Source organism: Empidonax traillii, unplaced genomic scaffold (genome assembly GCF_003031625.1).
Source record: "Empidonax traillii isolate 1590-97213 ecotype Southwest subspecies unplaced genomic scaffold, ASM303162v1 scaffold1654:size88353, whole genome shotgun sequence".
In the NCBI taxonomy this organism is placed as follows: Eukaryota; Metazoa; Chordata; class Aves; order Passeriformes; family Tyrannidae; genus Empidonax; species Empidonax traillii.
Window position 1 is genome coordinate 7,920 of NW_020956847.1, and position 67,904 is coordinate 75,823.

At 36.9% G+C, this 67,904-nt stretch overlaps 2 protein-coding genes across 3 annotated transcripts in view; one reads left to right on the top strand and one right to left on the bottom strand.

The window, feature by feature from the left end:
- Positions 1–4,893, top strand: part of LOC114070666 — a 10,489-nt gene extending 5,596 nt beyond the window's left edge. The window contains exons 1-5 of one of the 2 annotated variants that reach the window (XM_027908198.1): positions 33–159; positions 1,032–1,177; positions 1,745–1,836; positions 1,933–2,028; positions 3,074–4,893. In XM_027908198.1, coding sequence (XP_027763999.1) covers positions 1,033–1,177; positions 1,745–1,836; positions 1,933–2,028; positions 3,074–4,831 — 2,091 coding nt within the window. In that variant the 5' untranslated portion in view covers positions 33–159; position 1,032 and the 3' untranslated portion in view covers positions 4,832–4,893. Of the gene's footprint in view, positions 1–32; positions 160–1,031; positions 1,178–1,744; positions 1,837–1,932; positions 2,029–3,073 lie in introns of those variants that run through there. The other variant, XM_027908197.1, reaches the window with a different exon arrangement.
- Positions 4,894–7,000: 2,107 nt separating this feature from the next.
- On the bottom strand, positions 7,001–49,351 carry LOC114070665 (probable ATP-dependent RNA helicase DDX60). Its single transcript, XM_027908195.1, has 37 exons — positions 48,979–49,351; positions 48,784–48,853; positions 47,017–47,194; positions 46,533–46,874; positions 45,948–46,055; positions 44,315–44,482; positions 43,249–43,404; positions 40,950–41,091; positions 39,645–39,806; positions 38,156–38,258; positions 37,317–37,432; positions 35,076–35,239; positions 33,815–34,067; positions 32,814–32,977; positions 30,562–30,714; positions 30,120–30,269; positions 29,001–29,120; positions 27,501–27,596; positions 26,690–26,805; positions 25,993–26,138; positions 25,684–25,793; positions 25,472–25,576; positions 25,224–25,352; positions 24,315–24,442; positions 22,767–22,922; positions 21,405–21,549; positions 20,193–20,345; positions 19,462–19,566; positions 18,129–18,329; positions 17,052–17,156; positions 15,658–15,796; positions 14,842–14,963; positions 13,182–13,329; positions 11,946–12,088; positions 10,867–11,018; positions 7,841–7,903; positions 7,001–7,741 (listed from the first exon to the last, which is right to left on the bottom strand). The coding sequence occupies exons 1-37, from the start codon at positions 49,316–49,318 to the stop codon at positions 7,639–7,641; spliced, it is 5,454 nt and encodes a 1,817-aa protein (XP_027763996.1). The 5' UTR covers positions 49,319–49,351; the 3' UTR covers positions 7,001–7,638.
- Between the last annotated feature and the right edge of the window lie 18,553 nt (positions 49,352–67,904).

Below are 67,904 nucleotides of genomic sequence, written 5' to 3' on the forward strand. Positions count from 1 at the left end.
ATTTTAACAAGTTTATTTCGTATAGTTTCATGATATGAAGACAGGCGATTCAGTCTCAAGTATTTTGATAAAGCAATAACCTTCTTTTGACAGTTGGAGGAAAACTTTTATCTTACACATTCTTGTTTATTTATAGGTTGCCTGTGGCTTGAATACAAGGTATATTTTAATTTTTTTCATGTTTTGTTTTCTGTAGTGTTATTTTGGATATTTAAGATTAAAAACTAAAAAAAGTTACTTTGGATATCATCAAATAAATGATTTAAAATGAAAATAGTATTGAGCAATTAAGACATTATAATACTTCAGGATTTTTTGATGCTCTGTATTCCAAATTTTAGGAAATGCATCAAGGATTTTAATAATTGACTACAGGGATTAGAGATAATCAAGCTTTTGAATTGACTGCCTGACACAAAATGAATATAGAAATTCATTAATACTTGGTGATTGGATATTTTCAGGTATCATATTTTAACTCAGGAACACCAAAGCATGCTGGAGCTTTTACAGAAATCTTTTAAATGTAAGAGTGCGCGTGGAGATTTTGTAGTGCCTTTGTTTTTGTGCTTCTAGTGCACATACCTTGTAATTTCTTTCTGAAGATTCTTGATTACATTTCTTACAACTTTTTACCTTCAGTTTAAGAAGGAATATTGAAAATGGAGTTCTTTAAAACACATTGTATTTCAGACTTACATTAATGGTGCCCTCTGAAGAAGGAGTATCATTTAGATTCAGGGAAAGTACACTAAGAAAAGTGTAGAAGGGTAATCCTTTTGCTGAACTACAGGCACCACTTTCAATTTTCATTGAGTATGGAACCTGATTCGAATGAATCAACAAGTAATAAGTTTTAAGGAAAAAAATTGTGAGGAACTTGACATTTTATTGGAGACCTAATTTTTCTGGTTTCTTCTCCCTCATAGTGATTGCTTTTTAAAATAATTTTGTTTTATGTCATGCAGACATAGTTTAATTGGCATGTAAACACTAAGTGTTGTAAATTGGTTAGCTTTTTCCTTTTCCAGAATGAAAACTCAGCTTGACGTGATGAATATAGCATCCAGCTGGGAAAGACCACCAGTGTGTATGCCAAAGAAGATGGATATCAAATCTGTGGTTAATGAAATCGTAGCTTTGGAATTAACACCTGTTAATGTAGGCATTGTTAAAGGTAAGGAAGAAGGACTTAATGAAGACAAGATTTGGGAGGTCACTCTAGAAACCTGCAACATATAGAATCAACTGCTAATGAACAATCTGCATGGCAAAAGCATGCAAGTGTTTGGAAAGCATCCGAGCAAATGAAATGGATGATAAATTAATTGACGGCTTTTAAATGCATTTTATAAATGTGCTTTCCCTAGAAAGTTCCTAGGCTGTATTTTTGGCATCTGGGGGAAGTATCATAATTTTCATATACAGCTGGTATCGCTGATGTCAGAAGTGTGTTGCTGAACTAGATGGGTGTTGTAGTGTGATGTGAATGTTGGCTATGCTCAGATTAAATGGTTTTACCTCATAAGAGAAAGCATTGGATTGGGCATCTCCAGGCATTTGGAAAACTGCTTACACAGGCCTTTGGCTTTATATTACAAAAGTTTCAGCAACGACTAGGGTCTCACTTAGGGCAGTATACTTTTGTTCTTAATTGGAATCAGTATTTAGGTGCACAGGAGCCTTTCTGTATTTTCCATTTTTAATGTACTCTCCATCAGTATTCGTGTATTCTTTCTAATAGGTCAACCATATGAAGGAAATGAGAACTCAAGTCTATTTAAAAATACGCTGAAGCAGTGTCAGGAGCAGAAGAATATGCCAAACACATTTCTTGTAAGTTATTGATTATGTGGTCTACAACACTATACTATTTTGTCTGTTTTGGCTTATAAAAATGAAATGTAATGTCTGCTGCAAAACATTTTTCAGCCTGTAGTGGGACAGGATGAAGCAGATGGTAGGAGGATCGCTACTCGTTTTATGTCGATATCAGAAATGTCAGCATTTCAAAATATGAGTCATGAGGTATGATTGCACATCTGTTGTAAGTATGGCTAAGTTATTATATGTTATGATGCAACTTTCTAAATAACTGAAAACTATTTTAAAAGCTTTTCTTAGTAGAAAGTTACTCTTCCGATTCTAGAATGAAATCTGACTAGGTATTAAAGCTTTCAGGATTTTTTTTTTTCCTTCAAAAAGCTGGAACCTAATCTTACTACTGACTTCAGATACTTACTTTTATATTTTAGTGTGGCTTTTTGAGTCACATCTGTAACTTTCTAATCCAAATAAGCTTCCCTAGTGCTTATATGAAGAGAAGGTCATCTGCCAGTGTTCTGTTTTCTGAAGATAACAGAATTCTGTCTTTTAAGACCATATAATTTGACACAAAACTGAATCCAGTCTCCTTTTTGTTTGGTTTCCAGTGATGTTGTTATACAATTAGATTTTTTTCGCTTGCTAGTAGTTCCATTTGGTTGGCTGAGTACTGCTCCGTACAGAATAATTCCAGCTATAGTTAGTGAAGCGTGACCGGCAGCAAATCACATTACGCGTGTTCTGAGGATACGAGTGGCAGATAATGGAATGAGAAAGTTGCTTAGGTCCTTTAAATATAGAATGACTTTTCTTTTGCTATATTATTTTGGAGAACATCTGTTTTCTGTTTCCATTAAGAATGCAATTTTGTATAATAACATAAGTCCCACCACCCAAATTGATTTCAGATGGCTGTTTTTCATGAGAAGTTGTCACTTAATATCTAAGCTAGGATTTTTAGCTATTTCTGGTTTTGATAGTGACTTTAAATACAGTTTCCTATAGTCTCCTGTTTCAAAACCTACTTTGTCATCAGGATTCCTTCTGTATCTTGTTCAGTTGTTTTTAAATAACTTTGTTCTGTAATGACTTGTGTTCTGTTGCTTTCCAGTAGCTATGGAAAAATAGATCATAAATGCTATAGTATATATGAAAACTTTTCTTCAGTCTTAAGATCATATGTGAGTTTTATAACCTCTGAATCCACAAATGCTATTTTAGATAATAAGGGTTTTTTCTGTCATTGTAGGAGTTACGTTACAAATACTATATGGAACTTCAGAAACTCACCAATGTCTTCAAGACACAAAATTTACCTGCAAATAAAAAGTATAAATTTGTAACTGCTGAGGCCTCGAAGGATAAGTCCTCAGGAATTCCTTTTGTATCTTCACCTACCAAAGCAAGTAACACAGATAAAATAAAAACGGCAAACCTGCGAAGAGCAGGCCGCTTTGACAAAAGAAACTTTATTGGAAGCATCCCATCCACAAATACGAACTTCTCTGAAACAAATGGTGACTTACGATTATTTCATGAGGGAAATTCCCAGGAAGTAACCACTCAAGACTCAGACAACTTCAAAGACTTGTTAGGTAAAGAAAAATTACAGCCTTCCTCAGCTACTGTTTTGAATGAAATGGACACAAATTCTAGCACTTCATCAGGCATAAAACAAGCAACAACAGTAACTGTTACTGCTTCAAGTTCAGAATCTCTAGATGTTTCTCCAGAGAGACTTTCTGGTGTACCTTTTACTTTCAGTGCAACTAATGACTCATTACCAAGATTAATTAAAGATAGAGGTACATCTTCCTTTAAAAAGCAGGACAGGAAATGTGCTTTTCCTCAGTTTTATCTGGGGAAATGTGATAATGTGGATAAAACTGATAACCAGGATAGACATGGTCCTGAAACCAAAACCACAGTTTGTGATTCTTCCACCAGTCCTAGTTTAGACTCAGCAGAAAGTACAAAGCCATACATTTTGTTTCCCTTTGGCAATTCAGAAAAAGACTGGTTTGCAAGATCAGAAGTTGGCAATTCATTTAAGGTTTTACCACCATCTTCGTTTTTTAGCCGATCTGAGAAGCCATCTGACAAAAAAATGTTATCTCCCATGAGAGAAAAAACACATTGTGCAAAGGAAACTGCAGGATATGATACACAGAAACCATCTGTCTCACGGGAACAAAGACCTCATGCCTCAGAATCCACCACAACTGTAGCTTGCATTACTTCAGAAACCAACCCTGCTGCTGGGGTGAATGATGTCTCTGAGTCACCCCTTCTGACCAATAATTGTGCATTTCCCTTCAAAAGTAACTTTCCATTGCCTTCATCAGTATTTTCATTTGGAGGTATTGTTAAAAGTACTTCTGATTCACTGACTTCTTCTGTGTTTTTTTCTGGAAACAGAACTGAAAAAATGGAAAAGGAAAAGAGCAAATCTCCTGACAAAACACTTCTGAATCTAGGGAGGCCTGTATCCTCAGAGTCTGCAGAGCCTCCTTCTAGTCATAGTCATCCAAAATGCGAAGGCTCATGCTTTCCTGTGAACTCAGCTAAAAAAGCTGAAAGTGCAGAAATGCTTGGTGATGGTAATGCTTCTTGTGGTCAGCCTTTATGTTCAGTTGTCCTTCCAGTTGAATATGAGAATACATCTTCCACTCAAATCACTACAGCAACAAAACAAGAAAAAATGGTAAAAGATGAAGAAACTGTTGCGGAAAACAACTGTGCGTGTCCTGGGAGGGAAGATGAACTCGAGCCTGTACAGTTCCAGAACGCAGCTTCTTCTGTTCCTGGCACATGCAATGATCTGTCTTTAGGAGGTTCTGTATATGTAGTAAATGAGACAGGAGGAATGCCAAGTGACAGCAGTTCTGACACTGAGGAGCTAAGTCAAACATGTGTCCCTACTGATACCAGCCATGCATCAGAATATTTTTCTGTTGCTGAAGACAGAATGTCTACTAGAAGAAAATCAGACATGAAGAAAGAGTGAAATAGAAGATAATTATACTTAAATAAACTAGAAATAAATAAATACTACTTAACACATTAAAAGGTGGGGATATTAGTGATTTTACAGCTCTTTTTCTCCCTGATTCTTGCCAGTCGAGGTATCAGCAAGTACAATGAACTAAAGCAATATTTGTAGTGTAATCACCAAGTCAGGCAACAACCAAAAATGTCATGTCTTGATCAAGATAAAAGTATGGCTATAAATGCTGCATCTTCAAGAATGCAGACCTTCTGAGAAGTGCCACTGGGGCATGTTTGGGTGGTGTAGAGCCGAGGTGTCCCCAAAGGCAGGTTGGGTGAAGCCTCAGCAGCAGCAGCAGCTGTTTGGTACAGCCAATGCCATTCACCTCACAGGCAGGGAGGGAAGAGAGCCACTACTGAAAATTGCCTTGTGTATCTCCCTTTGGCTGTTTCCTTTTCTGGGATGTATTTAATGTATATTGAAGGTGCAATTTCTAATATAATTTCAATAATTTCTCTTGCACTTTTGGAATTGAAGCATTGCATCCATGTTCTTGTTATACATTGCAGAAGGGTGTCGGCTACATTTCTGAAATGCTGCGTTTAGGAAAAGGAAACATCACAATTCACTTTCAGTTCCTTTTGGCAACAGCTTGAGTATGCTTGGAAAGATATTAACTTGCTGTTTTGATTAAAGCATTAGGAGAACCTAGCTTTTAAGACAAAAGGTTCCTTTTAAAATTTGTGTAACAACAAGAAAAAGGAAGAAATTCTATGTATTAATTAATCAAAACTCACTGAATTTTAGTCTGTGAAATATGATACCAAGTGAGGATAAAAAGACCATCTTTTCTACTTTTTTAACCCTTTTGTTAGATCCAAGGTAATTATTGGAATGCAGGGACAGTAGTACTATTTCAGAGTAAAGCTCTATTTCATTTCCTGTTCACTCTTCACCAAAAGCTGGTGCCAGATTTTAAATTAATTTTGTATTAGATGGATATGTCAACTGGCAAGTATTAAAATGCAGAATGTTTAATATTCTTTCAGACTTCTTCAGTGGCAACTAGAAAAATCAATAATCTGCAAATTATCTCTAACTTTATAAGAGAAATACTACTTAAATTTAAGTCTCTGCAACACTTAGTAATATACTTACTGTGACATAGTACTTAGAAATACTGTTGTTGTTTTAGGAAATGTTTACCTTACTTGTTTTGAATTCTTGGCCTCAAATTTTTCTGTGGCAGTGCATTCCTTTATTAAATATGCTGGGTATTTCTAGTATTTATAAAATTTGAATAATCTTACCTTTCTGTCTGCATTATAGTAAGGAAGGTGGTGAAAATTCTCTTAATTGTCAGTTTTCTAGTTCTTTATGTTCATCTGAAAAATATTACTGTATTTCAGTTTTCTCCTAAGAATTTTTCTGCTTTTATCTCTAGACATTCTTATCATGTTCTTCTACATGTGTAGTAGAGAAATGGAAAACAAAGGGTAAGTGAGATGATCATGACAGAGTGTCACGGATGGAAGTTGGTCTCCCTCTGATAAAAATGAGAGAAATGGAACAATTTTAGAGAGTCAGATAAGGCACCTATAAAATTTGTTGCTAGAAAGTTGTAGGAAATCTTTTTTTTTCTTCTTCATTGAAAAAAATTCTTAATGAGCTAAGGTTAATCTGAAATCTTTGAATTTTCTTAGAATATTACTTCTTTTCATCTTGAGGTGGTATAGAATAACCTGCATGTCCTAGCCATGCCCCCTCCTGGCTACTGCAAAAATTCACCATATCTCATCCAGAACCAGGAAAGTCGAGGATCTTGGATGAACACTAGAGCCAATTCTAGGCAATTATCGGATTCAGAGTTGTCCTTCATGCATGTCTGCTAATTCTCAGTAGAGAGTAACTTACATCACTCCCTTGGTCATTGAGGATGTTATCAAAGCCTCACTTTCCTACGCTATCTAAATACAGGTAGGTGTGTGTGTATATGTTTTCAGATTACAGGTAGATGAAAAGGTAGTGTTAAACTGAAGCATTCGTATGAAAATGCTGCTGAAAACTTTGCTCTTCCCAGAAAAAAAACCAAACCAAAACAACAAAACCCCAAAAAAAGGAAACACCAAGAAAATTAGTTAGAAAGCATATTTTACTAAACTCAGGGATTTGTATTGCACGGATTTCTTGACAAGTATGCTGGAAGTGTTCTGGATCTTTCTGACTCTTAAAGAGTTGAAAAATGAAGCAATAGGGTTGGAACTTTTTATTAATCAAACTTCCCTGTTCTGGTGTAAAACCCTCTATAAAATTTTGTAAACTAAACCTGCAGACCAGTTTAAAAGCTTTTATAATGGTTCATGAAGATACTATTTCAAAATTTAATAGAAATCTTGGAAAACAGAACAATTTATCTTATTATAATTGCTGAACATCCTTCACCAAGGAGCTGAAAGTTTCTAATATTGTCCTACTGAGAGGCTAATCTCACCAGCTGTCAGAACTGTGACAATCTTTAGTATATCTGTGAGAGCCGTCTTAACATATATGCCACTGCCTGAAAAAAAAAGTGCAACTGAAAGATAATGTACGATTACTTAGTTTTGCAATCTATTAAAAAAATTATTTAGTTGACATTAGAGCTGCTAAAATGTCAATTAGTGAAGGTTAACTTCCTAAAGTAAACTTTGTATTACTGATACTGACTAATAACTAAAGCTTTATTCTGAAATTTCACTTGGTGACTCAGATCTAGAAGTTTTCTAACTTAAAGGCTGCTATTTGTGTGGTAAGAATATCTGCTGCTTTGGGTTTGTTTTTATTCTTCAGGTTTTATTCTTCAGTTTCTCTTCGTATTCCTCGCTCAGTTGTTTAAATGCCAGTAGAACATTATCATCTGGATCATCACATAGTTCACTCAGACTTATTCTGGTTTAAAAAAAAAAAAACAAATTACATCGTTTCATTTACATAAGTTGCTTTTAAAATGAAATATACTGTATTCTAAAAAGCACAAGTTTATCATACCCAATAGCCTTAATGGTGAGTGAAAAATCCTTGAGGGCGTTGTAAGCATCTCCTTCATTTAACCTGAAGAAATAAAAAAATAATAATCCAATGTATATGCACTATAACTGTTTCACCTCTAAACCCAGTTACGTAGGTTGGGTAAGGATGCAGAGAGCACATGGCATGACCTCTTAACACTGGCATATTAGTTCATTAGGATCAGTGTGGAAAAAAATATAAGCCTAAAATAATAATGCTGCAGAGGCTTATGTTTCTATAATTGTATTAAACGTACAAGACTCATGAGTAATATTAGAAAAGATAATTTATTTATATTATCTTGGGAACATGGTTTCAAATATTGGAATAACTAACCTGTCACAAGCTAAACTGGAACACTATACTTCAGATGAAGCTGCTGGCTAATCTGAGAGGAGATTGTGTAAGCTTTCTACCAATGAGGAAGACCCTATATTTTGCAAAAAGGACCACTGATTAATGAAAAGGAATTTAGTAGTCAGTTTCCAGTAATTAAGAATAGCACTTTTTTTTAATACAATCAATATTGTGTTGATTTTTTTTTTAAAGACAATCAATATTGGTTTGGGCTGGAAGGGACCTTTAAAGATCATCTAGTCAATCACCTGGGTCAGGGCAGTTCCAAGCACAAATCCAGGCTGGGCAGAGAATGGGTTGAGGGCAGTCCTGTGGAGAAGGATTTAGGGGTGTGATGGTTGATGAAAAACTGAACATGACCCACCAATGTGTGCTCACAGCCCTGAGAGCCAGTTGTATCCCGGGCTGCATCAAAAGCAGCGTGGCCAGCAGGTCAAGGGAGGGGATTCAGCCCTACTCCTATGTTCTTGTGAGACCACACCTGGACTACTGCATCATCTCTAGGGTCCCCAACATAAGAAGGAAATAGAACTGCTGGAGCAAGTCCAGAGGAGGGCCACGAAATTGATAAGAGGACTAGAGCACCTCCCCTGTGAAGACAGACTGGGAGAATTGGGGCAGTTCAGCCTAGAGAAGAGAAGGTTGCATGGAGACCTCATAGCAACCTTCCAGTATCTGAAGGGACGCTACAGGGAAGACAGAGGAGGACTCTTCACCAGGAACTGTAGTAATGGGACAAGGGGGAATGGCTTCGAACTGGAAACGGGTAGGTTTTGATTAGACATTAGGAAGAAATTCTTTATGAGTGGTGAGGCACTCAAACAGATTGTCCAGAGAAGCTGTGGATGTGTCATCCCTGGAAGTGTTCAAGGCCAGGTTGGATGGGGCTTTGAGCCTCTTAGTCTAATGGAAAATGTCCCTGCCTGTGGCAGGGGGGTTGGACCTAGATGATCTTCAAGGTCCCTTTCAACCCAGGCCATTCTAACATTTTATAGTCCCAACTCCCCTGCTATGGGCAAGATCAGCTTGATAGAATCAACATGATACTGTAATTGGCAAATTTCCATGTGTGTCTATAATGTGGCATTATTGCCAAACTCTTCTATTGTAACCATAACACTGCATGCAGTGTGTATTCTAATTATTCTGATTAGAATCTGCTTTGAAGAGTTTACAAAAAAGCAGAATATATTCTATGCTGCCAACAGCACTCCCAGGGTGCAGTAGTATTCTCTTACTCAAAAGTTACTGGCTATGAGCATGACAGAAAAATTAAGATACTTGATAAGAGGAGCTGAGAGAGGGAGCTTGTGCTTGAGCTTTTTTGAACCAAGGCTATAAATAAAACAGTTACGTGAATGGCTTCATTAAGAACTAAAAGCTAGACATTTTATAGAGAGATGGATTTAATGAATGAATTTACAGAAGGCCAGTGAGGATCAAAGGCAAAATTGATAATGATGAAAATTACACATCGCATTTAGCAAGTGATCTCTAGAAGTTTGAAGAGGAGAACAGGACTGTAAACGGTAAGAGCAAAATAAAGAAAATCTCAAATCTAGCTTCTGAGAGGACTAATTCAGTGTATAAGTTGCTTAATTAGGAAGTGAAAGAGTGTCAAAGATTATTTGTTAGGAGCTGTATCAAGTGTAAGAGCTTGATTGGCTCATCATTAGAACTTTCAGGGTTTTTTTATGTGATCAAGGTTTTCTTCACAATAAAGAACAGGGAAGTCCCTGAAATTAGGATGTCCAATGCAGTAGTCCAGAAGAAGGTACCAGAGAGATGTCAAAAGATTGGTCAAATAATACAGAAACAGTTTAAAGGTGAATTAATGATCAGTGTTAAAAAATACAGGCAAGACAACCTAAAAGTAAAGATTCAAACTCCAATTTTGGAAAAACTGCACTGTATGTGATCCAGGCAAAAAGAAGAGAGAAAGACTGCATATACCATGGACTTAAATGTGAAAATATGATTCCATGTGATAGTGGTTGGCCAGCTTGGGCAAAGAGGTTTTTTTAGTGTATGGTTGTGCATTGTTTTTGCTTTTGTTTCCTTTAAAGAGAAATCCTAGTAGGATTGATTTATCAGGCCAAGTTGCTAAATGCTTAGAAAATAGGAAAAGGGGAAGTTTTGAAGCAGTACCAATACAAATACTGAATTACTGACAAATTTTGCCTGAGTTTGTGTTTTGGATGCTTGTATTTTTTGACACTGATCATTCACTCATTAATCTGTTTCTGTATTATTTAACCAAGCTTTTGACATCTCTCTGCTCCTATGTTACCATCTTCTGATCTACTGCACTGGACTTCCTTATTTCAGGGAATCTCCTTTTTCATTGTGAAAAAAAGCTTGATTAAATAAAAAATCTTCTGAAGAGCCTGTCAAAATGACTCATGTTGCTGAAGTCAAGGTTTCCCATTTATGGTCCTATTTTGAATAGCCAGGTAATATTTTACAGCCATTGCCATTAGACTTCAGTTTGGTTTATTCCTAAATATTCCTAAAACATTCAACTAATCTAATCATATTTAACAGCTATTTCATCCCTAAATTCTGCAGGGAGAAGGTTATAAAACCAAAACGATGAAGTTGTGTACCATATTGTAATGTTTAACAGTATTATAAATGGTAGTACATACCAGTTATCAGTTGTCAATGCAGTCAAGGAACCGTGCTTATAAAAATCCAGTGCATATGCATTGAGTGGCATCCTCCTTCCCTGATTATCGTACTTCTTCAAATGAAGTAGGGGGCAGTTTCCGACATTAATTCCAAGAGAATGTAAGACGGCCTAAAACAACAACAAAAAATTATTGAATAGATACTGTGGTTTTGTTTATATGCCTATTTTGTCAAACCTACAACTTTAGGTCCACAGCTGAAAAGTTCCACACTTCTAATCCACTCCAAAAATCTTCACAAGTACGTCTAGACTATAGACACAGGAGAGAGTTTGTTAGTAATGGGATTTAAACTGCTAGTGCAGCTATGGAGTGTTCTGCCTAATTTAAAGTTTGACGAGGCAGCTTTATTTCTCTTGAGTTTTAGATTAGGATTTTTCCATATGCATAGATCATCTATTAAGACTCATTGATGCTTTGAATTTATTAATTCCACTTAAACACAGAACATTTTAAGGATGAAGGTGAATTTCAAATCCTTAGTTATAGGAATTTTTTTACTATTTACAGAATTATGAGTTGTGTTAATTCCCCAATATACTGCAAAGCTCACGTAGAATAACACAGGAAAATGCAAGTTGACAGTAAACATGTTGGTTTATATTAGCATTAAGCTAACTCATATGCTATCTAACACAATTCTAGTTATAAAGCAATTAGTGCCATATTGCATTACTGTGTGGTTGATTTAAAAACAAAAATGAAAATTCCTGACATGCAGAAAACAAACTGGAGATATGGTTTGAAATTTTTTTTTACTTGTCTCAGAATCAAAAGCAATGGAGACCTTGCAAGAAAGCAAAAAATTTACAGATTTTTTTTTTCTACGTCTATCTATTCTGTGATTTTTGCACTGTGACAAGGTGGTGCTACTTGGTGCTGGATATTTATTTTTTGACAGTTTTTGAATTATTTCTCCTAAAGAGTAACACTTGCAAATAGTGGTATCATATTAGACAGAGGGAAGAAGATTGTGATTAAACAAATACTTTATTGAACTCCAATAAAATTCTTGTCTCCAGGCAAAAATTACTTACTGTATTAATGATGTCCCCATGAAATAGATCATTATCAACCACTCCAGATAAACATGCAAAAGGTGAGATGGCAGATATGCTTTTGGTGTTGTCCATCAAATAAGATGCTAGTTCAGAGCCATGCCAATTCTGAGATGTAAAGTCTAGACAAGAAGTTTCATATACAGCATAAGCTTTTGAGACACAACCCCCCTTTTAGCAATCTAGTTTAAAGGTGGTAAGTTTTCAGTGTAGTAGATAGTGACAGGAAGTAGAGTTAATGTTCCAGTGTTAAATCCTTCTTGATAGATCTTTGTTTATTTTGTTCATAAGAACTGTGTAGCTGATTATAGTGTCTACGAAAGAGCTTTCTAATGATAAGAATTACTATGTCTCAATCCCCCCTTGTGACTTCAACCTTTCTTCTTGACTCATCTATAGCCAAAATTGTTAACAGCTTGAAGTTATGCCAAAAACAAAGGCAATGTTACTATTAGAAGACTTAGTTTATGAACATCTTTTACTCTCTCTCTTATGTTGAAGGAGAGAATAAAGGATGGCCTATATTTGAAGTGCTTTCTTATTGCAAAAATAGTATTTTTGAAGGCATTTTTTTTAGAGGAGCTAGGCAATGGGATAATGGTATATTACATTGCTTTTATATCTCTCTTACAGAAAGTAACTTGAGATTATAAGGTAGTTAAATATTTTTCACCCAATGGCAAACTATATTGCTTGGTAATTTGCTTGCCCTTTCATATTGCTTTTCTTATTAAACATCACTTATTGGCATAACTCACTCAGTTGATTTTAAAAAAAAATGGTGATGTTCTTTAATTGATACTTCAATCTTAAGGCTGTTCACGTGCTGAATATTTAATCTTTGGTAAGATTCTGAAAGCAATTCAAGTATTCTAGGCATTTGAGGATCTGCAGATGTACTGATGATCAGATAAAAAGGCTTTTATTCAATAATTTTACTTATTTTTTTTTTCTTTTATGGAAAAGTTCCTTTGTTTTTTTTCCCCTACAGAATAATGGAAGAATAGCAACGAAAATGATCCTTTCTCATACAAAATGTCTGCCACATACAAATTAATCAGTAATTCTTGTAAAACAAGTGATATAGAAATTGTAGCTTTTTATTACTGTATCTCAAATCATAAGTTTTTTCTTTGCAACATAAGAATTAACCTTATTTTCCTAATACAATCAATTTCACAAATTATAAACATGGATTAATTTTTTACTTCATACCTGTCTTTGACAGTGGAAGTTTGTATTCTTGTTCCATATCTGCCAGCTTGGCAGTTGTCAGAAGAAAATGAGCAAAATATTCCTGTACTTTGGTGTTGTATTCATCTAAAGCATCTGCAAAGTCTTTTGGTAGATCTTCTAGGAAGACCTTAAATAACATGCAATTTATTGCTTAATGTAGGTAATTTGTCCAAAATGTCAATTCTACATTAGTCCATACATAAAATATTAGTACACGCATAGCATATTGATAGAAGGAAAGAGCAGTTTCAACCTTTACCCAGCTTGTCAGACTGCCTGGACATTTGGAATTAACAGACCTTAAAGATGAACATGAATTTCAAGCAGAAAAGGCGTGGAAGATAAACAGTATAAAATTCCTTACAGAGTAACTTGGCAAACAACTTTACTAGATATTTCTATTTAGCTATAAGTGGCCTTTTGAAGGCCTGCCTTTCTCAGCTCTTGTTTTGTCTATTTTGGTGTTCAACAGGTTTCCTTACCAACATGACAGACTGATGGCTGCCATTAGCCACTTGTAATCCCTCCTACATGACTAACCACTTCTCAGAAATGCATAACATTTTTTTTGTCTTGTAATGCTTGCTGGAAACTGGCCACATAAACAGTTTAATAAAGAAGAAATTTCCTCTGTTGTTCCAGCCATAGCTATGTTCTCCAACATTTTAACGCCTTGCGTAGCAGAAGAGCCAACAGGAGCACATTACAAATGTCTCACTTCTCTGCCTGCACCCAAGTTAACTTTGTGCAGAACTAATGGTAATGCTAATCACACTAATACTATCCCATTTTTTGAAAAAACCTTAAGCCTACAGTGTCATGTACCACAGAGCATGCTGGTGTCCTTCTGGATCACTGGTATGTCACAAAAACTTCAACACTCTAGATAGAGACAAAACTCGAGCAGAGTGAGAAGGAGGAGGAGGTGCTCCAAGTAATGAAGTAGAGATTCCCTTGCAGCCTGTAGAGGAGAGCACAGTGGACCAGGGATTTCCTTGCAGCCATTTCTATGGAGAGGACCACGCCACAGCAGATATCCACACTGCAGCTTGTGAAGAACCCCACACCCGAGCCACTGAATGTTTTCTGAAAACTACAGCCCATGGAGAACCCACAATGGAGCAGATTTATCCTGAAGGACTGCAGACCACAGACAGGACTCACACTGGAGCAGGGGTGACGTGAATGAGGAAGGAGCGTCAGAGAGAGCTGTTAAGAATGGATTATGGCTCATTTCCTATCAGTCATATACTACTTGGGATGGGGGAGAGGTAAAGCAGTCAGGAATGAAGGACTAAAGTTAAGCCTGAGGATAGCAGAGGTAAGGGAAGGTGGTGTTAAAATTTTTGTTCTTTGTTTTAATTGGCAACAAATTGATTTAATTTGCCACAAGTTAAGGCTGGTGTGCCCTTGATCATAACTGGTAAGCAATCTCCCTATTTCTTGTCTCAACCTATGAGCTTGAGCTCCTTCATACTATTTTCTTCCAGTGCTGAGATAGAGGAGTAAGAGAGCATCTGGGTGGGCAGCACCAGGCTGCTGTACATCCATAAGGACACCAGTCTTGCTGAGAAAAGGAAACAAGTTCTTTGAAGTAGTACACAATATAAGTTACAGTAAAGACAAATGCTTTCTCTACCTTTGACTGGGAAGATTTGCGTTTGTATTTCATTGAGCAGGCTGGAAGATACTTTCTCCCAAATAAGTTTGCTAGAATGAGAACTAGCGTTTCCAGGACATCTTCTGAAAAAACAGTTGAGCCTATGTCAAAACAGAAAGTGCTTGGGTTAAATATGAAAGTGTAAAAAAAAAAAAAAAAGGTGTGTTTTGTTTGTTTGTTTGTTTACAATAAACAACTCCCATTCAGGAGTTTCTTTGATGTAACAGCTTCTTGTCATAACAGGTGTCATGACAGAGGTTATGCAAAACTATATTGGATAAAGATCAACTCATGAGATACAAAATAGTAGATTAGAGTAGATTAGTAAGCAACTAATAGTATGTACAAATCATTACTGTATTCCTAGATGTTAACATATTGTACCATATCTCATTGGACAGAATAGATTTAACTCAGGTAATGGGACCTTAGTAGTACTTACTTTTTCATTTGTTGATATTCATAGTCATCCATTTTATTTGCTACATAGAACTCAAATGTTACTGTAGAGTCAGAATTATTAATTTTTCTATGTATGGCATTACTTTTTACCTCATCAGAATGTTTCACAAACAGCAAATAGAAGTTCATGATACCAGCATTGCCATGTGTGTGCCTTGGCTTTCTCAGACAGAAATTTAAGCATATGCTTAAAAGTGTGTAGAGGCAGAGCTCAAGGATCAGAAGATGAAGGTGAGGCAAGCAAAAGATGGCAGCAGCAAGAAGGCATCCAGAATCATTGGAGTTACAGACCCTGCCATATATTGCAATCAACATGCATGGAGTATTATTTACCTTCAACTGGCTGGCACAATTTGTGCAATAAACCTTTCACAAGAAAGCTCACTAAAACAAAATTTGAAGGTTCATGATAGTACAAGTGTGTCACAAGTCCAGCAAATCCCATGGGGTTACATTCTTGATCCAAGTAGCCCTATTTATTTGAAAGCAAAAAAATAGCTTAGTTGTAAAAGATGAAATTAGATACAACAAAAATATAAAATTTTGATATTCAGAACAATGTTTCAGCCTAATGTATAGGTACCTATCGAGATTACTGAACTTACACTGAAAGGCAAAAATTTGTCCAAGTACAGATTTTGACCTCATAGATTTTGATCATGTCGCAAATGAAATGTCCACACAGTCATCAAACTAAGACCTGATGCAATGTGCGTTAAAGAGAAAAATATTAATCTAAATGTTTGACAGGATAAAAACATAGCAAGAGTGATCTGTCAAATGTTTTGCTGCAAGATGTTTGGATGCTAGAAGCTTATATAGTTTTAAAAAGCAACAGGACAAGCTCATGGAGTAAAACTCCTTTAAAGGCTATAAATTCCAGGACAGCTCTCCTATGAGAGATCACTCTGCATTGTGCCCTGTAAGCAAGTATGGAGTGTCCAGAGAATCATCAGCATACAGTTGTCTTTTTTTTAATACACTAATTATTGGAGGCAGGATACTAGGTATGTGGGCCAGGATTTGTCCTGTTCTTACCCTAACTATAACTTTTTGGAAACATTACTAATCTCTCCTGTACATTGATCAGATTCTCCTCTTCAACAGAAGCATCAGACCGCTCATCTCAAAAACAGCAGACACCCAGAAGAGGAGGCAGAGATGTAGATTAGGACTCAAACTAGGAGCAGGACTGGGAAACCTGGGCACAGATAGTTTGTTAATGTAATCACTTAACTGCCTGTAGTCCTTGGCTGTAAGCCAAAATGGAGTCCTGCATAACAGTTTTCCAAAATGGTATCCATCAAACTGAAAACTATTTTTTATGGAGAAATGTACACCTAATTTTCAGTCTTATCCAAGATACACTTCCTAAACTTTTGTTTTGGAAATCATGTAATCCTTAGTACGTTTTAAACTCCTATCAGTTCACATGCATTCATTTTCATACATAATGTAAATGCACAACTCTAACTTTCCTAATCTATTAGTAATCTTATAGACCATTGCCTATTGAATTTATTCCATGACAGAAGTTGCTCAGAATTAACCTCAGACTTAAGACATTAGAATTTTATATGTTTTCTTAAATTTGTAACACAAAGAAATAGCCTATTGCTATGAAATAAAAAGTAAATGGTTCTTTACATTAAACATGCAAACATAAACAAATAAGAATCTGTAGATTTAAGAAGAACTATCCTTTATGGGAACAAGTCAAAACGTACCTCTTTGATAAGAAATTGCAAGGAAAACACAAAATAAATTTTTAATATTTCAGCATATCTTTCTTTTTTGAATGACATCAGTGAATGCTTCAACACTGACATAACCTGGTCAAATAAAAAGGAAAAAGAAAGTAAAAAAACCTAGAAATCAGAAATCCAAAGGAATGTTGACACTGTAACAAGCAAAAAACTGAATATCCAGCTTCTATGCTTTGTTTCATCAATTGGTTCTCAGATTAAAAAATGCTATGTGGAGGTTATTTAAATTGTATGTAAATTGAATGCCTAACTATTGGAAATGCTCGTGAACAAATGTATCCTCTGTCTGTCAAATGTGTGCTCATATTCAAAATTTATGCTGGGGTTTGTAAAGTTAATTACATTAAATTCATATAGAATTGTCTATAAGACAAGGATTTAAATATCATTAAACTAAACCCAGGAAGTTTTAAAATGTCTGAATTCATTTAGTGAGTTCTCAAAAATAAGTGTCTATATGCTGAAGTGGATGTAAAAATCAGATCATCTGGAGGTAAGAGTTCCTTAACACTTACAAGAGGAGATCTCTGACCAACTTGAAATCTGTATGGGTTGTCACTGCATTAAATGGCAAGAATAAGAATTCTTTGGTTATAGATAGATAGTATGTGTATTTAAATGAGTTAGCAATACATAGAATTTTGTCATTGTTTCAACTGAGATAGCACTTCATAGCACTTATCGTCCCTATGGAAATATATGTTCACACCTTTTCTTCAAGTACAACTAAAATTTTAAATATTGGAAGAGTTGCTGATTCTCCAGTTTAATGCATATACTGCACGGAACAAAAGTTGATAAAATTATCTTCGTGCTAATGGCATTCTTTCTGATGATAAAATTTATTGCAAAGAATAAATGTGTGACAATGGACAGTAGAATACCGTGGAGAAGATGGCACAGGTACTAGAAGCAGTTATAGCAGAGTATACCATTTCATTTGGGTAGGCTGTTTATTTGAGAAGTGCATAACTTTCTGCTCATGTTAAGGAAACAATATTATTAAATTATATTGAAGTTAAGAAAAAAATATTAAACCTTTGCTCTAGCATCTGCTTTGTCATCAGCCTTCGCAGCAAACAGCATGAGTCTCAATATTAAGGAAACAGTCAGAGGAAACTGGCCTTTCAACTGAGGTACATTGGATTTGATAAGTCTTTCAACTTTGGGCAGTGGAATGTCATAGAAGAACACATTTCCAATCATGTCTTGTCCCCGTCTTCCAGCACGCCCAGACATCTAAGAATAAAATATTTATTAATTATATTGTTAATACAATAAAATTATTAATTTTTAAACACCTAACTTGTATATACAATCTATACAGTCTTAATAAAGCATTTATGCAGAATTATTAAAATAATGTGTGCAAAATATGTTGTACCTCAAATCTAGCTGGTTTACAAATGTGGTATGTTTCTTTACTATTTTTAATATGAACTTCCAAATTTAATGGAAGAACACTGGCCAGGATACTTACATTCTCTCAAATGTCATTTTAACATTTATTTTTCTTCAAGGTAAATTTTAACTTTTTTTATATCTATACACCAGCTTTGTTTTCAAGTTACCTTTAGTTCCGAATAATTTCTGAGTAGATTTGGAGCAAAGGTAGTCTCAGAAAGAATAAAGAGCAGAGAATATAAAAAAAAGAGCAGGAAGAACCTTCCTATGGGTGTATTCTCTTGCTTGGATCCCCTATCCTTTGTCTGGTCCCCTTGTAAGGACTTGCCCCTTGTACCAGATGATGTGATAAAGCTGGAGTCATACATATCTATGAGCAGCCGAAGGGAGATGCACACAGGTCCAGGTATTGCACAGATCCACTCACACAAACTCTGAGAGCCACCTGCTAGGTGATGCCATCAACTGTATACAGCCTATAAGGCCTCTTGATCCTGAGGCAAACTGGCAGTATTTCATGAATACTGGTTTGAAAAGTAGCACAAGAGCAGGAAACGGGTGCTGATGAAGAGGTTAGAGTCTCTCAGTCCACCCAGTAAGCTGTGCTGTGAGTAGAGACATTCTGCTTTATTGCATTTGCAATCTCAGCTACACATTGCCGTGTGGCATTGTGAAGTGCCACTTCCAAGACAGAAAGAACTCAGATGTCCCCATTAATCCACTCAACAATCTTTCATCATTACAATGCCACTGTATGTTTTTACAGTGTATTTTTCACTTTGTAAAACTCTGGCTAGAACTAAACAGCTTTTGTTTTTCCAGCTTCCATAACTAAATGCCAAATATATGTCTTTACTTCACTCAGAAATTGTAATCTTATAATTGCTGAAATAGGTCTTTTGACTACACACTGTAGTATACCCGTATACTGTTCTTGTAATAAAAAGTGGGTGTTTTATATCCATACCTGTCTGTAATTTAAGGCATCTAAATAGACAGAATCTTCAGTGAAAACAACAGATTTACATGGCATGTTGATTCCTAGAGCAAGAGATGAAGTAGCTGTGACTACCTGTAAAATATCAAACACAAGTGTATCTATTAGAAATGGTAATATTCAATTTAAGAAAAAAACTAACACTTGCAATATTCAACTTAACAGGAATTTTACTATAATTTCTCATATAGATACGCTTTAATTCAGTGAATTTAACAGAGCTATGAGCATAAAGGAATTTCACTCTTTAATGTAATTCATATAGTTATTACATTTGCATATTAAACTTTTTTATCCTGAAAGTTATACCACATCTATTATGAAAATTGAAATAAATAATACATTGAAATAATATTGAAACTGAACACAAATTGAAATATTTCATGAAGACAGTACAATATATAATAAACCTACAGACCTAATTTAACTAAAGCACATTTGGTTGACCGCTGCAGTAAAAGACAAAAAATATTTCTATAAATACATTAGCAACAAAAGGAGGACCAACAAGAATCTCCATCCTTTACTGAAATGTGGGGGGAAATATAAAGGCAAAGGATGAAGAAAAGGCTGTGGCACTTACTGCATGTCAATGCAATATATTTTACTACTAGTGAAAGGTACACTGTATTTCAAAATTAAATACATAGAGAAACTAAGACTTTAAAAAGAAATAAAAAATTTGATAACAATTCACCAACCTTCACGTATCCCAGCCTGAAAAGCATCTCCACTACTCGTCTTTGCCTAGCAGACATAGATCCGTGATGATACCCAATTCCCTTCAGTGCCATTTTTTGCTGCAGAGAACCTTTGCTCTCAAATGTAAGAGGATGAAAAATCTTCCTCAAAGTCTACAAATAAACAAATGTTAAGTATCAACCGCAACAAGTATTAAGCATCACCAGGTGTTGTTAATTTTTCAGTATTTTCTGAACTTCACTCTACAGCTCAGTGTTATCTGTTCTGAAGTTTAAGCTACTTCTTCACTGCCTTAACCCATGTGCTACTGTGGGAAGCAGCGTTCCTTCCACACTGGCTGACAGCAGTCCAGAAATGCCACTGAACTTAAAGTTCCCAAGAGAAGGCATCATGAGTTTGGTCCCAATGCACAGAACTTTCCCCTTTCCAGACAAATCACAAGCAGAAAGTATTATCAAGACATTTAATCAAATTAATAATTAAGAGCTATTTACCACAATTACATTTGCTCCATGAAGAGACAGCTATATGAACCCATTGCTATGTTTTACAAAATTTAGACCAGAGGAAATCTGGATCAAGGCTCAGTCACCCACTACTGGTGAAAAAAACATCATATAAATTAATTACATGAATTATTCCTTAATTATTTCTATGCAAATATATACATTAATATTTCTGATAAACATCTGCAGATTTTCAATGGTTTTCTTACCTTTTCTTTCCTCAGGAGACATAAACACATTGAAAAGCAAAGAAAATTTTGCTTTATGAGGACTAGAATTTTTGGAGTCTAAAAAAATTTATTATTTTGTATTTTTTACAAGATATGAAGGTCTCAAAAATCTTTTGTTAAGTACACAAATGTGCCATATACACTACGCTACAGGAGTCAAATTAACAAGTAATAGAACTGCATTGCTGGAAATTCATGGAAAGGAATTACTGTATTATATATCCCAGGACTCCTACTGCAAGAAGAAGTCAACATCTTTTTATTTTGCAGAATGAAAGTTGCCCATACATCTTAAAAATAAAGTTATCTAAGATTGGAATTGCATTTAAATGGAAATATTTAGAATATTTCTTGAAGGCAGTGAATGCTGTTATAAAGTACAACTGCATCATTATGAACTTTTTATGCATTTGTGGATGAATACACACATTTTAGACATACAAAAAAATGTTAGAATTATCAGTGAATTACTTACATCGTCATCCACTGCTTTATCATCAGCGTAAGTACACCCAGAAGGGACAGTAGTTAGCACTTTAAGCCTTTTTTCTAGGTGGGTTTTTTTAGCCAAAAGAAGTTCCATTGTATTAATTTCTTGAGCGCTCATCCTTCTAGTATCCCTATATAAAATATAAAATTAAAAATAACATTTTTTTTTTGTAATTACATACATTTCTCAATTCCAAAATGTTCTTTGGATACTGAAAGATGCAGACTGATTCCCTTTAAAACTGTAGGCTCAAACTCGTAAGTAGATCTATTAATGTAAATCTACTGATAATGCTGACAGCTTCATTTTATCATGGCTCATATGAAAAACTGCAAGTAATTTGGGACGAAGTAGAGAGGACAAAAATTAAGAAAGATAAAGACAGAGACCATAAGTAACTCAATTAGCAAATTTGTAAGCTAACTATATTTCACAGGAGAAGGATTAAAAGAAAAAAATGATGGATTTACTGCCAATAATGTCATAAACTGTAAGGATTTAGGACAGGATTTGAAGAAGAGTGGGGAGAGAAAACTTAAAGGGCAAATTTTTAATATCTAATATAATATCTAAATATGTGTCTAAATTCCTACTGGATTTTCAAGTTCTCACTTACTACTATTAAAGTCAGCTAAGTTCATTTTTCCATGGTATTTTGTCCAAAGACTGCACTGGAAATTGTCATTAGGAGGACAAAACCAAAATGTTTTATGTTCCTGACATTCCTGATAAATATAGCCATATTTAACTACCAAATGTCTTATAAAAATCCATACTCTATGATCTTAAAATGAATTAAAGGGAAACAAAGGGAGTACGATCCAAACAAAAGGCTGACAAATATTAAAATAGGATCTCACCAGTCAGGTGAGCCTGTATTTTATAGATTCACCACCCTGGTGAGCCTAAACTATGAAAATATTCTCCCACAGTGGCTGACCCAGAACCAGGGTCAAATACTACGCTGTTTTTAAGACTTGCATGACTAAAGTTACTGTTTGAAAAAGGAGCTATTCTGATATGTTGATATCTCAGTAGTTAATTACCCCAAATTGACCAATCTCATATACTCTTTCTTTGATTTTTCTGTTGTAGTGCCAGCACCTTACACAATGTCAGCAGTGCTTCCTGCTGCCTGACTACACAGTGAGTACTGCTCACTGATACCGGCCACTAGGCTGCTGCAACAGCATGGGGGACTAGATCACAAAGAAGAACAGGAGTACTATACCTCAAGCTAGATGGATGTGCTGCTGAAAGGTGCAATCCTCCAGAAAGAAGTTATCACAAAATTACACTCTGTCATAAAACGTCAGCTTTTTCGTAACATATTGTTATAATACTTACTCAGGGAATTTTGTTAGCATTTTGGTCACTTTTCCTAGTTTTTTCCTTACATCCTCTTTTTCACTCTCAGGATCTGGACCTTGTACACTCTTTTGTTTTTCCAGCAATTCAGAGAATACAGTCATGGCTGCCGATTCCACTGAATTGATGTTAAATCTTCAAGCAAACAATATATAATATACATCAGACAGGTGAACTCTAATACAGTTTTATTAAAATTTATATGTAATGCTGTTAAAATAGTATTCAGTGTGCCCTATCATGTGAAGATAGTTAGAATCTAAACATTAGAAGCTTACCCCTATTCCATGTCCAACTCATACTCCACAATGACTTTCAAACAGCTATTATTACAAAACTGAGTGGTAAAATGGTTCCACCAAAAACTTATTTACAGGAAGTATGCTCAACTATATGTTTTCCTACTTGGACATAAAGTAAACTGCAGCTTAAGTCACTTTAATTCTTCTCAACTACCCAACTGAGAATCAGTGCCTGTCCTCATCTTCTACATCACTGTTTTTCCTCATAGCTTTTTCACTGTTGGACTGTTTGTGGAGTTTAACTGGGATGAAGACTTCTCCAGCTTCACTCTCAAAAGGAATTTTTTTTCATTCCTCTTGTTGCAGACAGATAATGTTAACTAAAACTATACAAGATGCTGGCAACACATACAGTGAGGCTGCATCCAACTCATTAGAATATTGACATTCAAATCTGTCAATCACCAAGATCAGGAGCAAAATTTTCATCTCCACAAAAGCATGTGAGGACTGAAATTGCAGTGAGCATGCTAATCCTAGTGTTTCATGCAAGAAGAGGCAAGGCTTTATACTGAGATGAGCAAACTTTCCATTTTACATGATTGTTCCGATGCGTTATTACAGCAAGAGTATGCACTAGACAGCTGCTTACTGATAAGTAGCTTATTTTTATTAAGTCCAGCATTGAAGTACATGCCTAATTTACTAATATAAGCAATATCACTGACAATATTGGTATTATCAGTACAATCAAAGCTGTGCATGTTTGATATTACATAATTACATCTCATATGCAAACCAAGTTGACTGATGCATTTTCACTGGATATGAGATTTTTAGAGGCTATGCAGTCAGACTCTCACCATATAACAAAAGAATACATTAACTAAATCATATCTCACCCCTTTCCCTGGCAAATCTGCCATAAATCATTTCCACCTCTAAACAGACAGCATACATTTTCCACAAGTTTTACTGACTACACTGCAGCAAAGCAACTGAGAATCTGATTTTAATGTAATTAAGTTTCTTGCAATTTTTTCAGACATCATGCATAGATTCTACCCTTTCCACACAGTAATTAAATGCTCCCATTTTTATTTCAGCTAAACTTTAGTGCCATAAAGATACCTGGGTTGAGAGAGCTTGCAAACCTTCACTTTTAAAGCAAAGGTAATAAATACCACATAAATGGCATTTGCCATGCCATATCAATGCTTATCTCCATATTCACTTTTCTGAATATAGGCAATACATGTATAATGCATGACATGTACATACTTACATAAAAAATATGGCAGGCAACTTATCCATCTCATGTAACTTATCAACAAAGTTTGCAAAATGCTTCATCTTCTCCTCTCCTGAGCAATCCTCAGATTTTGGCTTAAGGTGCTCCAGTAGTTCATTCACCTGATGAAAGTAATGTTTTTGTGGAGATTTTAATGGCAGATACTCTGTCTGGAATCTAACAAATATAAAGACTCCATTTTCCTTTGTCAAAATCTATCAGTTCAAATTTCTCAAATCATTCAGAACATGAATAGTTACTTATAGTTTACAGAATAAAAGGTCTTCAATTTATCAGCTGACTTTGGCAAGAGCTCAAAATAGAATTTATGGCTACCACCACTGTGCAAATAATAAAGTATCACTAACACTGATTATGAAATATGTTCACATTTAAGTGTCATATTTTAAGAACTTTGGGGTTTTCCCCACATATTATTTTTTCCTTGCTAATTAATCACATTGTCGTATTCTTTTTTATGACATAGGAATAGGTAGCCTCAAAACAAGGACTTGGGTTTCAGCTCATTGCTTGAATTTCTGCCTTTTACATGGGAACATACATAATGTCTGTGGTTACACAGAAGGTTTCATATAAGCAACAAAAAAGAGGTAGACTAAAAAAGCAGAGCAAAGGTACAATATTCTCATCAATTGCAGGAGGTACCCAAAGTAATCACGAACTGATATCTCACAGCAGTATCATAAGTCTGATTCCAAGAGATGTGAAAACATCACCTTAAAAATGCTTATGGAAATGCTACAAATAGTGCTTATCTTTCAAGTAAAGCAACAATTAGACCTGAGAAATATGGACAAACTCCCATAATTATATTACTAGATATAATTACTATGATACTAAAGCTGGACAAATCTTAAGAAAGTGCCCTCTAGCAACTGTTACCTTCTGCCTTTGGCCAAGCACAATCCATTTGCTTAGTTCTTTCTTCAGTTCCTGTTCATATTTCCTTGCATCTGCCTTTTTTATTACTACTTTATTCTTGAAAGAGACAAACTCCTCAGGATCTAGCTCCTGGAACAATATTAATATTTAATGTTAATACAAAGAGTTCTTAATCTATTACTCTGTTACTCTAGTACTTTGTCATCTATTTATTTGGATACATTTTGCTCACAGCCGTGTATGCCCACCTGTGCCCTTGGCCACTCTTGCCAGACTTTTACCATTGTGTCATAAAGCTGGATGCTCTCTCGTGGAGACATAGAAAGATCTGAAGGAATACCATAGTTCTCAATCTGCAAGGAGTATAAACAAAAGAAAAAGACAGGAATATTTTTGATGGAATCTATGCTGCCTAAATGTAACAGCTGCTAAACAATGCTGACACCAGCGTTATGCTTACATGACTGACTGTTAATGCCGCATATGGATGGTAATGTTCAATGGTAAAATCGCTGCCCTTTAGAGAACACAAATATTTTTTCAAATCATTGTATCTTTCTTCATACAAGACTGTGAAGAGACAAAAATGTTGTTATGTTGCACTTGGTTGTTTAAAAAAGAAAGTGTTTAATCCTTAAGGTTTGTTGTTATTAAAAAAACAACAAGCAAACCAAAACACAATACATTGAAGTTTACACATCATGACTAAAGTTTTTGCAGAAACCACACGAAAGTGTATTTCTTACTTACAAAATATTGTGATACACACCTAGTCTAACACGATACGATTTCTTTTGTTCTTGTACTTTAGATTTCACTTTACATTTTCTTGTAAAGTTCTTTTCAGAGTTTGCAGAGCTTCCTTCTGTTGTATTCTCAGCAAGTTGCCAATACCTCTTCACAGACTGTAACCACCTACAGTGCAAAAATAAAATGAAAATAAGATTTGTAAAATATATTTTAAGAAAATCAGTACAACTATAATAGATGATTTACTACAATCTGCTTAATTTCTACTATAGAATTTCCAGTCCCTTCTCACTAATTTCAGTGCAATTTTCTAAATCCCAGGGTGCAAATAAAAAAAAATGCGAAATAGTACCATTATATATATATATATTTACTTATTTATTTATTTATACATATATATATGTATAGTGCAGGTGTCTTCTCTGACTGATGATGGAAAAGTGTGCTTTGGTAATTCAAACAGATGTAAAAGCCTCCTGAATTCTTCCACACAGCTCAGAGTTACAGAGTCTGAAGGAATAAGTAGAGTGTGCTCTCACTACCAAGATAAGAATTACAGTATTGTTTTGTGTTAACTGGGGAGTGAGGGTAGCACAACACATATAACACTGTAATTCCATATAAGTTGTCTTTCCAATACTAATTGACTTCTCTATCTAAAACAGCTCATAACTAATGAAAATATTCTCCCGTGGTCAATAAAGTTCTACACGCACTCAGTTAGGTGTTCTGGGTTACTGACAGTAGCAGAGAGTGCCAAAAATGGACATCGAATTGTCATCAGAAGATGTTCCCAAACCTCTGCTCCAATTTCACTGCCAAGACAATGGACCTAGGTTTTTGGGAGAAAGGATTAAAAGAAAAGAAGAAATGTTACTTATCAACGTGTACCCATAACAGGAGTTTTGTGTTTTGCAAAAATCTAAAGTTTGGCAAGATTAGAACTGAATAATCCTTTTGTTGTAGCAAATGACCATGGATCCAAATCAAATGTTCAGTAAATACCTCTCCAGACTTAACAAATTAGTGTAAATTTTAATACTACATTTACTGTTTGTACCCTACATACTCACTGGCATCATTAGCGATTAATTCCATCTACAAGAAAGAATACAGGAGGAATTTTAAATTTAACAAGATTAATCATTGACTTTTCCCCTGGAAAGTCTGATCAACAGAGTATGATGTGTCATGTGTATGATCCCAATCTGGAATGTTCTATTTGTGCCATCAAGACTACGGTGATGGCTTTTAGTTTTTCAGTTGACTGACTTGAGAGAAATAAAGGAAGTTCCTGGCAGTTTTTATTGAATTGTATGTCCTCTTGAAGAATAACAGAGTTTTAAGTTCTTTCACTGGAGGACATAAATGCTATCAGCAAACAGGGGAAAGCAAGTCTGAAATAATACTTCTGAAAGCTGTTTGTTTACCAGTAATAAAGTATGTAATGAAAAAACGAGTCACCATCATTTTTCCTCAAAGTTTTTCTTATATTTGTTAAATTGATTACTATTAAAAGATGCCTACCTCATCAAATATAACATACTGTATTCGTTGGGCCCATTTCTGGCAACGAGGAGACAGCATCAAGATTTCTAAGCATTGAGGCACTGTCACTAGTATCTAAGAACAAAGGTTTGCAAAACATTATTTTCAAGCAAACTGAGTAACCAACTACAAGCAGATTCTATACTAAAAAAGTATTTTAAAATATGTATGTGATTTCAAGGTGTGCAAGACTGAATGCATGTTTGTCACTGCTGTCTTCAAGAAAGGCAAGAAAGAAGACACAGGAAATTACAGGCTGGCCACTCATCTCCATCCTGGGAAGGTGAAGGAGCAAATAATCTAGAAATCATGTTCAAGCAAACACAGAACAAGAAAAGTCATCAGGAGCATTCAGCATGAATTCATCAAGGGGAAGTCATGCTTCACTAACTCATATTATGAAAAGACTGGCTTGGTAGATGTGGGGAGATGTGGGGATAGCTGTAGATATTGTCTTCAGTAAGGCTTTACACACAGCATCTCCCACAAGATTCTCACAGGCAAGCTGTTGAAGTATGGGCCAAATGAGCAGAGAGTGAGTGGATTGAAAACTGGTTGGAAGGCTGGGCCTAGAGGCTGGTGATCAGCGATACAAAATTTATCTGAAACCAGTAACCAGAGATGTACTCCAGGGATCAACAAGGGGGTCTGATCCTGGTTAAAGTCTTCATTAAGGATCTGCATGATGAGTAAAAATGTACCCTCAATAGGTCTGCTAATGCCACCAAACTGGGAGGAGGGGCTGGCATGCCAGAGGATTGTGCAACCATCCAAATGGACCTAGACAGGCTGGACAAATGGGCTGACAGGAACCTCATGAAGTTCAACAGAGAGCTGTACATAGTTCTTTACCTGGGGAGTAACAAGCCCCTTCCCCACTATATGCTGGGGGCTGTCCAGCTGGGAAGCAGCTCTTCAGAAAAGGACCTGAGGGTGCCAGTAGACACCAAATTAAACATGAGGCAGCAATGTGCCCTGGTAGCAAAGAAAGCTAATGATTTCCTGGGCTGCACTAGAGGAGTTTTGACAGCAAATCAAGGGAGGTGATCCTTCCCCTCTACTCAGCACTGATGAGGCCACACCTGGAGTCTTGTGTCCAGTTCTGGGCTCCCCAGTACAAGTAAGACCAGCCTAGTGGTCTTCTATAATTGGGTGACTACATCAATACACAAGGTAAAAGCTACTGATGTGTTCCATCTGCACATCTATAAGGCACCTTCTGTATGCTGGTAACCAAAGGATTTTAATGATTTTATTTTTAACCAGAGCAAGTAATCATCCACATGTCTGCTAATGATGAAGAGGTGAGGTTGTATGCCACAGATTTAAATACTTAAGTACAGGTATGCACAGATTTTTCCCGAACTTTTTACTTAGCAACGGCGCAATTGTTCTAATTCGAATGAACATTTTCAGAAGCCAGATAGAACACAGAAGTCATTATTATTATTATGTGTTAAAACACCCATAAAAATATACCTGAGAGTTCATGACATCATGGCGATAATCCCGTGTAAAAACTCCACACATTGTCAATCCCTTTGGAAGGTTCTTGGTGAATCGACTGCATACAGTTTCTACCACTTGGTTTACAAGGGCCTTAAATAAAGCAGATCATTAACAAAACCAGAGAATGTATGTATAAAGATATATGATATTCTGAGACATATAAAGGCATTCAATTTTGGCACTGATATTAATGTCCTAGACTATAATGTACTACATAATGTACTATTAAGTCTAGACTTTCAATAATATTAACTTTAAGAAGATACGGTACTTTAATGTCAATTATATTCAAATGCTTTCAAAGGAATTTAGTGCTGTGTAAAGTGAGTTATTCATTATTAATTCTCTATTTTAATTATTTTCAAAGCAGTTAAAATAGATCACATTCTACTTCATCTACAAGCACTGTAATGATCTCAAAGTCCTTGGGCTGCATGTTTAAAATATACTTATGCATCCAGACTGATATTCAAATGAAATTTTGATAGTCTGAGTCCAAACACAAAAAATTTGATTTTACTTACAGAAAACAATGCATAAAGATTGTTCTCAAGTAACAGCATATGTAATTTACTATCCAAAAATCATAATAATGAGCATTAAAAAATGTTTTTGAAGAAATCAAAACACTGTACCTCAGCACTTAAATCAGTTTTTAACAATTAGGATGAAATTCTCGCTAAGAAACATCCCACTAACTTAGAGTTTCATATATTTTCTCTGGAACTCAATTTGAAAAACATGACTTGCTTAGTTGTTGCTTTCTAATATTACTTTCATCATATTGGTAGATTTTTGGTACTCTCATCATTTACCAAACATGCTATGTACAGCATTTTTTAATATATTAATGTTTCTGACCTTAAATTAGTTATACAAATATTAACAGATAAAAACTATGTGAGCTGAAATATTTTGAAGATTTTCTGTAAACATGCTCTAATACATGTAAATACAAAACAGAATGTAAATATTCTGTTTCTAATAAAAAATGTATATTGACTAAAACTATGTAACAAGTTACCCGAAACAGCTTCAGAATCATAACATAGTCATCCATACAGAGTATGTAGTAGGATACAGCCTTACCTTTGTAGGAGAAACATATACAACTACTCCTTCATTGCTCGTTTTCAGAACTTTTTCCATGCAATAGTATGATGCATATGTTTTTCCTGAGGAAGTGGGAGCAACAATCACCGCAGATTCATTATTATCTACAGCATCAAGAAGTTCTCGCTACGAGAAAAAGCAGATACTTACATCAATATATCTTGTCATTAAGTTCATATTGAGTGCTCTTTCTGTGAAAACATCTTTTATTTCTGCATGTAGAATTTAAATACAGATTTTAGGTTACAGAAAGTCAGAGTTAACTTGCTTGCATTTTGATTGTATTCGTCCCTCTTAAATTGTTAGTGAAAAAACATGGAACTACAAATTATAACATGTCTATTTCAATTATTTGGTCTGACAGACAAAAAAAAGATCATTTCTATTAACTTCATGCAAAAAGTTTGTGTCTCATTACCTGCCATGTGTCTGGTATGAAATGTTCCACTCGGGGATCTGGATCATTTCTCTCTTCTCTGAGCAAGTAACAATCCATGTATTGTAGCTGAAAGCGAGCTGAACCCACTTCAGTAGCATATTTGCATCTTTTCTGATTGCTGCTTTCTCCTGTCTATAAGGAGAAAAGAAAACTCAAGTTGGTTTGAAAGCTAGAAAGAGAGTAAGAAAATGGCACATCTTTTGCTCTGTTGAACTGTGCAAGCTCTGAAAAACATATGAAAGTGCAGGTGATTTTTTAATAATTTCTCTCAGAAATCTACACCATACAGTCCTATGTCAGGGTTACACTTAGTGCTCTTCAAAGGAGATTAGGTTCTAAAACTACTACGTCTTCCACAGCCAGTATTAGTGCTGGTATTGCTTTTGTTATCAGAAGAGCTAACAAAACTGGCTAGCAGGCAAAAGCTCAGCCTCTTCAAACTACTGCCTACCAGAGCCTTCTCTCATATATTTATGTCTCTCTTCTTCACTCTGCCCTGATCCCTTGATCAGTGAATGCCACTTGCAAAAAGAAATTCAATATAAAGTAAGTGTGATCCCAAATTTTGTAAAGTATTGTATTTTTAAAGAACGCCTCTATACCCTAGGATATACCAAATTTAATGTTCATGGATGCATCTGGTTACAACATCTGATCCTGAAAGCTGTACAGAAAAGTATTATGTGTATAACACACTAGAAACTTCAGAAAATCACATAACAACTTAGGTTATCAGGGTTTGGACTTGATGATCTTGGAGGTCTTTTCCAATCTTATGGATTCTATGGATATTTGGATGTCAATCCAACCCACTGATAGAATCAGTTGCCTTAAGATACATCACTCAGGTTGTTCAGATGAGTTTTTACTGTCTTTAAGGATGGAGATTTCCCAACTTCTTTAATTTCTTGAAATAAATATTTTCAGCTATTCCTGAAAATTTCAGTTATTCCTAAAGTTTCTCCAACTTTGCAAAAGTAATAATCATAAACAAGGAGCTGCAAAAGCAAAAGTAAGTCCAAAATGCACAGACTGATGTAGAAGCAATTCTTCTGAGCAAGAATTAAATTTGCCAATATAGGTCTTCTGTCATCCCAAGCCTTTATAGCAAACTTTTTGAGATACTTGGATCCCTTAATTCTACCTCCTAAAATGTAGTATAGCTTATTTGGAACACCAAACACCTTTACAATAATTATGAAGAGCAAGTAATCATCATGTACCAGTTGAGTTCACCTAGAGAAAGAGACAAATAATTTCCACTCTTAAAGGGAAGAAAACTTCTTACAAAACATTCACTTCCTCCCTCTCCTCTGTCCTGAACCTCAAGGAAGGATGAAAAACAGTTTCCAAAAATAAGCTTCCAAAAATTCCTAACTGTACTGTGCCTGAAAAATGAGACACTGAAGTAACTGATACTGACTGTACAGTTCACTGTAACCTTCCTTCCTTTTGCTATTGACTTCATATTCTTGCAAAAGGAGTTACCTACTCCCTCTTCTGCCTGAGAGCCACTCTAGCATCCCCTCTCCCTAATAACATACCATCTGCACATAAAGGTATCAAACTGCTCCTAAATCAGCCAGTGGGCAGGTTGCTAACATGCAGAGAAGCATAAGGTTGGTCCTTGGAGAAATTACTTCAGGCCAAATTCTGTATAGCTACTGGTGGTCTCTGCAGTGCTAATGACAAGCAATTCAGTATCGGAAACTGTTCCCTTCAGAAGTGATCAGGAATACCATAACATCAAACAAAATAGTTTTCATCCACCTTCACAGTCTCAAAAGATTTCCTTTTCTAAAGCAGCACATCTGGACCTGTTAAAGAGCAGCTACTCATTGCTTAGATTTTTAACACTTATTTCTAACATGCAGAGCTGAGCTGATGCAATGGACTGAACTTCAGGTACCTCTCAGACGCATCTAAGGCCTCAGAGAGACATAACTAGAGCAAATTAATCTTGGTGTCTGTTACAAAGGGTATCTTTGCAGCCATATAAATTTCTGTTTCCAAAAGAAGTCACTTATTTTGCCAGCTAGCCCTCACATCAAGTAGAAGAATGTATACATGAACCTAAAGAAGATTAATACCTGAAGCAAGAATAGATAGTTCCAAATCTTATGGCACAATGCAAAATAAAATAAGCTCAATATTGATGTCCTACACATTATTCATTGCTTAAGAAATCACTGTTAATATTCAGCTACAGATCCAGTTAACTATAAAGTTACCTGGCCAGATAGAGAGCATGCTAAATTCTCAAATCCAAGGAGTTTCAGACATTTGGTCAGCTTTTGTAGATCTGGTTCCTCCAAGAAATCTTGATATTTCTCAAGAAGGATATGAATTCTCCTCATGACTTGAACAGCTTTGTTTAAATCTTTAGATTTGTTTCCTTTTTTTAAAAAAAAAAAGCCTACTGTTATCTGAGAGCTGATTGTATCATTGAGAATCTTCTGATATTACATATTTTTAGAACAGACCTTAGCCACATTTATAACAATTAAAAGATTAATTTTCTTAAAGACAACTAGACAAAGACAACTCACTCTCCTTTCACCTCTACAATGAGGGCCACTGAAGATCAAGCACCCAAATAATTCTGCTTCGACACACTCATCTATAAAAAGAAGTCATACTTCTGACAGCTACACAGTAACTGAGCTCCCCCATTTTACTTTCCTGATGCACAAATTTGTTAATCTTATTAGCAACATGTTTCAATCCAATGTTTACAACTCTTCTGAACACGTTTAGAGCAGTGTGTGTTTGGAGTCTCCTGACTGAGGGTATGAACTTAACAAGTTAATTACGGTGAAACAGAAGGCCGCTAACCATGGTATCACAGATTTCTTGTGCAGATTGCCATCATTCAAACTGCAAGCTAATCACCTCAGCTAATTAAACAATCCATGATATAGATACATATAGATACATTTTACTGTGCATGCTACATGATTATTAAATACCTATAAATGAAGTTAAGTATTTATGTATGCAATGTTTACAAATAACACAGGGAAACAGGTACAATTTAATTTCATTAGATACTTTTTATCTCAAAATTGAAAGATGGGACCAGAGCCTGTTAACACGTAAAGGCACTTTTCATGTTTCTGAAACAGGGCTGTATTTACATGTCTTTATTACAGTTGAGAATGTCCCAAGTCACTCATTGTCTTGGTTAAAGGAAGTAGAAGTTGACTACTGAACATGAATTTGGCTATTGTACCTTGCTCTTTGCAGTGTTTCTTCCAGACTTTTAAACAGGCAGAGAGTGCTGTCATTTCTACGCTGAACTTCACAGATTTACTTTTAAGGGTCTTGAGAAACTTCTCCAATTTATTTATTCCAACAGTCTGGTTTTCTTTTATTTCCTTTACAGTTGTCATAGATAAGGCTTGCCATTTCTTCTGTTCTTTTTTTTCTTCCTTAGCTTTTAGTGGCCTGATGTTTTCCTTTACAGTTACTTCCACTTCACTTTTCTATTCAATAAAATAAAGATATTTAGAAATAACCATCACTCTGTCCAAGCATCATCTAAAAAAAGCTAACCATTCAATCACAGCAGGTGATTTATAGCTTTCAACTAGTCTGTACAATATATTATGTTTTGGGAATTTTCATTTTGAAGAAGACATAATCAATCCCAATATATGTTGCTCAAAAGAGCTTCCCTAAACTTCATTTTAAGTTAGTATAAAGCTTCACAAGTAGTATAAAAAGGAAAAAATGTAGAAAAATATAACAGCAAATGTCTAAAAGTTAAATTTCAAGCTTTAATTTGGTATATGGCTAATAATAATTCTAATCATTTTAGGATGTTCTTCAGTAAGTTAAATAAAATTAAGAGTTTAAAGTTACTTGAAGGTAAAGTTATTTTATATACAGAGTTTTAATGGCAATTCAACAGTTCACGATCTGTAATCCATACTACAGGTTATTATGAAATGTTACTCAAATTACCACTGCTCAGTATTGTTCATAAGTAGGCAAGCACATGCTACATACCCTTTAATGTCTGACAATATTCACATAGTTAGAAGTAATTGCAATATCTACAGGACCTTTCACAAAGTATGTTTCCAAATAGTGCAGAGAAATAAGTAATTGAATAATGGGTTTTTTCCTAGTGTTTCTCAACAGTTTCTAAAAGTAAAACTAAATTAATGAAACCCAGTTTCCCTCACTCCACCTTATAACACTGGTCATGAGCCAAAACCCCTTAACCTTTACAGAGTTCATATTTACTAATTTTTTTTTTACTTATGCCTTTTAATATACAGTCACTCATCAATATTCTTAACTAGGAACAAAAAAAAATCTGTCAATTAGCTAATCAGATCTGAAGAACAAAACCAATTTAAATTTCTTCACGTGTGAACTACTAGTACATTCAGAATATAAAACTTCAGCTGTGGAACTCATATAGTAGAAATCATTTCCTGGACAGCAGAAAAAATATTTGGAAAGAGCAACTTGAATATACTCACGTGCTTCTTTTGTGCCTTTTTGACAGCAGAATTAGCATTCTCTGACACATCCTCTTGACATACAATAAGTTTCGGAGGGCTGTCTACCAGAGTGCTTCCATAAAAGTGACGAAAATTCCGTAACTTCCGTATTTCCCTTCCTTCGTCTGGACTTTCGGATTTTGCTGCAAACAAATATAATTGATTGAAAAATGCTCTGATAGAACTCCAGACTAATCTGTTAGCCAAGCAAAGATAGCTGGGTAATGGACAAATTTCCTAAAAAAACCTCCTGATTGACCTAAAGGGCAAAATCACATTTTGAAAAAGGCTGAAATCCAACAGTACTTTGAACTGTCTGAGAGATAGGCGATACACCCAAATTGAGACTACTTTAGATGCACATTAAAATATTGTAAAACATAAAAACCAGGATGCCTGGAAATTATTACTGTTTGAGTGCATGAAAATAGAAAGGTATGATTACCTTCTTCTGAAGGCAATTCAAATGATCAGAAGATACTTCTTCCTCAAGAAAACAAGTCTGCCATCAGAACGTAAATAAATAAATCTTCTGGAATAACACGCTAGGCAATGGAAGATACTGAACTGAGCACATGAATACCTCCACACTCAAGCATCTGCCCTTCTCTGTCCTAAAATCAAAATGATGAGTTTGCTTTTAAGTGTGAAGACCCATCTCAGTAGGAAAGAGTATTCACGCAAGGCACGCATGGATTGGTCATAAACCTTCAACATTATGGAAGGTGCTCTAGCTACTGTTCTACAGGGGATGTTCTCCAAACTTCCCACTGAAGTCACAGTGCACAGAATGCAAAAAATCATCCAGTCAAAAACAGGAGCAGATCAAACTTTGGTTTCATAGGTCAAGTAATACAAATACCTACTCAGGAAACAGTATTTCTAAGTCATGGAATAAAAACCATAATCAACCTTAGAACTACCAACACTAACCCATGAATTCTCAACTTTTGGTAGGTTTTTCACAGTTTCATTCACTGCATGATGCAATAGATGATGGGAATATCTTTGAGAGAAATTTTTGTGTACTTTCTGCTACATACAGTATTGTCTAATTAATTTTGTGTAAATTTGCCAATCTAAGTTCAAAGCTAAGTCCATGGCTTGTTTTCCGTGGTATTATAAACTGGAAAAAACTTAACAGGAAATTATAATGAGTAACATCAAGAACAATACAAACCTAAATTTACTTCTTGCTGGGTTTAGTGGAATAGAGTTAATTTTCTTCATGGTAGCTGGTATGGGGTGTGGTTTGGATTTGTGCTGAAAACAATGTTGATAAATCAGGCGTATTATTGCTGAGCAGCACTCACACAGAGTTAACACATTTTCTGCTGGTGAGGGGGCTAGGGGTGCACAAGAAGTTGGGAGGGAACACAGCTGGGACAGCTGATCCAAACTGACCAGTGGAAGATTCCATACCATATGGTGTCACGCTCAGCAATAAAACTTGGGGAAAGAAGATGGAATGGGTGGATGTTTGGAGCAATGACATTTGTCTTCCCAAGTAACTGATACATGTGATGGAGCCCTGCTTTCCTGCAGACGGCTGAACACCTGCCTGCCCATGGGGAACAGTGAATTAATTCCTCATTTTGCATTGCTTGTGCATGTGGCCTTTGCTTTACCTATTAAACAGTCTTGATCTCAACACATGAGTTTTATCACGTTCACCCTTCTGATTCTCTCCCCCATCCTGCTGCAGCTGAGGGAAGTGAGTGAGTGGCTGTGTGGTGCTTAGTTGCCGGCTGGGATTAAACCACAACAACTTCTTTTACTTCTTATTTTAATTCTGATCCCAAAAGATAAGATTGGCTATGCATGCACTGTGCAACCATTTGAGTAGATTTTCCACACTTGTGAATGTGCTTACTAGCCATTATCCAAACTATATATTTAAATATTAAACTTCATATGTACACTGTTTGCATAAATCTGTGAAGCATTTTGCAGGCAAAAGGGAATATATGATGAACATCTGACCTTAAGTGCTCATTCTGTTATATTCAGACCTATTTATAACAATATAAATTCATACACATAATGCACAGGCATACCAGTTGAAGCGTAATTCGGCTACTGCAGTAGCTCCAGTTGGGCAGGTATTTGTACAGCTGCAAATGTTTTATGAAATGAAAGTCCTTCTGCAAAACCCCAACAACCTTTACAATAGTGTTCTAGCCAACACATACCCAAGGGCTTTGTTTTAGTTATTCTTACCATCAGCACTGCACGGCGCTCGCTCAAAGTCCTCAGTCAAAGGTCTATCAGAATGCCAGTGATAAAGTTCATCGAATTCCTTGTATTTAATAAGTGAATTAATTGCAGGGTCATTGCTGAAATATATAAATATTAAATAGAGCAGAAATTAAAAGGGTTTTCTAGCTTCACTAATGAAACATTTGAAAATTGAGTCTTTATCAAAACACAGTTTTATTGCGGCAAAAAAACAACAAAGGGTTTAATTCTTCCCTTTGGGGTAATATAGTGTGTTAAGATAGCCTCAATTTTTTAGAAAGTAATATTAACAAAGTAAAACATCATTTTTTCATTTATTTTCGTACAGATTAATCACAGAATGCAATGTAACTACATAATTCACACAATGACTATAAAATACTCATTACATAGCACAAAATCCACTTCCACAAATAGCAGAGCAAATGTAAAGGATAACCTCTTCCTACTTTTTTCAGTGTTTTTATTTAATGTTTTTCTTTTCCTGAAACCAATATGAGCTTTGCAAATTATGATAAGGCCTTTCAAACACAAATTTTACATTTAGAAAAACAGTTCAAGAATTTAGACTAACAAATACTATAATGCAAATAAATAACAATATGAGAAAATATGGAAATATTTATTCTCAACCATTCCTCTTCTGAATTTTCTGTAAATATTTACACCAATTAATGTAAATGTGTATATGATATTTTACCCAGGCATAATAAAAAACATTTCTACATTTGTAAAAATTTAGCATAATATGTATGCAGAGTGCAGGGGAGTTGAAAATCAGCCCATATAATTATTTCATTAGAAATGAAATGTATAAGTACCTTTTTAAAACAGGTAGGTCTTTCAAAATATCTCCAACATAATCTTGAACAATATCAGATTTCACTGGAATTAGTCCAACGTTAGGAATTTCTTCTTCATAGACTTTACAGTGTAAAAAAATAGTATTGTTTAATTAAGAATATATATAATTGCACATCATTCCTAAAAATTCTGTCAAGTTACATTATAAATTAAAATCTGTAAATTAAAATTTACTAAAAGTAACCAGCAGTTCACTAGTTCCACTTTTTTCTTCTCAAGCATGGAAAGAAGAGTGAAGCAAACATCAATATTGCTTTCAAGTAGTTGTTCTCGTGATACATTTTAGACACCTATGCTAACTTTTTGAATTCTACAGCCAATTCCATCTCACATTCATCTGTGTTTCTGCACTGGTTACAGATCAGAGTCTCCTAAATATCACAGTTTCCTAAACCACACTTACGTTTGATGACTAAAGACTACAAGTAACATTGCACACCCTTCACACAGTTGAAGTCCAGCCACAGTTTTGGTCTTCAGCCAAAGGAGGTACAGAAATAGGTAATAGAATTGCCAAAACATGTCCTAATATCCCACAGAAAACAAAGAAACTGTCTTTTTTTGCCCACTAGAACCTACTTTGCCCACTTGACATCTTTGAAACCAGCTGAAGAACACTCACAAATTTAAGTAAAGTCCAGCCTTTACTGACTTTTTTATCAACTGTCTCTTCTAAAGATTAAGACAATTTCATAAGTTTAAAACAAATATTTTAAGGATGTAACAAAGCTGGTTTTCAAGAAATGTCAGATATCAGGCAAAAAATTCTACCTAATCCTTTCAGATATTCAGAACAGGTCCTGTAAGTGAGATAAGAAAACCATCTCTAAGCCAATCATGCATTTCCCTATTTATGAGCTATAGGATGATGATGCAATTTAAGACACTTACGGACAACTCATACTTCTAAAACCACCAAGAACTGCAGTGTGAGCTACAGTGATGGCTGGACTCTCTACCATCAAGGTAACAGTTCTATATTCCACTAATTTGCTGCTCCCATGCCCAGTATCTGCCTAACATTATGACAACATGTCAAAGATGTCCCTCAGAGACAGTCTTTCTAGAGCATAATCATTACTTTAAATATGAGTACTTAATATATTTTTTTACTATTACTTGCATTACACTACTCATAATGTTTTTTACCATACATACAGTAGATTTGGGCTAGTAGTCATGGAACTAAACCCAATTCCCCATGAAATTAATAACAATACTTGTGCTGTCCACAGTGGAGTCAGAATTTCACCCATAAGGCCAGGTCAGACCTCTTTTTGCATCAGCTGCAAGTTTTGCTAGTGGGTTGGAAGGATGGAGGAGAAGATCCACGAAGCATGGATTAGATTCATGATCACAATAAAATCAGACCACCACTCCCAGCACTTTTAGTGATAGCGATGAGGATCATGGTTTTAACACACTAATATGTGGAGTTGCCAGTACCTCTAAATAATGTCTGCTCCTGTTCAAGAAATACTTGGGATGTTCTTCGTACTGGGAAAGCATCTCCAAAACTGTATTTCACAGCCAACTTTTTTACAGTGTCCCATAAAAATTGGTACTCATTCTCCATTTCTTTCCCCAAATCCTTTTGGAACTCCAATCCTGCACAGGAAAGAGGGAAGGGAAAAAAGAAAAAGTTGCTTTAAAATTGAGTTTACTCAAACTGAACCTATCTATTTACCCACACAGCATTAGGCACAAAAACTTCACTTTTATACAAGGGCTTTAGTCACTAGAACAAATTAGAACAGAATGTTGTACCTCCACAGTTTTTAACAGCCCAGAGTGCAAATAACTAAATGTACTGAGAATACGAGTTTTGGAAAAAAAAGCAGATTTAGACTGTCTGTGAAAGTCTGCAAGCCCTACAGCTAAAGAAGGGTTTCTCCCACCTTTGCCTCCTACAAGGTACAATCTTGAATTGGTAATTTTTTTTTTGTGCCCAATAATACGTATCATTATAAAAATAAATGTTTTGTATTCCTAATTTATATTTTCTTTAAAAATTCCTCTACATTTGCTTTACTGAGGTACATACAGGACCTCTTGTAACTAGATTTATAAAGTGTTCTGATTTACTGTCACACAGACAGACTCATGGCAGAGGATTACTCACAAGCATTTACTCTGAAAGAACATTTGCTACAAATCTTTTCCCATATTTTCTTTTTCTGTAAGCTTTGGTAACTTTTTTTGATAATCTTATCACATCTGATGGTGTTCATAAAGCTCCAGCTCCCAAATTACTGTATGTGACCTTGTCTGTTTGTGACAAAGACAGTACGTGACCTTGTCTGAATCAATCTCATCTGAAGTTTAAGTATTATTCAATGTCACAGGGACAGTAGGGAGTGAATCTAGTTTCTGACTGTGTTGTACTAAGACAAAATTAATAATAAACTGGCTAAAAAACAAACAGAATTGAGAATACCCAATAATGGTGATCCAGAACTCTTGCTACCTATGTCATACCACTCTTTCATGTATGAGTACAGGTGGCACATCAAAGATATGACATGATAAAGTATTCTGAACAAGTACTGGTATAAGACACTTGCATATGTGATTTTCTAAACTTGGTGTCAGAAAAAATGTTTCCTTATTATTTCATGAAATGTATCCATTGCTCTATGGGTCATTAGAAAATTGTGTTCATTTCTGCCCATACAAGCAGCTTTACTCCCATTTTGCAGCTGAATAAAGTAAAAAATATAAGAAAGCAAACTGTTCAACAATGACAAATACCTTTAGGGTATTCGACCTCATAGTAATGTGCAAGATTTATGAGCAGCAAATCATCATTTAAATCAGGCAGGTAAGTCAAATCCAATTTCCAATTGTTTGTGTCACATAGCTGTACCAGAGCAAAATGCATACACAACTGTTGCTGTTAAAATAAAGCAAACAATTAATTCTTATGGAGCACCTTTACATGTGGAGGTATCAAAGCATCTCCAAAGGAAGGTTAACTACCACAGATTTCTTGACATGAAAAAAACCACATTGTTACTTGACTTCTCTGTGATCAGAAAAATGCCTTTATGTCCTCCTTCATTGCAATAACCAGCTTTAAACAACAAAAGGGCCTGACATCAAACTTTAAATACTGGATGAGACTAAAAATTCAGTCTAGCCCAGTACCCTACCACTAGCGCTGACTAAATGGAGACGTCCAAGAAGAGGTCAAGTATTGAGATCTTGCCCCAAACATTCTCCTAGCTGCACTCACTTGTGGCTCACAAGATTCCTGAACCAGGTAAGGTTTCACAGAATCAAAGAACGGGTCAGGTTGGAAGGAACGCAGTGGGTCATCTGGTCCAACCTCCCTGCTCATGCAGGGTCGTCCTAGAGCACATTTCACAGACAGTCAATATCTCCAGTGAGGGAGATTCCACAACCTCCCTGGGCAGTCTGTTCCAGTGCTTGGTCACACAGTAAAGTTTTTCCTCATATTCAGGTGGAACTTCCTGTACATCAGTTTCTACCCAGTGCCTTGTGTCCTTTTGCTTGGCAACACCAAGAAGAGCCTGACTCCATCCTCTTGACACCCTCCCTTCAGATACTTATGACTTCAGATACTTAGACTGTGCTCAACAGGCACAGCTCCCTCAACCTGTCCTCTTAAAGAGAGATTCTCCAGCCTCCTAATCCACTGTACCTGTTCCAGGAGCTCCATGCCTCTCTTGTACTGAGGAGCTGTACATGTACATGTACAAATGCAGTGCTGTGTAGGGCTGAGTAAAGGGGCAGGATCACTTCCCACAACCTGCTGGCAATGCTCTTCCTAATGCACCCCAGGATACCATTGGCCTTCTTAGCCACAAGGACACACTGCTGGCTCACAGACAGCTTGCTGTCCACCAGGACCCCTAGGTCCTTCTCTGCAGAGCTGCTTCCCAGCAGCTCAGCCCCCAGCCTGTACTGGTGCCTGGGGTTATTCCTCCCCAGATCCTGGACCCTGCTTTTTCCTTTGTTCAACTTCAGATAGTTCTCTGCCCATTTCCAGCCTGTTGAGGTCCCTCTAATGGGCTGCACAGCCCTCTGGGGTATCAGCCACTCCTCCCAGCTTTGTGTCATCAGTGAACTTGCTGAGGAGGCATCTGCCCCTTCATCCAGGTCACTGATGAGTAAGATAAACAATACTGGGACCAGTATTGAACCTTGAGGGACACCCCTAGTGACAGGCCTCCACCTAGACCCTGTTCCACTACCACAAACCTCTGACCACAACCAAATACCCTTCAGCCAGTTCTCAATCAATCTCACTTTCCACTCATTCAGCCTACACATGCTTGCCTAGGAGGATGTCATAGGAGACAGTGTCAAAGCCTTGCTGAAGTCCAAGTAAACAACATCCACTGCTCTCCCTTCATCTATCCAGACAGTTGATTCATCACAGAAGGCAATCAGATTGGTTAACCATAATTTCCCTTTCGCTAATCCATGCTGACTAGTTCTAATCCTATTCTTGTCTTCCACATGCATAGAGATGATCTCCAGGATGAGTTTTTCCATCACCTTTCCAGAGACTGAGGTGAGGTTGACTGGCCTGTAGTTCCCTGGATACTCCTTCTTGCCCTTTTTGAAGACTGAGGTGATATTTGCTTTCCTTCATTCCTCAGGCACCTTCTCCAGACTGCCATGACCTTTCAAAGATGATTGAGAGTGGTCTAGCAGTGATGTCGGCCCGTTCCCTCAGCACTTGTGGGAACATTGCATCATGGCCCATGGACTTTTAGATGTCAAGTTTGACTAAATGGTCCCTAAGCCAAACCTCCTAAAACAAGGAAAAGTCTTCATTCCTCCAGATTTTTTCCGTGGTCAACTGGGTCAGGTATTTCTGAGGGCAGGCGTTGACAGTGCAGACTGAAGCAAAGAAGGCATTCAGTATCTCAGCCTCAGAAACAAACAAAGGATTTGTTTCCAGTGGGTACATTACATTCTTTAATCTCATCAGATGACTGAAGCAGCATATAAAGGAAAATGACACTGAAATGACAATTGCACCCTATGCCAGAGGAAGTTAAGACAGTGCTATACATACCATTTTTATCAGTGGTAAAACTTGCTTTGTCCAGCGCAATTTCATGGCCCTAATCTGAGCCCTCTGTGAAAGAGGCATATGAAGAAGAAAAGTCACTGTGAGACATTGCATCCTGCAGAGGTCAGCTGCTTCTTCTGGAGATAGGCATTTACTTCTCTGTTGAGAGATGACAGATAAAAAGTTGGCCATATCCTTCAGCAGAATAATTGTGTTCACCACTACTTAATTCAGTGGTGTGCACTTTGTTAAAGCACCTAATAATTTTGATCTATTTAGACAATTTGAGCATTTTAATTACCTATGGCCACACTTATTTCAAAATGAACATTCTTGTAGTGCTGGCAGATGCAGATCAGTCATAATGTTAAAAAAAAAATAAATTCTTTTCCAAGGAGGAATATGACTATGAAAACCAAGACAAAACTTTAAAACAATTTTCAGTTTGTCTGACTAGATTTGTTATTATTTTAAGAGGAAAATTTAATGTCTAGATATAGGCCTATGCTCTTTTCTTAACTGAAATGCAAAAACTCAGTACAGAAATTGAGCTCTGCTAACTACTTGTAGCTATCCTCTAGTCTACTGAATATGTGTATAATAAAATATTACTGACATATTGCATCTGTGTTAACTTGATGAAAATACAAGCCTTGTAATATGGTCACAAAAATGACCACACATGGAAAGAAACCTTTATACTGAAATGTCTCACTAACTTGAGGAAAAGCATATTCTTCTGTAAAAGCTAGTATGGCACTGAGTGTTAGGAAAAGAAAAATAGTGAGCACAACTGCCTTCTTAAGGTAAAACTTTCTATGAAAGTAATTGTTCCTAAGGTAAAACTTTTCCAGAAACAGCCACTGTGACAGGGTGGGGCAGTGCCACCCACAAAGAGGCCATGCTCCTTTGAAAAGCTGTGGCCAAGGAAATTATTTGACCCAAACCACTTAGTGTAATCACAAAGTAGGCATCTGGGTCCCTCTTCAGCTTTAGATCTAGAAGGACAGCCATCTCTCCTCTTAGCAAAATGCTTAGGGTTACCATGCTGAGAAAATATTTACAAAATTCTTACTCTTGCTGATCGCTTTCTGTTTGCTCCCATAGGAGTATTTGCATTTCCCAACATGCTGCTGTGTATTTTTAATCCCACGGCACAAGCAAGAACACAGACCACACGGCGAATATCAGATCCTTCAGGCCACAGTCGTTTCAACAAATGGATAGCTTGGCAAACCTGTAGTCATAACATTATGAATAGCATAAATTATCACCACAATAAAAATTCCAAAATAAAGAGAGTACTCTTATTCTGTACAGAGTTCCATTGAAGAGGAGGAAAAAAGGATAAAAAACAGCAGAAGAAAAAGTGGGCACAACCATTAGTAAAAATTTCCCCTTTCTGTCATGTCACTGAGGGCACCAACATCCCTGACTGTACCTGCCTGACCCCTGGGACCTCCTCCCACCTGCCCAGGGCCCCACCTCAGTCCCTTTCAGGCTGTCACTCCTGCCCCAGAAATGTAGCAGCAGTGCTGGTCTCCAGCTCTCCACAGCCTTGCAGGCTGACAACCTGCTCTGGCTCAGCCCATTCCCAGGGAAGTGCCTGACACCCTGGGTTACAGATATCCCCCAGCTGTCCTGCTCTTACCTGGGGCAGTGGGGCAGGCCATGGCTCCCAGACCTTGCCCTGCCCTCCCTCCCAGGTGACCTCCCACAGCTCCAGCCCAGAGGGAGCAGCCATCTGCCCTTCCTGCACCCTAATATGGTTCTGCTCCTGGGGTATTCAATTACTGACTCTGCTTCAGAAAAGATAATCATAATAAAACAAAATATTGGCAGCAGCTCAGCTTTAGAATGCTTTCTGAGTAACACCATATTTTTTCTGGACGAAAATTTCACCTTGCTAGACTGACATCATTCCCACTGAAGTCCAAGGAAGCCTTGCTGTTTTTTTCTCTGAGGGGGCAGAAGAAGGGTCACAACACTGAGCATAAAGCGTAACTTTATGCTCAGGAAAATGGCAGGAGTGTATTAGGCATTAAAGGTGTCTATGTAACTATAGAAATAGCAATTTTTTTGAAGTTAAAATATTGTAGAACCATTGTTTTAGTCACGCAAGCACAGACCTTACAACTCCAGCTCTCAAAAAAAAATTCCCAGATTGTGAATAGTCAACTGAGCAAGCCAACCTTAGCAGCTGCAACAGTGAGGTTTAGATTTTGAGGCATGTCCCTACAGAAGAGGTTGCTGCTGGCAGCAGCACTGACTCTGGCCCACCACTGCTGCCATGGGGATAGGCAATGGCTACAGTTCCCCCAGAGGGTAGTAGCTGCAGCCCCCACAGTGGCTAAGGGTGTAACTATGCCACCAGTGGTGGTTCATGCTAAACGAGCCGGTTTCTATCTTCTTCAGGACAAAGGCATTTGCCAAGAAAGAAACATCCCTTAAGTGGCATCCCACTGATCAGCTTCCAGCTGAATCATGCTACTATAGTGAACCTTAAAGAAAGAAACACTTTCAAGCTGCTGTGAAGAAGAGTGGCCACAGAGGAGACCTTCTCAGACTTAGGGCATCACTTTAGGATAAGGCAGAGAGCTCCTAGTTGTGGTTAGAAAATAATATTGGGTAAAGGAATGAAGATCGTCAACAAAAAGAGAAAAAAAAAAAAAAAAGAAAAAAGATCAAAGAGGACAAATTACCTCTTTTTGTATACTTTTCAGTTTCAGCTTGAGAGGGTGATATAGACGCATCAATGGTTTTTTGTGCCTGATTAGTTTTTCACAGGTGCATCGCAGATCTTGTTCATTCTAAGTCAAAGTTATATGCAAAAGTCAGTAGATACAATGCATTAGGGACTACTAGGCACAGATAGAAACCATTAAGATATAAATAAATCCTCAGCCTCCCAGAAAAAACTGACTAAAATTTTAAAAATCACATCACTGGCCTAAACACTAGCCTTCCTCTGGCATGTTACAAGTCAACTAAGACAAGTGATAGTGAAGATAAGAGAAAGCCTGTATTAGGGGCTATCATATCAAAAGTGAAAAAGGATGTGAAATGAGACTATAGAGAACAGGGCAGGAATTTGCCACCAATCACAAAGTTTACCTGTTAGTGATTTCAAGACCAGTAGATTAAAGAAAAAGAAAATGAGCCAAATATCAAGTCTTTATAATATTAATACGTAAATTAAAATGCTCATATTGAGCTATTTTTATTTAAGTCTTCTAAGTCAAACTAACACCCTTATTGCAAACCAATGACCAAGTCACATAGTTTACCTCTTGAAAAAATAATATGTGTTTATATACACTCTGAACTTGATATCCATAAACTCTAAGAAGATCATACTCCTGTCCTGAAGCAAGCACAACATTGATTTTCTTTGACAATGAATGAGCAATTAAAATAAATAAAAAGTCTTTTTGGTCAGAGCTCAATCCTGTGTCAGATACGATGATGAAGTAAGGATAGCTTTGCTTCAGGAAAATCTCCCATTCGGATGATAAACAATTGGAAAATTCTGTATGAACAGTTACGCTTGTATTGTGCCTCAGGTGTTCTATTAGTGCAGTACGTAAGAAAAGAAAATGAGGATCCTGAAAGAACATCTGTTCTGCATCCTGTGGGAAATAAACACAATGAAATTATTCAGTTGCATTTGTTGACACAATGAACAGATTCCTCATCCTGATTAGATTCAAGCAATTGGTTTAAAAGGAATGCAGTGGTTTAAACAGAAAAAAAATGTTATTTTTTCAGTACCTTGAAGAAAGTAATGACATATTTTGCTCCTTTTTCAGTGAAATCCTGCAGAAAGTATTCAATTTGGTAGAAGAAGTCTAGATATTGTGTTTTCTTCTCTATAAACATAAGTAGCAAGGAATCTCCATCTATCACAAAGAATTCAGACTCAACAAAGTCTTTTAACAGATTGACACACCTGAAAGAAAAAGAAAAAACATGTACATAACATTACTCCAAGAAAAGCTGGGGACATGGGACAGAAGAAATCTGCTTACTAATATATTAAACATTAAGTGTATAAATAAAATAAATAGCAAATCAACTTTCTTGGATCTAACTCCTAAATAGGTTGCAATCCTTTCAGTTACTGAATGTATTAGCAATTGTCTCCTTTACAATTCCAGATACTTTTGTAGCATCTGAGGTTTTTGTGACTTATATATCACCCTTTGTCCATGTCTGCTTACACAAGAAGTGTTATCTGTTCTAAAAGAAATACCCCACAGGAGGTAATCACAAAGTATATTTTGAGAGCCTTCTTGCCTGAGTTTTAACTAAAAATAGCAACTATCATGACAACAACAACGACCTCTCTCATCCAAGGAATGTTTACTGCAGAAAAACACGTTAACAGCAAGAGAATCCAATCACAACCCATTCCTTCAAGAGATCAAAGAATTAAAAAAATTCTTCGTCTGGTCCCTATTTCAGACAACTATGAGAGTTGACAAAATTTTCATTAATGAGTCTTAGGTCAAAATTTAAACAAATCCCTTGCACTTGAAGATGGCAAGCATAAACATTTTTTAATGTATCCTAGGAATTGAATGCATTCTTCATTTCCTTAAGAGTCTATGAAAATCCAGCAACGTGATGTTTTACTCAGGACAGACCGAGGAGTCAGAAGAACTTTTGTAGGTCCAGAGGAGGAAGCAGCAAGCTCTTCTTGTAAAGCTTCTCTGCTTTCATGTTTGCCTATTACATACTACATTGTTTATTATATATTACAGTGCTAATGCATAGTAGGACAATACATGCTAATAGTACAAACGTGCTTGTTTTCTTCAAGGCTGTCAAAAATGCTGGATTTAGTTCCACACCAGAGAAGACCTAGCTTTCCCTTCCAGTTGAGATCAACAGCCTTTGGTTCACAGTCCCAGTCTACTATCTGATGCAATGAGTAGCCTTCCATGAACAAAAAGTACGCAAACTTCTTACACATTACTGCCTTTATTTAATACTAATCTCTTATGCGAGCTCAAGAATGCAGAGGAGACACTTCACTGGCAATGTGAATGTCACTACTGCTAATTCCTTTCCCATATCAAAGAGGGAAAGGAATCCAAATCTGAAGCAGCAGAATATCATGCATGAGAACTGACATGCAAAACTACAGAAGGTATAAATGAAAAGGAAAATTCCATAGGCAAACTGTTTCAGATACTGTAAAAGTAGTAGACTTAAAACATGTGAGGAAAAATACACAAAAAAGCATGAAAAGAATTGGAAAAAAAATAAATTGCAATAGTTAAAATTGTAGATCAGTTCCTAAACATGCAGACAATCCCTACTCTTTGGGCAGACTTTCTATTGTACTAGGAATCTTCCTTCATGTGTCTGGAAGTATGAAATCCTAAGGAGACCTTAGGTCTCCTGACTTACCACAAACCTAAGTGACAAGCACATAGCTTCTTTCTCTAAGGACTGTGATGTCTACTTAGTTCAAAGAAACTATTTCTATTACCATTTATTGCATTTTTTTCCCATGAGCCCCACCATACTTACGAAGCCTTCGACAGGGATGCCCCAACATGTCCCCTCAACTTCCTCAGAAAGTCAGGACGTTTTCTCATTTCTAAAATAATCACATACATGGTTATTGATAGAACCATATAACCTTAACTCATCAATTAATTACAAAAGAGCCAAAATGTACGATAACGCAATAGACATGAGCATATGCTATTAGCAGCTCCTCACCATGGCTTCGGGGATCACGTCTGTGCTGGACAACTCTGAAATCTTCATCTTCAGTTTGTGATGCTTCCTGTTTCACTTCTTCAGTGCTACTGTAATCTATGTCTTTGACTTCTTTTTCTCTATCTACCTCTTCTTTAAGCATCCGCAAAACAGCTGCTCCCACTTTGTCACTGATCTTATCCTTTTCATCAGTGTTGATCGTACTCCCTCTGTCCTCATCTTCCTTTGTTGCAGTGAACCCCGTTTTCTCACTGTCACTACACACACTGTCCGTATCATCGTTACTCCCACTTGTATCTTCATTAACAAGTTTCTCAGAATGATCTTCTGCAGAATCCATCACAGATATTGGTTCTGGCACCCAGAAAAAGAACAAAGTAATGAAGAGATAATTTTCAGGAAATATAGCATGCTCTTCAGCTTCAACCAGTAAATTATCTACATTGTAATCACACTGGAATAAATTTTAAGAAAAACCAGGAAGCATTTTTTGAACATCCCTGAGAGACATATTTCATTTAAAAAATAATAAATATTTTTGTGAAATACAAGGAAAATATCAGTTTGTATTTCCTAAAACATACTTAAGAGAAACATTACATATTCGTTTTGCACTTTGCATGAAGGAACCCTTGGGGAGGTTAGATATACTTTATTGTATTAGGTATATCTACATGGCACATTCCAAGGAATGATTCATCTTTCCTGATTCAAGTGATTTGTACCCACACCACTCATGCTAGTCCAGTCACAAGTACACAGGCCACAACATCTTCACTGCATGATGCGAATAATCATGGTTTGGTATCAATCCTACTTCTTAATCAGTTTTACCTTTTTTCTTCTTTTTTGTTTTCCAGAGGTAGAATTCTCAAATCTTGAGTAAGCATAGAACTGTAATGGTTAGGGCACCTCCATTACTTCACCATGTCACAATGGCCAGTTCATTTGAGCTAAAAAGCAAACAAGTAGCTTGGGATAACACTGCACAGTTCCTACCACATCAGCTCAGCTCTTCTGAACATCAGTTTTCCCTAGCTTCCACTCAGGTGACAGCCTCATGCAGTACTTATTGTTGCAGTTTTGCCAGTGCAATATTCACCCAGAATCAATCAGGTTGGAAAAGGCCTCCGAGATCATAGAGACCAACCTATATTCATATGCCTTTAGATATAGCTACCCTTCATTTCCCTGAGACCATAAAAGGACTATGATCTTTAGCTGTCATTTTTAGTCTTATAACTTTTCTTAAAACCCTTCTTAAAAAAAAATAAAAGAAAGTGAAATCTACATTTTTCAGATTTCACAAACACAAAACTATGGCCCAGTTTTTTTTTGTGTTTTCCTCTTCCTTTAGTATAAGTTCCTAGGAAAAGAAGTTGCAGAAAAATGAAACAAAAATACATTTTCATTATCTACTTGTGCACATAATGTGCTATATTACAGCGGTGTACTTAAGATAACTTGAATTCTAATATCTATTTGCACAAAATGTAAGCTATTTGTATACATACATTTACACAAAATCACATCCTGTGTACCTGCATACATACTTTTTGTCAAAACAGCAGTAAGTCTGAGACTTTTCTCCATTTTCTTATCTAAATTTGAAAACTTATATTAAAGCCTTCAGTACACAGTTCTGGGTTGAATCGTGTACTTCTGCATGCTGAAATTGTCGCTAGCCTAGAAACTGGCCATCACTACTTCAACAATCTCCTAAGCAAGAGTGACTTTCTATATTTGAAAATGTAAAGTCATCCATTCTCATAAAAAACCAACCTGTATCTGTACATACTCATGTATGAACTTGCTATATTCTTTCAGAAAGAAAACTAGCAAGGCCTAAATATTTTGCTACCTTGATGCTTTTCTGCAGTGCACACGCTGACATCTGAGGTGCCTGGGGCTACACGGAGTCTTTGACTCCCTGTCAGCGCTCCTCTTGCCCCTCCCCTCTGAGGAGAGCTCCCTAGCTGCTCGCGAAGTGCCAGGTGTTCCCCAGCATGCTGTCCAGCCCTAAACCAAACCCAAACCAACCGCAAGTCTATGCAAACCCCAGCCCCAGCTCCATGCCTGCAGCCAACCACGGCTCCCTCAGAACTAAGGTCGACTCTAACCCTGCCTCAGGCTCAGTCCCAAATTCCACTCCAAAGGCAAGTGTAACCGCAACCTCTAAGCAAGCCCCTGCTTCGGACAGTACCTGCAGCCTCTGCCGCTGCTCCTCGCCCGGCCCGGCTCCGCCGCCCTGCCTCCTTTAAGGCGCCGTCGGCGGCAGCTCTGAGGTCGGAGCCCCGAGGGCGGCTCCTGGGGTGGCCCCACCGCCTCCCATTTCGCCAGCTTTCGGTTTTCTTTCCTGGCGTGGACCTGCCTCCAATTTCTGGTTTCGTTTCCCGGGTGGCAGGAAGAACTTCGACCTTAAATACGGCACGGGAAAACATCACATCTAATTGCTTACTTCCATCAAACTATGCTTTTTCCGTCACGAGGACTTCAGCTATTGGTCCAAGAGCCATTAAGCCTGCATTGCTTAAGTGCATTGTTAATGCAAGTTGCATAAACATTGAAGAAAACACTAATTCCTAGTTCTGTCCCTTTATGCACTACAAGCTGTTTTCCTACCAGCCTGCTTTCTTATAGTAGGAAATTCCATACAAAAAAAAACTAAGAGATACACTTGACACACCTTTTTAACATTTCCAGCAAGTCCTTTAGCAGGAACAGTAGTGGTCCCCCAGCACTTACTTTAAAATAGTAAAGCCTCAATTTACAAGGGAATCTGGGTACCAAGTATGTTGAAATAGCATTTAGGAAACCAGAGTTTACATACCAGATTGTCTTGGCAAGAAGTGAAAAGCCTCTTTAGATCAGACAATTATGTAGGATACAGCACAGAAAACTTCTGTGTAAGCAATCTCTTCATGAATCCAGGTGAGTTTTCAACAACCTCCCTGGCAGACAGCTGATACGTAGCACTTTTCATGTAAGCAGATCGGAGGTCTTTTCCACACCCTACATTTTCTTTGAGACCTGTACAAATATTCCAGAAACTCAGGAGGACAATATATTTTACAGTGTGGTAAAACACTCATAGTCCTCCAGCATATCAGAATTGTTTTGTTTAACTAGCCAAAATAAGCCTCTGATCCCTCCTCTCAGCACACTTCCCTTTTCTTTGGTAGGAAGAAATCTGGGAAATAATTGGATCTCTTTACTTCCTTTTCTCAAATGACATGAAAGCTGATCTTTAGCCAATACTTCAACAGATTTCTAATATAATTTAGGTTATATTAGACAGACCTTTACATTCAATTCTCCATCCCTTTGAAAGATGCAGTTTGGTTCAGAAAAATGTGTTTTAGGACTGCTATTCACTACTTTCTTGAGAAGCTGGTGTCACCTCCATGAAAAAATTTTTAAGAAATAGTAAAAAACCACTTGATCATAGGAATGAGGAGTGGGGGGAAACAAAAAGGGAAAAAGTGTGAGAAACACTAGTGCAAACACTAGAAGTCAAGTATCACCATGGAGGAACTCATGCTGGAACAGGCTTGAAGGAACCACAGCTTGTGGAGAGCTCACAACAGAGCAGATTTATCCTGAAGCACCCCAGCCCATGGAGAGGACTCACAATGGAGAATGCATAACATGTCAAAAAACACCTGTTATGTCCAGACTAACCCTCATAACCTTCATCTCCCCTCTACTGCATAGGGGATTGGAAAGGGATAGAGGAGTCAGGAACAAAGGAGTGAAGTTGACCTGAACTTGAGCAGGGAGGACACAATGCGGGAAGTTGTTTAAAATTTTCTTCTTTGTTTCTCACTACCAAAATCTATTTTAACTGGTAATAGATTGAATTGCTTTTCCCCAAGTCAAGTTTGGTTTGCTCATGATGGTGAGTGGTAAATAGTCTCCCTGTCTTTATGTTGACCCACAAGCTTTTCCATCCTATTTTCTCACCCCTCCTATTTGGGGAGGGGAATGAGCATCTGGCAGTTGGCCCATGTCAGCCCACCACAGTCTTCTGAATCACTCAGTAATGTAAACAGAGATGCGATACAGATACAGCCACAACAGCCATTCTTTGGAGAATTAATCAGAGTACCTAAAATCATGGAGCAGTTGGCAGTAACTATCTAGCGTAGAAAAACAGCTGCAGAAAGTTTGAGACATTCTGTGAAGGGGAAATTCAAATTATAACTGCTCAGCAATGGTAAAGAGAGATCAAGGACTGACTTGATCCTGGCAATGGGAAAGCATAACTCCAGAACCAGGTTGAACAATAGAAACAGAGGTGAAAAAGAGGTGAAACAAGTCTATATAAGGGAGAACAAATTCTCTTGTTGATAAAATAGAATATGCTTCAGTATTGATTTGTATTTGTGGCCTCAAATTGGTCTATCACCTTACAAATCCATACAACAGTTTGTTGAAACTACACTGCGTATCTGCTTATAAAAATAGAATATTAACCTACCAGTTTCTAAAAGGGAAAGTCAGTATTCTTATTTCATATCAACCATTCTAGAATCGGTCGATAATGAGTCAAAGTTCTCCTCTGTTTTGCTGTTGTACTTGTTTAATGCAGCAGCAAAATCTTCTGGGAGATCATTATGAAGTACCTGAAGAAAAGCACAATTTACATTTATGTAGCTACATTTAAGCAGCTAGAAGAAAATATGAAACTTTATAATCAAATCAAACATTGTAATTACAGTTCATTCTGGTACAGTCACAGCAATCTGTCGGTGCAGCTCCTGGGAAGCAGGAGGAACAGGGCCACTCCCAGCTGGTGGCCATGCTGGCAGTGCAGGGTAAATAATCGAGCTGGGCAGGGCGGTGATAGCCCAGTCATCATCAAGCAAAATAATAAACCAAGGTCAATCCAGAAACCCCATGCAGTAACTCAGGAACAGGGCTAAGTCAAGTCAGCAGAAACTGGTTGAAACTTAAATGAAGCCCCACCATCAGGGGGGTCATGGGCAAAGCTCTGGGAGAGGTTGATCAAGGCATGTAACACAATCAGTACACTCAGATGCCTGAGAGTAACTGAGCCTAGGCCAAATTAGATTAAGCAAGTTTCACCATCTGTGCATTAAATTCCAAGAATCGAAACTTATATAAAGCTAAGACCCATGTATTTTGCAGTTTTGAAGGACAGAATTTCAAAACAAAGCCACCCACTAGCCTCAGGATTTTGCAGGAAATTTAGCATTTATTTTGTAGTGTTTCTAGAGCTTATTGTTGAAGATGTGATTTGATAACTTGCTGAGCTTGCAAATGTAGTGACAAAGTATTTTAGAAAATGTGAATGTCTTCTATGCTATATGTTTCTTACTGATTGCGTAGCAAAGGCCTTACTCCTAATTTCAGAAACTGATGAGTACCTGCCTGGCACAGCAGGTGCATTCTCCTCTGTGACTACCCCACCTTCCCAAGTGCCCTGGCATAATCAGTACAAGGCTCTACAAGTGAAACTGAACAATAACGAGTGTGATGGTTCATGTAGCTAGGAGGCATTTAGGTTGTCCTATGTCCTGTGTCAAAAATGCTTCTTCCATAAAGAAAAAAAGATTGGTTGTCATCATAGGAGATTTCCTTCAAAAGAGAACAGAATGTCTGATATGCAGACCAGACCCACTTCTTAGGGAAATCTGTTGCCCCCCTGGGGCACAGGTTAAAGATGAGAAGGGAAAGCTTCCAGCCCCTTCCTAACCCTAACCTGGTCCCTAGGTTCCATTATTAATCTTTCAGGTAGGAAACAATGAAGTTGCAAGAAGTCCAAGGACAATTGAGAGAGACTTTGGGGCCTTGGGATGACTGATTGAGGAATCAGGAGTACAAGTAGTGTTCTCCTCTATCCTCCCAAGTGCTGGAAATTATGAGGAAAGAAACAATAAGAACCAGCAAATCAATACCTGGCTCTGAGGCTGGTGTCACTAGCATAATTTTGGGGTTTTTGATCACAGAATTGTAGAATGGCCTGAGTTGGAAGGAACCTTAAAGATCATCTAGTTCCAAACCTCTTGCTATAGGCAGAGACACCTTCCACTTAACCATATTGCTCAGAGCCCCATCCAGCCTGGCCTTGAACACTCCCAAGGACGAGTCATCCACATCTTTCCTGGGCAGCTTGTTTCAATGCCTCACCACCCTCATAGTAAACAAATTCTTTCTAATATCTAATCTAACCCTACTCTCTTACAGTTTGAAGCCATTTCCCCTTGTCCTGTCACTGCTCTTTTAAATAGTCTCTCTCCATCTTTTTTGTAGGCTCCCTTCAGGTATTGGAAAGCCTCAATTAGGTCTCTCCAAAGCCTTCTCATGCACCAGCACCCCCAAGTCCTGCTCAGTAGGGCTGCTCTCAATTGTTCATCCCCCAGCCTGTATTGACACCGATGGTTGCCCCAAACCAGATGCGGTACCTTGCACTTGGTCTTGTTAAACCTCATGACATTCTTACTGACCCACTTCTTGAGCTTGTCCAGTGGCCCCTGGATGACATCCCATTCTTCAGGTGTGTCAACTGCACCACTCAACTTGGTGTCTTCTGTGAATTTGCTGAGAGTGCACTTGATCCTTTCGTCTATGCCACAACGAAGATATTAAATAACATTGGTCCTAATGTGGACCCCTAAGGGACATCACTTGTCACTGGTCTCCATCGGGACGGTGAGCCACTCACCACTGCCAACCATGGGTTAGTTTATACAACACCAAGCCTGCTTGGTGGTGTTGTTTATACAACACCCGTCAGGGTACACCTGTCTCAGAAGGAGAAAAGGATCTTTGAACGGGAGTTATCAGGGCTCACTGGAAGAGCTTTAAAATAGAGTTGAAGGAGGAAAGGGATAAACCCAGACTTGGTAGAGCTAAGCCAGGGGCAGCACGCCAGTGTTTGAGGGACAGTGTGTTAATGACGTACTTTGTTCTGCTGGCTCAGTAGAGGTAGGGGATGGAGATAGATGAGGCAGCAAAGACACAAGGATTATTGATGTGTTAGAAACCGTAGAAGTACCTGAGAACGGTCATGTAGGAATTAGGGCTTCTTGCCCCAAAGAGGATCAGAATCAATAGCCCAATTGAAGGGCATCTACACCAATACACACAGCATGGGCAACCAACAGGAGGAGCTGGGAGCCATTGTGCAGCATGAAAATTGTGATATAAACATTGTGTGGGAGTGCTGCAGTGCATGGCTGTAAATAATTCTTCAGAAGGGAAAGGCAAGGAAGGAGAGGCAGTGGGATAGCCCTGTGTGTTAGGGAGTGTTTTGATGGTCTAGAGCTTGATGATAATGATGATAAGGTTGAGCATTTATGTTGAGGAGGCTGGAGGTGCATGGAAAGTTGTGAGGAGACATAGCCAGGACAGGTGACCCAAAGTGACCAAAAGAATATTCCATACCATATGATATCATGGTGAGTATATAAAATGGGGGAAGAAGCAGGAAGGGGGTGACATTTGGAGTGATGGCATTTGTCTTCCCAAGTCACTGTTATGCAGGATAGAATCCTGCTCTCCTAGAGATGGCTAAATGCAGAGAAGGGGTGAATGAATTCCTGGTTTTGCTTTGCTTGTGTGCAAAGCTTTTGCTTCCCTATTAAACTGTTCTTAACCATGAGTTTTCTCCCAATTTCTCCCAATTTTCTCCATCGTCCTGATGGTAGGGGAGCAAGCAGTGCTGTATGGTATTTGGTAGCTGGCTGGGGTTAATTCACAATAGATGGTTGGAGGCCATCTTGAGCACAGCAATCATGAAGTGATAGAGTTTTTAATTCTTGGAGAAATAGGAGATAGGAATAGGCAGAACCTTGGATTTGCATGCAAATCCCTGTCAGATGGAAAAAGGATAGTGAAATGGAGTAGGGGTGAATTTATGTAAGAATATTTGGCATTCTGAAATGGTTTAAATCTGTGAAATTATGCAGAGATACCAATTTAGTAAGGGTTGACATTGGCATAGTTGTGTATTTTTTATTTACACATTTTATGTATTTAATGTTGTATGCACACCCATAGGTTTATCTACGGGTAATAGGCATTTTACATCATAGTCAGGTGAGCTGTAAGGTCAAAGGCTATTCAGGAGCAAGTCAGTTCTGACATGACAGGAGAATTAGCAAGCTAGTTGACTGAAATGCTGTTGGAACATTGGGCAAAACAGACTGTTAAGCAATGTATAAATGCATATTCTAACCTTCGTCTATTTCTTCTACTGCCCTTTCCAATAGCACAATCAGCCATATCAGCTACCTTTGCCCAATAAATATTTGTTCATACTCAGTTGGAAGACAACAGAGCAATCACTCTCTAGCTTTGAGTAAAAGAGTTGGCACTGTTTCCTTTTTCAACATTAATTAAAGTTCTTTTTTGAAACTGGGGCATACTTGTTCCGTATCATTAAAGGTTGGGGGACTACCTCACTTATCAATAGTAACCTCTTTATTGCAGCTAATAAACACTTCTCAATAAGCAGTAAGGAAAAAAAAAAGATGGAAGATAGCTTATCACAGTTGTCTTCAATTGAATAAAATCTTTGAAAAGACCTGTATAAATCCTTTTCTGAACACCATCTATACAAACTGTCTTCCTCTGCGGTCAATAGCAGCATCGTGATATTCAATACCCCTGCACACAACAGTTGTTAAGTGATTTGGGTATTTTTCATTGACTGTGTTCAGTCAATCAATTTCTGCAGAGTTAAGATACATAATAATTAAAACAAATGGTCTTTTTCCATACAACATTTGCAAGTTCGGTGCCAAAATAACAAAATTATTTTTTAATGACCTTGAGGACCATGGCTTATAAGAGACAGCGTTGCTTTACAGTGTATCAGTATGGATGGAGAACAGTAGTAGTTTCCCAAGGAGTCAAAGATGCTAAGGAATGTCATAACTCCTCAGTTTTACTTAAATGTCATTAGGTTTTTTCCTGCCTTACTGTAGAGAGGAGAAGCACATAGCAAAGTGTAGACATAGTAAAAAAAAACAACTACAAAGCTGGAATAGTACTCTGGACAAAAGAAACAAAAGAAATAGTTAAAGACAATAATGGAGAATCTACTTCATCTTTTTCAAGGATTCCACATGCTCCTTTATCTAAAACAAAACCCCTTCTCGTATACTCTTGTCTTAAGCCTGGAAAGAAAAATGAGTTCTTGACATCATTACAACAAAGAGATTTTGAAATTCTTTTTAAAAAATTTAAAAGAGAAGAACTTAAGATAAAAGGAGATGAACAATAAATTCAAGTGTTTCAGGATTCAGAAATGCAAATAATTTATTGTAACAACCAATAATCCTACAGAACTCATCATAAAGTAAAATTATACTCCTTAATATTGATGAAAGTACAGCTAGTTTCTTTATCCATATAAAAAGATTGCAGTGTCCTATTATGATATATTTCTTGATCTCTCTTTTTATCATGATGCTTATATCAATTTAAAACCTCAAAATTGTGTACCATCTAAAACAATATTGGCAACTTTATCATTATTCACAAGCTAAGCATGTATATTCTGTACAATTCTGTGCACTTAAAAAAGATTGTCATCAACGTACCAAACCTTAAAATTAGCAGGAAAGAGAAATTATTTTGTGGAAAAAAAATTGTGAATGAACTTTTTTGCTAGGAGAAGTAGACTTAATGATCTTGCATGAAATCTGACTTTTTATTATTTTTATTTATTATTTTTTTATTTAGTAATTTTTGTAATAAATCCAACTCTACTTTAACCTGAAGAAGATTCTTACAAGAATCGACAGCTGTAGCAGTAATAGCAATGTGTGCTTACGTGGGCCCTTGGACAATTTTTCCTGACTTTTACCATTCTGTCATATAATAAAAGACTTTCTTGTGGTGATAAAGCTAGGTCTGAAGGAAAGCCATATTTTCAATCTACTGCTGCAAAGAAAAAAGCAACTACAACAAGGAACAGAGATATTTTCTGCTTTTGCAATTTTTTTCACTCTTATGCTTTAAATTTCTTTCTTCTCTGATATTTATGCCTTTGGCTTTGGTACTTGCAATTCAGCAAGTATTTTAAATTAGTAAAAAGAGAAAAATTCTATTTAGTATTTATGCTCATCAAAATATTCTGATTTTGAACTTTACTCCAAATGATATGGAAATGTTCATCATTGAGAATCTGAATTACTTTTTTATATAACATTCCTGCATCTGATAAACTAAGCAGGAATCCTATTTTGATCATGAAAATATTTAAAAATATTTTTAAATATCTTTGTATTTTAAGTCTGTCTACTTTGCTATTTAACTTACATGCTTCATAGTTAAAGGCAGATGGTAGTGATGGATAACAAATTACCATTTTCCAAGAAACATCCATAGTTTGCTAAATCATTGTATTTCTCGTCACAGTACAGTGTAAACACATTTAAAAAATATTAGAATATTAAAAGCCAGCATTTGAATACAGGCATGCTTAAAGCTACAGATTATCTTCTCAGTGATGCCTAGAATGCACTTCTTGGGCTTTGTTCTGACATGTCACTGAACAATATAAAGTTAAATATAAGCAGCCAAAAGGACAGGATTATTTTCAGCCTGAATCATGTCAGTGTTCCATTCCCAGAGTCTTGTACTGATACAAACATCAGTACAAGTATAGTTACACTTGCAGGTAATGAGCAGCAGAGGGAGGAAGAGGCACAATCTATATTATTGCACACAATGTATTTCATTGTGAAGTACAAATTAGTGTGACGTGAGCTGCAGCTCCTGAGAATATTTCCTTTTCATAACTCCTCTACTTCAGCTCTTTGTTCTTACGTTTTGTGGAAAATGTGTGTGAAAATATAATCTAGATTCATCCCATAGTTCTGAATAAAAGAAAATTAATAAATTAATTTTTTAAAAAATTCTTTTTATATAATTATTTTAAATCCAATTCCATGATCCTTGAGAGTTTGCTCACTTAAACAATAGTGAACTGAGAAAGTACATATCACTTTCACTCTTTCTTTTGTGGAGCCTATTCAAATAACTATTGGCCTAGAGATATATGCCAGACAATTTGGTATCAATATTATAGAATTATGTAATATTCTGAGTTGGAAGGAACCCATCAGGGTCATCGAGTCCAACTCCTAGACCTGTACGGGACACTGAACAGTCACACCATGTGCCTGAGAGCAAAGGTTTCTTGAATTCTGGCAGACTCAGTGCTGTGGCCACTTACCCAGAGAGCCTGTTCCAGTGCCCAACCACCCTCTGAATGAAAAACCTTTTCCTGATATCTCAGCATAAACTGAATGGATGAAAGAACAAGACATGGCAACAGCAACACAAGCCACATACCAATATAACAGAAATTATTTGACATTCAGTTAAGGATTTCAGTACACAAGCTTTGTACTTTTCCCAGATATGAATACAATGCTCTGTATTCTTTAGGGAGGTAGACATAGAAAATGCAAATGAATTCAAAAGGAGTATACTTTTTGGAACTTTACACTGGACTTCAAAGCAACTCAGAAAGCCATTAGGACAGCAAAAGAGATATTTAAATACAAATTTGCATCCTTGTGGGGTAAAAGGGATAAAACAAATTCCCATCCTGAATGTGAACTCCTAATGATAGAATTAGATGATCAATCATCTCAAACCTACTATGATCCCAAATTGCTAATTACGCAGGTATTCAGTGTCAATTGGATACAGTACTGGGTGGCATATAATAACTCCATGTATGCATCTTTATTAATAATGTTAGTTGGAAGTTTTAAAACATACAAAGACACAGTGGGTAAAGTTGCCTTAAATCGTATCTACTTATCACTTCAACTATAGCAGAAAAAGAAATTTTACCCCTCACTGACTGGGACAGATTTAATTAGACAATAGAGTAAAGAAAATCACAGTTGGTCTGCTAAGGAGTATGTGGTCTTCAGAAAAGAAAAAGAGGCATTATTTAGAGAGAGCACTATTGGCTTCATAAGCTGGAAGTGAAGGGGATTGCTGGAGAGTAATTTAAATCTGAACAAACTGCTGGAGGACATTGAGAAAGAAATTGATTATAAAAGGTTACACACTTCACAGGGAAAGAGCTTCTTAAGCACCACTATCTGATATGCAATCAACCATGCTGTGCTAGACATTTAGGAATATTTGTAAATGTCAGCAATATCGTTGGTCTAGGGGTGAAAGTCTTGGTGATAACATGTTGTGGAGTCATACCCCATAATAAAATTTGTTCTTGCCTTTTTCCTTGTAAAGAACATTTAAAATACTATTATACGCTCCCTCTATAAAGTTTTTGCACTTTTCTGATTCAGGAAAGACAATCTTTACTTTCACTCCATTATTTCCTTACCATACATAGAATAGGCAATTAGAAATACCATTTCTGAATTTTACAGTTCTTAATTTTGCAGTGTAAGCATGTATTTTTCAGAGAATTCACTGCTAATATTGTTATTGCTTTAACTTAACATTTTGAGAAAAACAGTAACAACTATGCAGCAGCAAATATATTTGGGAAAAATGAAAATTGTAACATTTTACTTATTATATAGACATAACCTGTGGATAATCCAGACTCCTTGTCAAATTCTCAAATTCAATACATTTAAGGCACTGGGTAATCCTCTGACTATCTGTTGTCTCCAGTAAATCAAAGAATCACAGAATTGCAGAATCAACCAGGTTGGAAAAGACCTCTGAGATCATGAAGTCCAAGCCTTGATCCAACACTGCTGTGGTTGCTAGACCATGGCACTCAGTGCCACATCCAGTCTCATTTTAAATACCTTCAGGGGTGGTGAATCCACCACCTCCCTGGGCAGCCCATTCCAATGTCTGGTTACTCTCTGTGTAAAAAATTTCTTCCTAATATTCAACCTAAACCTTCCCTGGCACAGATAAAGACCCTGCCCTCTTGTCCTTCTGCTGATTGCCTGGGAGAAGAGACTGAGCCCCACCTGGCTACAACCTCCCTTCAGGCAGTTGTAGAGAGTGATGAGCCTCTTCTTCTCCAGCCTAAAACAACCCCAGCTCCCTCAATCACTCCTTATAGGTCCTGTGCTCCAGTTCCTTCACCAGCCTCGCTGGCCTTCTTCGGACACCTTCCAGTACCCAGTCCTTCCTGAACTGAGGGGCCCAGAACTGGACAGAGCACTCCAGGTGTGGCCTCTCCAGCTCCAAGTACAGGGGAAGAATCACTTCCCTCATCCTGCTGACCACATTGTTCCTGATCCAGGCCAGGATGCCATTGGTCTTCTTGGCCACCTGGGCACACTCTGGCTCATGTTCAGCTTCCTGTCAATTCAAACTCCCAGGTCCCTTTCTGCCTGGCTGCTCTCCAGCCACTCTGTGCCCAGCCTGTAGCGCTGCAGGGGGTTGTTGTGGCCAAAGTGCAGGACCCGGCACTTGGCCTTGTTGAATCTCATCCCATTGGAATCAGACCATCTCTCCAGCTTGTCCAGGTCCTTCTGAAGAGCCCTCCTGCCTTCTAGCAGATCAACAGTACCCCCCCCTCACCTTGATGTCATCTGCAAATGTGCTGATGATGGACTCAATCCCCTCATCTAAATCATCGATAAAGATATCAAACAGAACTGGGCCCAGCACCGACCCCCGGGGAACACCACTGGTGACCGGCTGCCAGCTGGATGCAGCCCCGTTCACCAGCACTCTCTGGGCCCGGCCCTCCAGCCAGTTCCTGACCCAGCACAGAGTGCCCCTGTCCAAGCCATGGGCTGCCAGCTTTTCCAGGAGTATATTATGGGAGACAGTGTCAAAGGCTTTGCTGAAGCCCAAGTAGACACATCCACAGCCTTCCCCTCATCCACCAGGTGGGTCACCTGATCATAAAAGGAGATCAGGTTGGTCAGACAGGATCTATCCCTCCCAAACCCGTGCTGGTTGGGTCTGATCCCTTGTCCATTCTGTAGGTGCCATGTGATTGTACGTAGGATGATCTGCTCCATAACCTTGCCAGGCACTGAGGTCAGGCTGACAGGCCTATAGTTTCCTGGGTCTTCCTTTCAACCCTTCTTGTGGATGGGCATCACATTAGCCAGCTGAATGTAGTGAAAACATAACTGAACTAAGATATGCATGCTTAACATAATAAATACATTGTCAAAAAGTGCAATATGGGTCTATGGTATACCTTAGCATGTTTAAAGCATTCTTTCTGTTACTCATCTGACCCAACATAATCTGCAATATACCTATTATGAGAAACTACTACTTACAAATCTCAGATGATGCCAAGCTGATGAATTGCTGTAGTGCCTAGAAAACTCCTCAAGTACAGAATGTGCCTCTCTCACAAACAAATTTCCCTGAAGTGATCTGAGCTTCACACAAAACTCTCAGTATGAAAAGACTGTCATTACAGTAGCCAAAGTTTATTAGCATGTCCTTCCCTAGTCTTCATAGAGTTAATTCCTGCCATCCCATCCAAAGAAACCACAAAAATATGTACTTATCCCTTTATCTAGGGATTGTTCTTTCCACAGTTGAAAACAGACATTTAAACCAGACATTTCTACGGTACATTTCAAATAATTACTTCGACATGTTTCCAGGAAACTCTTACCTTATTTATTTCAGACCTAAAATTGTGTTTAATTTGGTTGTCTATGCAAAGGTTTTTCCATTGTTTTTGCTTTTTTTCCTATTAATCTTTTATACTTCTCTGTTTTTTTCAAAGATTTTTCTCGCTTTTGATCAAATTACATATAAAGTATTTTTGAAATTTTTTTCTATTATAGTATTCAAAAATTTTTAAACAAATACATGTATTTTTGCTTTGTATCAACTACCATAAAAATATAGTGATATTTAGAACAAACAACCATTTTAAAATAATAATATTCATCACTGATTTGTTAATTAAACTGAATAATAAAAATATCTAGAACACTGATTCCCTCATATGCATTTGCCATTCCTCTGCCCTGTCCCATTTTCTGTGTATTAACCAAGAAGCAAAATAGTTGTTCTATCCATATAAGTAGAGTGAATGACCCTGATTTTAGGCCTCTGTTCCCTTAAGAAATGATCAGAAAAGATGTGAGGGCTGCAAACTCAATAAAGAACCAATACTGATCCTTGGTTATCACCATGCACATCTAAACAAGTAGCAGATTGAAGAGACTTATCATGAAGTCTTGTTAACATTTTGAACTGTATTTTTGAGGAAGTATGTATCTGCCTGTATTAAATAACAATCACTCAGATGCCAGTGTATTAGGCAGAACCAAAGAACCAAATAGTATACATCTATATAGTATGATGAAACACCAGTGCAATTCTAAAAGTGAAATTTCAGGAAGTCTTAGTAAAGTGTCACGGGAATTATGCAATCATGTTCAAGTACCTCTGTATTCCATGATGCAAGATACAAGAATAATATTAAGCTACAAAATTAAACATTCAGAAATCAGATAAGGACAAAATGAAAGACTATATCATGTAAACTGTAAGCAGCCTCTATGAGACCTTAGCAGCGAGACAGATGTGCAGTCTGTACAAGCGTACAGTCTGCCTTCAAAGCTTTATATTTAGGAACTTGAAAGCTTTCTGAAAGGACTGAAGTGCGTACATGAAAAACATCAGCTCCTGCTTGACTTACAATGGACCAAAATTTAAGGTATTTGGTTAAAAACAACAGTTCCTGAGTCATAAAGTTACCTATCCATGTAGAATGCTGGTGAAATATAAAACCAATTATGTCTGCTCTAATAATAGGGAAATACTTAGAATAAAAGTCCTATAATAAACATTAAAAAAAAAATCAAAATACCTGCCTCAAACCATATGAAAGTTTGATAAAGAGAAAATTAGCTTCCTACCTTGATTTCTGAATTTTTTTTTGAAACTCCTTGACTGTCAATAACTGCTCTATTTCCTCTCTCTAAGAAAATGTCTTAGGAAAATTTCTGCACATTTATTTTCACCTTGATCCACAAAAGATCATAATTCTCTTCAGAGCTTTTAGCTGTGAGATTGTCATTATCATTTTCATTTTGAAAACACAATGTCACCTTTCAGTTTATATATGATTATTAGAAGGTGTGTTTTATCTCCAAGTATTACATCTTCTGAATATTTTTAAAGAAAAAAATTCTTGTAAGCTTTATTACTTAAAAAACTATATAAATGAAGTCAGTGGAACTTTAAAAGGTGAAAGCTAACTATTGTTAGAAGTTTTGGTCAATTATGTTTACTAATTTACTTCATCAGGATTTGAAGTCAATGGAGTCCAACAACCCTAAGCACAGTCTCTGACATCCCTTCTGTGCAATTCCAAAAAACTGGAAACTTACTTCCACTCACACCAGTACAACTGTCCTGAAAAATTAAGAACATTAAAATTGGCTATTCAGGAAACCCTCCTAGGCTTCACTGCTTGCTGGAATATTACACCATCCACACAGTTTGCACTACAAAGGTAAGAAGAGAGTTCTCGATCAAACAGACCCAAATGTCTGTAAAGCAGAGGTGGTAACTTTTATGGGCTTTTGAGGTAGTTGACTCTGTATCTAAAAACTTGCAGACAACACGTCCCAAGGAGAGGCTTTAAATTTTGATTCCTGAGACTCGCTCACAAGACTGGTTTCAATTTAGGATTTAAAATGCATACTGCAAGGTAATGCTATTGAAAATACAGATATGAATGCTGTAATAGCTTGTTTACATAGAAATTATAGATCAACTGATCACAAAACATATTATCATACATACATGTGTGAAATACGTAAATATGCATAAGTATAATTTTGTCAAAATAATAAAAGTGTTGTGTTTAAGAATTCCTCAGTATTGTGAATTTAAAAATTTTCGTTGCATATGTTTGGATTACTTTAGAATCTGATAGTGGCAGCAAAGTGAATTAAGCAGATTGATGTTTGGTTTGGTTTGTTTAGACCACCTTCCTTCTCACTTGCTATGTAAAGAAAAATCTGGTTTGATTGGTTCTGTTGGGTCCTAATCTTGCACACCAGGTATGCCTCTATTTCTTTCTGTACCACGTGTGCAACAGTACAGTTAATGCTGTTGCAAAAAGCTTTTAAGTAATAGATTTATTACCTAAATTCTGTGGGGTTTAGCATGGTTTTACGCTTGCCTAAATTTCAAAGCAAGTAATATATATTAGATTGCTTATACAGCATCTTAGAACCTTTTGTGATAGTGTTACAAAAACCTCCTGTCTTTCATCTGATGGGTCCTTTGGATTTAGTTGGGTTTTGATGGCAAAGCCAGAAATTGTATTCCAAACAGTCTGAAAGTGGTGTTTCCAGTAACCCACTTAGATGAATCATTGTTTCACTTTCTCTCTCTGCTGTCTCATTTACACTTTTAACTCTCAAATGCATACTTCCATCCGCATTGTCTTGGCTCTTAGGACTGCTTTCTCCTAGGCCTGCATTCTTGCTCTGACAGGTTGAATATTTTGCACAATTTTCTGTGACATTTCATCTTTTCAAGAGAATTTATTAGTTCACTGATCAATTGGTCTGACTCCCTTCTCTAGACTAATACCACCAGGCTCATATAAGGACTAGAAAATTGTCACATTAAGTATCACTGAAGCTCAAAGGACATCTCATTGAACAACTATGAAATCCATTAATTTAGAAATAATTGTTCCTTCTTTGATACAGAGTATCCAATACAAGGTAGAATTTAAAGCATGGAACAAAATAACCACCAAAAACTGCACACTTTGCATCTTTATTTTGGTTCTAACCAAGGTATCAAACAGGACGGAAAGGAGATGAACACATCTCATCATGCATTTTTCATGTTTTATGGTGAGTAGAACCTATCATGTTTTGTCTGGAATAAGTTTTTAGTCAGTTTTTAATCTCTCTCTTCTAAATGTACTCAATTTACCTCTGCAATAGTATTTTCCCCCAGAAGTGATCACTCTTTAGGAAAAGGAAAGAGTTTGATCCTGTCTAAACGAAGATCATGTTTAACAGCTTGTTTAACTTGAAAAATTTTGGATGTCAGTTTTTCCAGTCCATCAGTGCCAAAGTATCAGGACTGTATCCTCACAATGTTTAGTCATTGGCTCTAAAGCTGTAATGCCTAAAGAGAGAGATGTACTTTTAATTACAAAATTAAAAAATACAAGCATTCCCAGTGCTGCCATGTAAGTTTTCATTACCGCTGAAAGGGCCTGCTCTGTTACAAGTTCTGAGGCCTACTTTGTCATTCCTGAAAGCATCTATTTTGAAGAACAGTTCACTATGTGGCATATCTCTAAAAGTAGATGGTTCATTTATAATGGAATAGTAGATTTATGATTGAAGGACATAGAGTCTTTAAACATAACTCATGTATTTGTAAGTCAGAGCTATGTAAAACACTATATCCTGGAAGAAAAAAAGACATGGTTTTAGTTTTAAGGCATTAAACATATGCTATGGAACAATACACCACTCCCAAACTTTAAACATAGGAGGTTGTATTTTTAGCTGACAATAATCAGTGCTTGGTCTGCTCTCTTTTCTGATCTCACATCAGAAGGAGAGAAAGGAAAAAAATCTGTTATATTTTTACATGATACAGCCTATCATAAAACAAAAACTAAGTTGCTATTGCTTGTCCATGTGATATTCACCATGTCTGGAATATTTCTGCCACCACCTTTTTCAGCACCTGTCTGCTGGCCAATCAGAAAAAAGCAAAAGGGCTGAAGTCTCTCCAACTCCATGGAAACTCTTTCCAAAAATACCCCCAAGCTAAGTGTCTCCTTAATAGGAGCTAGTGACTGACAAATCTCTCAGCAGTTCATTCTAAATAGCCAGCTGTGTTTTAACTTTTTTTTTTTTTTTTTAAATTTAGTTCTAATGAAGTTAACAGTGGAAGTAATCAGCTGTTCAGTGTTCCTCCTTCAGTATTCATTCCTCTTTCTAGAAGTATGGATGTCACCT

Excerpts from the sequence above, each read along its gene's own strand:
- LOC114070665 (XM_027908195.1), bottom strand. The coding sequence starts at position 49,318 with ATGGATTCTGCAGAAGATCATTCTGAGAAACTTGTTAATGAAGATACA. Across the intron at positions 32,978-33,814 it reads GAAACACTGCAAAGAGCAAG|GAAACAAATCTAAAGATTTA; the intron begins GTACAATAGCCA and ends TTTTAAAAAAAG. Across the intron at positions 13,330-14,841 it reads GCAAATCTTCCCAGTCAAAG|GTCTTCCTAGAAGATCTACC; the intron begins GTAGAGAAAGCA and ends ATGTTATTTAAG.